Source organism: Ursus americanus, chromosome 24 (assembly GCF_024610735.1).
Source record: "Ursus americanus isolate L20-20 chromosome 24, mUrsAme1.1.p, whole genome shotgun sequence".
NCBI classification, from domain to species: Eukaryota; Metazoa; Chordata; class Mammalia; order Carnivora; family Ursidae; genus Ursus; species Ursus americanus.
Window position 1 is genome coordinate 32327260 of NC_142150.1, and position 72089 is coordinate 32399348.

At 35.8% G+C, this 72089-nt stretch overlaps 6 protein-coding genes across 6 annotated transcripts; all 6 read left to right on the forward strand.

The window, feature by feature from the left end:
• Nucleotides 1-566: 566 nt before the first annotated feature.
• LOC123785166 (olfactory receptor 4A15-like) lies at nt 567-1493 on the forward strand. The gene has a single exon (XM_045786877.2). The coding sequence runs from the start codon at nt 579-581 to the stop codon at nt 1491-1493; it is 915 nt and encodes a 304-aa protein (XP_045642833.2). The 5' UTR covers nt 567-578.
• Nucleotides 1494-12094: 10601 nt separating this feature from the next.
• LOC123785167 (olfactory receptor 4A47-like) lies at nt 12095-13027 on the forward strand. Its single transcript, XM_045786878.2, has one exon. The coding sequence runs from the start codon at nt 12098-12100 to the stop codon at nt 13025-13027; it is 930 nt and encodes a 309-aa protein (XP_045642834.2). The 5' UTR covers nt 12095-12097.
• Nucleotides 13028-25518: 12491 nt separating this feature from the next.
• LOC123785168 (olfactory receptor 4A47-like) lies at nt 25519-26448 on the forward strand. The gene has a single exon (XM_045786881.2). The coding sequence runs from the start codon at nt 25522-25524 to the stop codon at nt 26446-26448; it is 927 nt and encodes a 308-aa protein (XP_045642837.2). The 5' UTR covers nt 25519-25521.
• A 12748-nt stretch (nt 26449-39196) lies between these two features.
• Nucleotides 39197-40133, forward strand: LOC123785169 (olfactory receptor 4A15-like). The gene has a single exon (XM_045786882.2). The coding sequence runs from the start codon at nt 39203-39205 to the stop codon at nt 40118-40120; it is 918 nt and encodes a 305-aa protein (XP_045642838.2). The 5' UTR covers nt 39197-39202; the 3' UTR covers nt 40121-40133.
• A 13411-nt stretch (nt 40134-53544) lies between these two features.
• Nucleotides 53545-54715, forward strand: LOC123785170 (olfactory receptor 4A5-like). Its single transcript, XM_045786883.2, has one exon. It carries the CDS (start codon nt 53734-53736, stop codon nt 54679-54681), a length of 948 nt encoding a protein of 315 aa, XP_045642839.1. The 5' UTR covers nt 53545-53733; the 3' UTR covers nt 54682-54715.
• An 11714-nt stretch (nt 54716-66429) lies between these two features.
• LOC123785171 (olfactory receptor 4A15-like) lies at nt 66430-67425 on the forward strand. The gene has a single exon (XM_045786884.2). The coding sequence runs from the start codon at nt 66454-66456 to the stop codon at nt 67423-67425; it is 972 nt and encodes a 323-aa protein (XP_045642840.2). The 5' UTR covers nt 66430-66453.
• Nucleotides 67426-72089: the final 4664 nt, after the last annotated feature.

The window sequence follows — 72089 nt, forward strand, 5'->3', positions numbered from 1 at the left end:
CTATTTTGATATTAACTCTGTGTATGTCCTCTGAAGTATAAATCTTTCCCCCTATCTACTTTTATCTATTGATGTCATGGCACCTTTTTGAAGTCCTTGAGATGTTTTGACATTGTAAAATATATCAATTTCATTTATTAGTTAAGAGGATTCTAGAAGTTAGAAAGTCATCTTTTTCATTAACTGGGAAGTAAATATAAATCTTGTTTTAGGTTTTCATTAATCTTAATCCATTTAAAAATTTTTATAAGAAGAATTCACTATATGTATAATTTTACTAGCTTTCAGTTGGAAAGCTGGTTGTGGCACCCCATTTATTTATTTATGTGTCCTTTTCCCACAATGTCTTTAATGACTTATCTCTTCCTTACTCTGCAAGACTGATGAGGTTGGAGAGAATGTTTTAATCAGCCTTGTATTCTTGTGATTTCTGAAAGTACTGGAACATAAAAAACTATAATGCCTATTTGTTGAAAGAAAAAAACAAATTGCGTTAAGAGTTCAGGAAGTCAGTAGTAATCATTATATTTATACTAATTTTGTCTTGAACTGTGAAATAAGAACAGGCAAAAGAACATATGGAACTCAGGAACAATGTGACTGAATTTGTCCTCTCGGGGCTCACCCAGAGCCTCCACGGTCAGAAGATATTATTTGCTGTGTTCTCGATCATCTACATCGTGACAATGGTGGGCAACCTACTCATTGTGGTGACTGTGGTGGTCAGCCCAACCCTGGATGCCCCTATGTACTTCTTCCTTGGTTACTTATCATTTATGGATGCTGTGTATTCAACTACAGTTACTCCAAATATGATTATAGACTTACTCTATGAGAAGAAAACCATTTCCTTCCAAGCTTGCATGTCCCAGCTCTTTACAGGGCACTTATTTGGTGGTGCTGAGATTTTACTTCTGGTGGTCATGGCCTATGACCGTTATGTGGCCATCTGCAAACCCTTGCATTATTTGACGATCATGAATCAACGGGTGTGTGTCCTGTTGCTGATGTTAGCTTGTTTTGGAGGTTTTTTGCATGCTGTAGTTCAACTTCTCTTTGTTTACAACCTTCCCTTCTGTGGTCCCAACGTCATCGACCACTTCATCTGTGACATGTACCCATTATTAAAACTTGCCTGCACTGACACCTACGTTATTGGCCTCACTGTGGTTGCCAATGATGGCGCAATCTGTGTGGTCATCTTTACAGTCTTACTCATCTCCTATGGAGTCATTCTGCACACCCTGAAGACCCATAGTCAGGAAGGGAGGCGCAAAGCCTTATCCACCTGTGGCTCCCACATTACAGTGGTGGTCCTCTTCTTTGTCCCCTGCATTTTTATGTATGTGAGACCTCCTTCCACCTTACCCATTGATAAATCCTTGACTGTGTTTTACACAGTTATTACCCCTATGTTAAACCCTCTAATCTATACTCTGAGAAATGGAGAGATGAAAAATGCCATGAAAAAGCTGACCAGAAGAAGAAAATGAGGCCAAAGGGAAATGTGTCACCTCTTTTCAATGAAGAGTTGCTCCATCCAAGAAAGGATTATTTATTTGTAATGAATTTCTCCTCAGGTTTAATGAACTTGTGTATGATGGAAACATTGCATTTAAGATGTAAATACTACAATGGTCAAAATAGATTTCTAAGATTTTCATAAATTGTTAGGAAAATAGATGTGTAGCTTTTGGGTATAAAATGTCTTTGTTGAAACCATGGGTTTATGTTCTATGTGATGAGTTATGCTACAGTTAGTACTGTACCTTTATTTTCATTGGTGGACAATTTTCACATGCTTTTCTCTTACATAATTGTTCTTTTTCAGAATTAATAGTGATCATTGCATATTTCAGAGAGAGAAGTTAAGAAATGGGACATAAACCCTTTGTTCACTCCTCCCTTACAAAGACTACTGATATTAATACTTGAATTATATATCTTATTTTTGTATCCTCAAGATATTTAAGTATATAATTTCGTTCATATTCCTTAGTACATAGGATTGAAAAGGAATGCTGCTTCCAAGTTATAATATTAATCATAAAAAATTAAGTCTAGAAAAAAAACTGAAAAAAGACATAGATATAATAAGTTAGATTTACTTATTTTTCTGAGGGGGGAATACTATTATCTTCTCAAGTGGAGCAGCTTTGTTTGGTGTTATATTTTCATTGATATGATCCATTAATCTTCCCTGGTAGTTTAGAATATCTGATAATATCTCTACCATTTTTTCAGTATCTCCATCTCTCCTTTTGCTTACAGTGTTTAATAGCCTTTTTTAGGGACCTAGGTCCTTCCTTTCATATGTGGAGTTAACATAACTTAGAATTCATGAGCTTCTAGTATGCCATACAGAACATGATACCAGATATTTTGGGTGATATCATTGGTAAGAAAGATGCTGACAATATGGCATGCCATTCTTACCCCTGCTGTTAATGGAATGCAGATTATTAGGCAATAAAGAGGCCATAATATATATTGATTTCTTGAACAGAGGCCTCTCTCATAAGCCTCCCTCTCTCTGAATGAGGCTTGAATGAAAATATTATCTGCTTCTAATAGTGTAGGAAGCATGTGGTCAAAGAAACTCATGGTTCTGTCTCCCTTATTTATTTAGTTTGGATTCATGAGGTGCCCTGGCTATGGGGAATGGAACCTTTTCACTGGTAAGTCACAGTGTATGAGAAATTTCATATCCCAATTTTTATCCCAATTATTATTATATGGAAATTTTTTATGTCATCTCGAAGTCTTCCCAAACATGACACTATTTATTAAATGATAGTAAACATTTGATTTTATCAGAAGTTATACAATTAAGTCATCATCTTTTGGATGTTGCTATAGACTGAATATTTGTTTTACCCCCAAAATTCACTAAATCCCATATAATATATTGTATTTGGAGGTGGGGTGTTTGGGAAGTGATTAGATCATAAAGGTAGAGCTCTCATAAATGGGACTAGTGTCTGTTTAAAAAGAGACATCACAGACCTCACTTGCCTTTTCTGCTATGCGAGGAGGACACAGCAAAAAGACTATGAACTAGGAAGCAAGATCTCACCAGACGTGGAATCTGCAAGTGTCTTGATGTCGGACTTCCTGACCCCAGAACTGTGAGAAATAAGTGACTTTTTTTGAAGCCAATCAGTCTGTGGTATTCTGTTAAAGCAGCCCAAATGGACTTAGACATTTAGTTAATTTCCAGATTTGTGTAGTTATTTCAAGTGATGAGATAAAAATCTGTGTTGTCTATGTTAATTATTCTATAAGTTCCCGTAAGCCAGGAAAAGTTACTTGTCTTTGTACTCTGTATTTGCACAATGTCTGACATAGAATCCACTCCATGAAGTTTGTCAGTAACATGCATTCTTGAGTTCTTGATCTATGGGAGAGGTTTTACTGATGAATTTTGATAAACTCTTTCTACATTAAGTATGTATATTTGCTACAATAGTCTTCTTTGTTATTTGCTCAAAATATTTACCTTCTTTATGTTATTATGTTGTTATAGTTATTTTTCTATAATGATCCAATATTCTCTTACTTTTGATTTCTTCTATCACATCACTCTTGGAAAATTTCATTTACTTTCATTTGGTGAATTTATAAATTTTAACATCTTTTAAAAAAATAAAAATAACTCTCAAAAAAGTTTTCTTTTAAATGATCTAGGATTTATTTTTGTTTGTAATAAGGACATATCTAGCCTGGTTTCCTCAAACAGGAAAAATAATCTGCCAAGGTTATTATTAATTTTAGTAGTAACATAAAATTTTCTATTTAATATGTCAAATTTTATACAATTAGTTTGTTTGATTTGGGGCCCATTTCCCCTCCTCCTCCTCCATTTCCTTTGGTGCATTTCCCTACCACTAACATTCTGTGTCAGTAGTCAAGGATTTTAAGGTGTATTATACCTTGTAGGAATAGTCTCCCTTAATTACTCAGCCTTTTCAAGTTTCTTACAATTTCTAAGTTTTTATTTTTCCTGATTAACTTTAGGATTATTTTGTGAAGTTTGAAACCCTCCCATAAAACTGTATGTAGAATTTCATGACCCTCTGCATTTATTTTGAGGAAAATGTCATGTTTTTATATCTTGTTTTCTATCCAGAACGAGTCATGTATTGTGAAATTTTGATCAATGTCTCAATAAAAATTTGTAATCATCTCCATAGAGTGTACATAAACCTTTCAGTTTTCTTAATTAAAAAGCAGCTTGTCTTATTTACATTTGATTCACATTTTCTTTTTTTTAAATTTAAGTTCAATTAGTCAACGTATAGTACATCATTAGTTTCAGATGTATTTATTCGTTGCATATAACACCCAGTGCTCATCACATCATGTGCCCTCCTTATTGCCGATCACCCAGTTACCGCACTGCCCCCCCCACTGACATCCCCTTCCATAACCCTCAGTTTGTTCACATTTTCAATGAGCTGATTAGAAAGGGCTCAGTGTCTTTTGCTGGCATGAATTACAGCACAATTCAAAGGCATGGGTGTATGTTCACATGCAAATGTTCATAGGCCTACATTTGACAATACACAAGTAGGTATTCAACCACGGATATCTGTATCTGACCTCATGTAGCTCTGTATAACCACATGTAGGTACATTTTTCAATGATCTGTAGGTCTGTATCCCATTTCATATACGTGTCTATATGTGGACACACAGAGGTCTGTACCTGACAACACAAGGGTATTTGACTACCCATCCGAATACATATGTATATGTATTTGATATGATCACACACGAGCCTGTATCTGTCTACACACAGGGCTCTTGTCATACACAGGTCTGTATCTGACTGCATATGAATTTGACGAGGACTTGACTGAACAGTTCTTCTGTCCTATGTGGCATGGACTCAGGTTCCTTTCTGGTATTCAGCTGATTAGGGGCTTTTAGGGAGAGTTTAAGATGACTTTACTCATGGGAATTGTGCCTTGGCAGGGATGGCTAGAAGACTGAGATTTTCTGGTTCCTTCTTCTCCTTCTCCGTGCAGCCTGTCTCTCCAGTGAGTATGTCAGACTTGTAAAAGGGCAGATCAGGGCTTCCAGAGGGAGGACCCAGAAGGGATTAGGCCAGTTAAGATCTCATCCCATCCTGACATGAGCTTGAAGTTCAGGATTTCAAGTTCTAAATCCAGATTGCTTCTTCACCAAATGAAAAGGCAACCCATAGAATGAGAGAAAATATTTGGAAGTCATATACCTCATAAGGAGTTAATATCCAAAATGTATAAGGAATTTACACAACTAAATAGCATATGCAAATCAAAACAAAAATTGATTAAAAAATGAGCAATAGGCCTAAATAGACATTTTCCAAAGAAGACATACAAATGGCCGAGAGGAACACGGAAGGGTGCAAAACATTACCAATCATAACGGAAATGCAAATCAAGACCACAATGAGATACTACCTTACATCAGTCAGAATGGCTAGAATTAACAAGACAGGGAACAACACATGTTGGCAAGGATGTGGAGAAAGGGGAACCCTCCTACACTGTTGGTGGGAATACAAGCTGGTACAGCCGCTCTGGAAAAGAGTATAGAGGGTCCTCAAGAAGAAAAATAGAGCTACTATATGACCCAGCAATTGCACCATTGGTTATTTACCCCAAAGATACAGATGTAGTGAAAAGAATGCACCCCAATGTTCATAGTAGCAATGTCCACAAAGCTAAACTATGGAAGGTACTGAGATGTCCATTGACAGATGAATGGATAAAGAAGATATGGTTCATATACACAAGGGAATATTACTCAGCCATCAAAAAAGATGAATACCTACCATTTACATTGACATGGATAGAACTGGAGGGTATTATGCTAAGTGAATAAGTCAATCAGAGAAAGACAATTATCATATGGTTTCGCTTGTATGTGGAATATAAGGAATAGTGCAGAGGATTATAGGGGAAGGGAGGGAAAATTGAATGGTAAGAAATCAGAGATGGAGCCAAACCATGAAAGACTCTTGACTTCGGGAAACAAACTGAGGCTTGGGGAAAGGGAGGTGGGTTGGGGATGGGGTAGCTGGGTGATGGGCATTAAGGTGTGCATGTGATGTGATGAGCACTGGGTATTATATGCAACTAATAAATCATTGAACACACATCTGAAACTAATGATGTACTGTATGTTGGCTAATTGAATTTAAATTAAGAAAAAAGGTAAAAATCTTCTGCACAGTGAAGGAAACAATGAACAAAACTAAAAGGCAGCCTACGAAATGGGAGACGATATTTGCAAATGGCATATCTGATAAAAGGTTAGTTACCTCATTTTCCCATATACTTGCTGACATTTATTTCTTGTTTTGTTTTGATTTGTTTTGTTTTCTATAATAATCATCCTAATGGGTGTGAAAGAGTACTTCATTGTGGGTTTGATTGGCATTTCCTGAAAGATTAGGCATAACGAACATCTTTTTATGTGCCTACTCACCATATGTATATTTTCTTTAAAGTTGAAAGCTGAGACCACAGAGATATTTGTATACTCATGTTCATAATAATAGCAGTATTCAAAATAGGAGAGGTGGAAGCAATCCAAATGTCCATCGATGGATGAATGGATGAACAAAATGTGGTATATATGTACAATGGATATTATTCAACCTCAAAGAGCAAGGAGACACTGACACATCCTTCAAGTGGGTGAACTTTGAAGATATTATATTAAGTGAAATAAGCCAATCACCAAAGAACAGGATTGTATCACAGAAAACCCCTAAGGAATCTATAGACATTACTAGAAATAATAATTGAATTTAGCAAGATTTCAGAATGGAATTGCCAAAGAAATACTCAATTGCATTTCTATGCATTAGTATTCATAACAGTGGAAAAATTACAAAATGTTAAACAGTTTTTACATTAGTTTCTGAAAACAAAAATACATAGGAAATGATGAGCAACATCTGTCCACTAATGATTACAAATATTTATAAAACTAAATTTTGTTGTTTTTGTTATTTTTTGTGCCAATGAGAAATTTCCAATTTTTTGTTTCAAGTTTTTATGTAAATTCTAGTTAGTTAACATGTACTGTAATATTGGTTTCAGGAGTAGAATTTGGTGATTCATCACTCTCATATAATACCCACTGCTCATGACAACAAGTACCATCCTTAATACTCATCACCCATTTCACTCATCCTCTCCACCTCCCCTCCATCAACCCTCAGTCTGTTCTCTATAGTTAAGAGTCTCTTATGGTTTGCCTCCTTCAATTTTTCCCCCTTCCCCTGTGTTAATCTCTTTTGTTTCTTAAAATCCAAATATAAGTGAAAATATTTGTCTTTCTGTCTGACTTGTTTCACTTAGCATAATACACTCTAGCATTTTCCACATCATTGCAAATAGCAAGATTTCACTCTTTTGATGACTGAGTAATATTCCTGTGGGGTGTGTGTGTGTGTGTGTGTGTGTGTGTGTGTGTGTGTGTATGTGTGTATGTGTGTGTGTGTAAACAATTCTTTATCCATTCATCAGTCAATGAACAATTGGGCTCTTTCCACAATCTGGCCATTATTGATAGTGCTGCTATAAACATTGTGGTGTGTGTGTGTCCCTTCAAGTCAGTATTTTTGTAACCTTTGGGTAAATATCTAGTAGTGTAATTGCTGGGTCATAAGAGACTTCTATTTTTACCTTTTTGAGGAACTTCCACACTATGCTATATGCCTCCAAACATACTGGAAGTTTTCCAGAGTGGCTACACCAGTTTGGATTCCCACCAACAGTGTAAGGGGGCTCCGCCTTTCTCCCAATCCTTGCCAGTATTTGTTGTTTCTTGTGTTGTTAATTTTAGCTATTCTACAGGTGTGAAGTGATCTCTCACTGTAGTTTTGATTTGTATTTCCCTGATGATGAGCAATGGTGAGCATCCTTTCCTGTGTCTGTTAGCCATCTGGATCTCTCTCTCTCTCTCTTTTTTTTTTTTTTACTTTGGCTTTAATTTAGTCCTCTTTGTCTAATTTAAGATAAAAGGTTTGCTGTTTTAGAGCTTTATTTTCAACACAAGCATAAAGCTATGCATACATTTATGTAAGTTGAAAAGTTTTGTGTGGCTTAGCACATAAGAAAGATCTTCAGCTGGTTCATACAGGTATTTAATGACTCTTTATCTATGATCCTTATGACTTAGAAAATACAATATACAACCAAATATGTGGAGATGAAGATCCTCAACGGAATCCATCATAAGCCATGGGAAAATGAATAAGAAGGGAAGCCTTCAGAGACTTGATGTAGAAACAGGTTCTTGGTGGAAAATAATTTGTTTCTTGCAGAAACAGTTACTCAATTGATAATGGCCTGAAATTAAGGAATTGAATTAATGAACTGAAAATCATTATGGTGTTAGTTGACATAGATTCAGGCCTCAGTCAACTGCATCCACTCCCACACAGAACTACAGAACTGTGACTACCTATCTTTTTATGAATTGCAACTTCAACCTCAGTAACGTCTCTCATCCTAAGGCCTTCTGCCTGTGAACCTCAGGGCCTCTTGAGTAGAGATGCTAACAGCTAGAGATAGGACCTCCTTTGCTGAGGACCTGACTGATAAGTGAACCTGAGACTGGTTCTCCTTTCACTTTGGTTTAAATATGACTTGCCTTGGGGCGCCTGGGTGGCTCAGTCATTAAGCATCTGCCTTCAGCTCAGGGCGTTATCCCCGTGATCCCCGAGTCCTGGGATCGAGCCCCATATCGGCTCTTCCACAGGGAGCCTGCTTCTTCCTCTCCCACTCCCCCTGCTTGTGTTCCGTCTCTCACTGGCTGTCTCTCTCTCTGTCAAATAAATAAATAAATAAAATCTTAAAAAAAAAAAAAGAATATGACTTGCCTTACTCAAATGTTTTCTTAAATGAAATTCACAATTTATTATTTAACATTTTTTTCTGTTCAAATTAGAGGCTTTCACATATTTGGCTGTCTGCCACTCTTTCTTGGCAAGAACTAAGTCTTTTTTTCTCTAGTCATTGTTCTAGGGGAGAACACTGTCCAGAGAGGTTACTTCACTTGAATTTGTTCAAAATATTCTAATAAACTAATCTGCAATGGCCTTACATTCTCTTTCATTGAAAAGAGTAACGATGTGAAAAGCCATAGGCTGTGTCTGCACATATAAATGGAAGGATTATTTTCCTGATACAATGGCCCAAGAGATTTCTGAGAATCCAAATATCTGCCCAGGTAGGAGAATTTCTTCACCCCCTGGATGTTTCCTTGGTATATTTTTCTGTGTATAGATATCCCTCATTGCTTGTAAAAATGTGTGAAGGGTCCCATTCTCTGGGACAAAGCTGGGAAAGGTAGAAACATGCTTTCTATTAGAGAAGAAGTGGCCTTAGGGATACATTTTGAATGAGCAGGTAAAGAGTTCTCCTACTACCTGAGAGATTGCTCAGTCATTGGTTTTCCTGGAAGTTAAAATCCAGCATTTCACTTATTAGACAAAGAGACAGATTAATGTCCAGGGACATGAATGCTATCCTAATGATTTAAGTAAAGGACTTTTTAGTTGCCTGGTTGTACTGACCAAGAAGAGACACATTCAAATAACTACTTTGAGATTTTAAAAAAAGTTAGGACAAATAACAGGCTTGGCCAAGTTAATTTCTATTAATTGAGCTAGTTTTTATATAGTCATCTGAAGAAACTATCCTTACTTTATACAGTTGTCCTCATATTTACTGTTTGACTCTATGAGAAATAAGGTCCATACTGGAAGGACCTTTCATGTGATTTTTTCCCCTGCTTTCTTAATTGTGTCCTCACTCATAGCATGGTTCCTGGAATTAAATAGGTGTTCTAATATAAAACAATAATTAATAATTGAATAGTTATCACATCTATACTGTTAAATAAATGTTTAATATATTTATTTACGGTTCAAGGCTGATAATAAAATGGATGTTAAATGAAACAAAAGGAAAACCTGCTATGGCAAGTGGGGAAATACATGATAAATTAATCTTCACTGGAATAAAATGCTTTGGCTGGTATTTTATTCTTGACTGCCAATAGTCTCATAATTGTTCCAAACCTACTTTTTCCCTTCATGTTACATCCTTTAGACTCTAATAATGTAATTTGGTCTAGCAGTAATAGTACCTATAGATATTTAAAAAATTTTTTTGGACAACCCCAGTGAATTTAATTAAGCAAGAATCAGTCTTGGGCACTTCCCAATTCTGACTTAATGACATATGTGGTCAGAAGGGATGAAATGTCTTGTGATCTCTGCCCTATTGGGAAGAAGCTATCCTCTTAAGAACTGATAAATTTTTAGGAGATCTTTGTTAGGCTGAAAGTATACCCCTCCAAAAAGCACAAGAATGTCTCTCCTCAAAATTTGAACTCAACCGGTGTGGTCATACCAACAGGATGGAATGAGAGGACTAAGCAAGTGAATGTTATTTTTCTGTTTGAAGTTACCCGAGAACAATCTCCTTGGAAATGGCTGGTTGCTATCTTCTTATGTAAAATGAGGTTGCTTGTCTTTTAGATAAATTATCCTAAGATAGTAAAGTTTTATTTTTTGTGTGGACCATGGAATTCCATTTACATAATCTACAGTGCAAAAAAAAGCCATCTCCTGAATAATCAGGGAACGCCATGAGAAAAATGGACTGATAGCCCAATGAAATAAAATATACCATCAGGTAATAATGCAGCCTATTGCTTTCTCTTGTCATACCGGATGGAAGAAAAATTCCAGTCGCAGGAATGAGTAAAAAGTCTTCCGTCAGCTTGTGGACATAGCATCACAAGGTAAGAGTAACAGTAAATATTGGGTACCAGGCTTCTAAAGTGTGTGAATCTTTTTATCATGTAAAAGTTACATTACTTTGAAATAAAGCAAACTTAGATTCCCATTCCAGTTTAATCACTTAAAAATAGGGGATGTGGGAAAAAGAATTCAATAGTCTGAGTCTCAGTTTGTTCAACTATGAATGGGTATTACAGTTCTTCTTACTGCCAATATGAAATGTGATTCATTGAGTTGTGAGTGTGTGATTGGAATCCACCATAGGCATTGTGAGCAGTGGAGTGATAGATCAGAACCGTATTTATGAACAGATCACTTGAGCTGCCTCGTGAGAACAATTTGATGGAGGCCAGAATGAAAGGGGAGAGATGTGGTAGGAAGCTAGTGTAGTGGGTTGGAGAAGTGGTGGAGGGAGGAAAATGATCAAGTTTGTGCTCTATTTTAAAAGAGGGTTTGTAGGATTTGTTAAAGGTATCAATATGTGATATGAGAGCAAGAAAGGCAGGGTGGTATTTCTTGTCTGAGTAATGACTTAGAAGGTAGCACCGTTTAGTGAGATGGGAAACACCTACATTTGTTGCTGAAAATTAAAAAATGTAGTCTTATAAGTTCTGAATTAATATCCAATTGGAGAACAGCGGAGTTGGAGATGTTGCATGTATGACGTTTAAAAATTAAGGGAGAGACCCAACATTGGAATGGTTCCACATTTATTGGTCAGGAAAAGGGGGCGTATCCAGCCAGAGATCCTAAGAAAGAGGTCTTGGTGAGGGAAGAGACTATCCAGGGCAGGGACCTTCCATTTCTAAATTGATCCACTCAGTTTGGAAATGTCAGTTACCTTGAATCAGTCTTAAGTATTTCGCTTTTGTGACTTTATAAACTGTGTACTTTTTCATGGAATTCCCTTGCCCTCTTTTCTTGTCTTTCCATTTTTTCTTTAAAGCTCAGTGAAAGCATTGCTTCCTCTGGCGAGCCTTCTCTGATTGCTATTTGTTTGACATATTCCTACCCCTGAACTTTACATTGTCTAACTGTTTTTATAATGGTACTTATTACATTGGTGATTATATGCATGCTACCACTGAGTGTAGGAAACCATGGCTTATTCAACTTGGGAATCACATCTGTGAAATACTGGACACAAATAGGTACTCTTGCCACATTCTTTAGTTGAGTGTATCGATAAAAGATTAATCATATAGTGCATTTAAAAGTTTTCCCCCTTGTTTTGTAATTCACCAGCTTCTAATACGAGAAGTCAGCTCCTATGTAGACTAGATGGAAGCACGAAACAACGTAACTTACTTTGTCCTGTTGGGCCTCACTCAGGGTCCAATGGAACAGAAGGTCCTTTTTGTTATGTTCTTACTCTTTTATATTTTCACCGTGGTGGGCAATTTGCTCATAGTGGTGACAGTAACTGTCAGTAAGACCCTGGGCTCACCTATGTACTTTTTTCTTGCTAACTTATCATGTATGGATGTCATTTATTCCTCTTCTATTTCCCCCAGATTGATTTCACACTTGCTGTTTGGGAAAAATACCATATCCTTCCAATCTTGTGTGACCCAGCTATTTACAGACCACCTTTTTGGTGGAATAGAGGTCTTTCTTCTGCTGGTGATGGCCTATGACCGCTATGTGGCCATCTGCAAGCCCTTGCATTATCTGGTTATCATGAGGCAGTGGGTGTGTGTTGTGCTGCTGGTAGTGTCCTGGGTTGTAGGTTTTCTGCATTCAGTAATTCAAGTTAGTACTGTTTATGGGCTCCCATTCTGTGGTCCCAATGTCATTGATCATTTTTTCTGTGACATGTACCCCTTACTGAAACTGGTCTGTACTGACACATACGTTGTTGGCCTGTTAGTTGTGGCCAATGGAGGGATGTTCTGTAGTATTGTGTTTGTGTTCTTGCTCACCTCTTATGGTGTCATCTTGCACTCTCTAAAGAACCTTAGTCCAGAAGGCAGGCGGAAAGCCCTCCAGACCTGTGGTTCCCACATCACTGTGGTGGTCTTCTTCTTTGTTCCATGCATTTTCATATATGCAAGACCTGCTAAGACCTTCCCCATTGACAAATCATTGACTGTGTTTTATACAGTCATAACCCCCATGTTGAACCCACTGATCTACACTCTGAGAAATTCTGAGATGATAAATGCCATGAAGAAGCTTTGGAAGAGAAATGTCATATCAAGGAGTAAATAAGTGCCTTATGAAGAAATTATTTAGAATTAGAGTGAATCACCTCAAATGGTAAAGTCAATTTAGCTGTAAATGGATTTTCAGTAGGAGTCAATAAATAATTTGTAATGTAGTAGCCAATGAAAGTTTTATGGTTCCCCTAATTGGTATTTATTTTTAATTTTTTCATTCAGATAAATTAATATACAGTGTTAGATTAGTATCAGATGAACAATAGCATGATTTAACAGTTCTGTACATATGCTCATCATGATGAGTATAGTCTTATTCCCCATATGTAATGACGTTGTCAATGGAATTTTTACACTAATTTTTAATTAATTGCTTTTATTACTTTTATTCTCATTCTTATTTTTAGTTGGATTCTGTTTTTTTTTATTGATATGCAGTGTTTTACTAGCTTCATGTGTGAATACTGTGATTCAACAATTCCATTCATCACCCAGTGCTCATAATGACAAGTTCACTCCTTAATCTCCATCTCCTATTTAACCTACCCCCTTTCACTGGTAACCATCGGTTTGTTCTCTATGATTCAGAGTCTGTTTCTTTTTCTTTTTTTTTTTATTATGATATGTTAGTCACCATACAGTACATCATTAGTTTTTGATGTAGTGTCCATGATTCATTGTTTGCATATAACACCCAGTGCTCCATGCAATACGTGCCCTTCTTAATACCCTTCACTGGGCTGTTTCTTGACATCTCTTTCTCTCCCCCACCCCCCATTTGCTTGTTTCTTTTGTTTCACGTGAGTTAAATCATGTGGTATTTGTCTTTCTCTGACTGACTTATTTTGCTTGGCACTATACCCACTAGCTCCATCCATGTTGTTGCAAATGGCAATATTTCCCTATTTTTAATTTGGAGTAATATTCCATTATATACATACACGTATAGATATATACCACTTCTTTATCTGTTCATTAACTGATGTACATTTATTTGGGAGCTTCCATAATATGGCTATTGTAAAGAAAGCTGCTATAAATGTAGGTATACATGTATCCTTTTAAATTAGTGTTTTTATATTCTTTGGGTAAATACCTAGTAGTGCTACTGTTATATTGTTGGCTAGCTCTATTTTTAAGTTTTTGAGGGACCTCCATACTCTTTCCCAGATGGCTGCAGCAGTTTGCCTTCCCAGAAACAGTACATGAGTGTTCCTATTTCTCTATATCCTCGCCATCATCTGTTTCTTGTGTTGTTGATTTTAGGCATTCTGACAGGTGTGATATCTCATTGTAGTTTTGAGTTGCATTTCTGAACAACTTTTCATGCTAGCCATCTGTATATCTTTTTGGAGGAATGTTCACTCGTGTAGACTGCCCATTTTAAAACTGGATTATTTGTTTTTTGGGTGTTGAGGTTTATAAGTTCTTTATATATTTTGGATACTAGCCCTTTAGATTCCTGTGTTTCATCTTTGTTCTTTTTATTGCACTAGTTAATATACTGAATGCTATGTAGATTATCATCTTTATTCTATTTTGTTTGCATTACATATGAAATTCTTAGTGTATTTTACTTTTTAAATTAAAAAATGAAAGTATACTAGATTGTAATAAATATTAAAAATGGAATCCATACAAAGTTAGAAATATTGTAGAATAAACATTTACCCATCCCTCACCATCATCCCTATCCTTCCATATGTATTTATTGTACTAGATTTTTATTGTTTCTAAGATTGTTCAGTTAGTAGTCTTTGCTAATAAAACATATGTGTTGTGTTTATATCTCTGTGTATAACTTTTGCATTTACACTCAGGCTTCTGAAAATCTTTCCACACTAATCTATATAGCTGTAACTCATTCTCAGCTTCCTCAGAGTGCTTAAATCTTCTTTATGAAGGTACAGCAAATTTATGTTTCTAGTTCTTGTCATGTTTCCCCCAATTTTATTTTATTTTTTGTGACCAATAGCTCTACCATAAAGTCCTCTTGAAATTTTGTTATGTATGAATGTTTAGAAGTGGAATTGTTGGATCAAATTGTACAGGTATTTAAATGTTGATGTTCGTAGTTATTGCCCACATACCATCCATGAGCTTGTACTAAACTACACTGCTTCTCTCAGTCTAGAAAATACCTGTTTGTGCACGTTCTCAACACTCAGTGCTTGACAAACATTTGTGGGTTTGAGAATATGAGATTACTTAAAGAAATTTTGTTTCATTTGTTTACTTTAATTGAAGTTCATTAAATATTGTTGAATGTGAGCATCTATTCACACTTAAAATAATTTCTTTTTAAAAATGATTTCTATTCTTTTTTTGTGTGTGAATTTCTTATTAATGACTTTTACCTGTTTTAGTGGATGACTGTTCTTTTCCATAGTGATTATTATGATTTAATAATACTCCGAAGAAATTATCCCTTTTACCATTTATGTGTAATTACTATTTTTCCAGCTTGTGATTTGTTTTTGATGTTTTATAGTATGCAGAATATTTTTAAGTCTTTAAGTTGTCACATTTATAAACATCTCTATTTCCTTATTATTCTTTTAATGTCTGTAGGCTTGTATTATGCCCCTTTTTCATTTCTGATATTTGTAATTTTGTGTGTTCTACTTTCCTAGGTCAGTCTGGCTAAAAGTTTATCAGCTTTCTTTTTTTTTTTTTTCAAAACATCAGCCCTTTATCTCATTTGTTTTCTCTATCCTTTTTGTGTTCTCATTTCAATTGACTTGTGTTCTACTTTCCTTTTAACTCTTTACTTGAATTTAACTTGTTCTCCCCCTCCCCCCACATTTTTTAGATAGGTACTTAGATAATTGGTTTGAAATGTTTCTTCTTTTCTGATATATGCATTTACTGCTAATTTACATGTACTGACTACATAATGGCAATTTATGTGGAAGGATGGTTTTAGCTGCATCCCATCAAACTTGAAATGTTTTTTCCATGTTTTAATTAATTTAAAATATATTTTAAATTTCACTGTGACTTCCTTGGCCTTTGGGTTATTTACAAGTTTCTCTTTAATTTCTAAATATTTTATTATGTTTCATGTTGTTATGTCACCAATTTAATATAAGTTATATTCAGTTGTTGGTTTGTGTTCAAATTTTAGGAACTCCATAATACCCATAGTCCATAGTCTGTCATGGTTCATTCCCCCTTCTGCTTACCCCCCCTTTCTTCTTCCCTTTCTTCTCCTACCGATCTTCCTACTTCTTATGTTCCATAAATGAGTGAAACCATATGATAATTGGCTTTCTCTGCTTGACTTATTTCACTTAGCATAATCTCCTCCAGTGCCGTCCATGTTGCAGCAAATGTTGAGAAATCCTTCTTTCTGATGGCTGAGTAATATTCCATTGTATATATGGACCACATCTTCTCAATACAGTCATCTGTTGAAGGGCATCTTGGCTCCTTCCATGATTTAGCTATTGTGGACAATGCTGCCGTGAATGTTGGGGTGCATATGGCCCTTCTCTTCACTACATCTGTATCTTCGGGGTAAATACCCAGTAGTACCATTGCTGGATCATAGGGTATCTCAATTTTTAACTTTTTAAGGGACCTCCACACTGTATTCCAAAGTGGCTGTAGCATTAAGGAGGGCACGTATTGCATGGTGCACTGGGTGTTATATACAAGTAATGAATCATGGAACTTTACATAAAAAACTAGGGATGTACTGTATGGTGACTAACATAATATACAAATATTATTATTACAATTATAATTTTATATAAATATATAATATTTATAAATTTATAAATATCATATAAAATTTATATAATTTTATATCAACTTATATACATATACATTTATGTACATAAATTTTATATAAATATATTTATTTAATACAATTATATATTATTAAAATATTATTATTAAAAATTTTTAGAAACTCCTTTATTTTTCTCTTTTTGGTTTGTTAGGTATATGGTACATCATATGGGCTTCCACATTTCTTGCTTTCCAAGTCCTAACTCCTCTCATTCCTTTCTCTTGTTGAGTTGCAGCAGCTGTTACACTCAGTATAATATCAAATATGGTGGGGCTGGTGAAATTTCCCTTGGTTTGTAATTTGGTGATATTTCAAAAAGTCAAGAATGGTGGTGTTTTTCCAGCAGTTATTGAGATGTTTACCCTACTTTTTCCTTAATATATTAATGTGATTATCTTCATTGCAGGATTTTATTGTAGGGAATTATATAGCATTTCTGCATTGATTTTCATAAATTAAAATAGTCTACAGGTTCTGTGTTTGTGCAATATTTTCTAAGTTTTGATATCAGTTTATAAATGGAGCCTTATGAGACCACCCTTTTAAAAATCCCTTCCCCCAGCCACTTCTCACCTCTCTGTTAGACTTACTGTTTTCTTTCATACCTATGGTAGCACTTTTAACTAGGTAACATGCTATCCATTTCACTTTTAAGATTTTGTTTCATTGTTCTATGTGTCTGTTTTTGTGCCAGTACAATGCTGTCTTTGTGATCACAGCTTTGTAGTATAGCTTGAAATCCGGCAACGAGATGCCCCCAGCTTTGTTTTTCCTTTTCAACAATTCCTTGGCAATTTGGGGCCTTTTCTGGTTCCACACAAATTTAAGGGCTGTTTGTTCCAGTTCTTTGAAAAATGTCATTGGTATTTTGATCGGGATGGCATTGAAAGTGTAGATTGCTCTGGGTAGCATAGGCATTTTAACTATGTTAATTCTTCCAATCCATGAGCACGGAATATTTTTCCATTTTTTTGTGTCTTCTTCAATGTCTTTTAAGAGTGATTTGTAGTTTCTAGAATATAAATCCTTTACGTCTCTGGTTAAGTTAATTCCGAGATAACGTATGATTTTTGGTGCTATTGTAAATGGAATAGATTCCCTAATTTCTCTTTCTTCATTCTCATTGTTCGTGTATAGAAATGCAACTGATTTCTGAGCATTGATTTTGTATCCTACCACATTACTGAATTGCTCTATAAGTTCTAGTAGTTTGGGGGTGGATTCTTTTGGGTTTTCCATATAGAGTATCATGTCATCTGCAAAGAGAGACAGTTTGACTTCTTCTTTGCCAATTTGGATACCTTTTATCCTTTTTTGTTGTCTAATTGCTGTTGCAAGGACTTCTAGTACTGTGTTGAATAATAGTGGCGAGAGTGGGCATCCTTGTCGTGAAATTGACCCTCGGCTCTTTGGGCAACTAATCTTTGACAAAGCAGAAAAAAACATCCAGTGGAAAAAAGACAGTCTCTTCAAAATGGTGCTGGGAAAATTGGACAGCTGCATGCAAAAGAATGAAACTTGACCACTTCCTCACACCATACACAAAGATAAACTCTAAATGGATGAAAGACCTCGATGTGAGACAGGAATCCATCAAAATCATTGAGGAGAACAGAGGCTGCAACCTCTACGACATCAGCCACAGCAACTTTTTTCATGACACATCTCCAAAGGCAAGAGAAACAAAAGAAAAAATGAACTTGTGGGACTTCATCAAGATAAAATCTTCTGCACAGCCAAGGAAACAGTCAAAAAAACTAAGAGGCAGCCCACGGAATGGGAGAAGATATTTGCAAATGACACTACAGATAAAAGACTAGTATCCAAGTTCTACAAAAATTTCTCAAACTCAATACACGTGAAACAAATAATCAAATCAATAAATGGGCAGAAGATATGAACAGACACTTTTCCAATGAAGACATACAAATGGCTAACAGACACATGAAAAAAATGTTCAAAATCATTAGCCATCAGGGAAATTCAAATCAAAACCATCTTGAGATACCACCTTGAGATGCCAGTTAGAATGGCAAAAAGTGATAAGGCAAGAAACAACAGATGTTGGAGAGGATATGGAGAAAGGGGATCCCTCTTACACTGCTGGGGGGAATGCAAGTTGGTACAGCCACTCTGGAATACTGTGTGGAGGTCCCTTAAATGTTAAAAATTGAGCTACCCTATGATCCAGCCACTGCACTACTGAGTATTTACCCCAAAGATACAGACGTAGTGAAGAGAAGGGCCATATGCACCCAACGTTCATAGCAGCATTGTCCACAATAGCTAAATTGTAGAAGGAGCCAAGATGCCCTTCAACAGATGACTGGATTAAGTAGATGTGGTCCATATATACAATGGAATATTGCTCAACTATCAAAAAGAACGATTTCTCAACATTTGCAGCAACATGGACGGGACTGGAGCAGATTATGCAAAGTGAAATAAGTCAAGTAGAGAAAGCCAATTATCATATAGTTTCACTCATTTATGGAACATAAGAAGTAGGAAGATCAGTAGTAGAAGAAAGGGAAGAAGAAAGGGGGGGTAAACAGAAGGGGGAATGAACCTGAGAGACTATGGACTCTGGGAAACAAACTGAGGGCTTCAGAGGGGAAGGGGTGAATGGAATAGGCCGGTGATGGGTATTAAAGAGGGCACTATTGCATGGTGCACTGGGTGTTATACGCATCTAATGAATTATGGAACATTACATCAAAAACTAAGGCTATACTGTATAGTGACTAACATAACATAATAAAAAATTATTATAAAGAAAAACAAAAGGCATTTACCTTAGACTGATGAATCACAGACCTGTACCCCTGAAACAAATAGTACCTTATATGTTAATTAATTGAATTTAAATAAAAATAAAATAAAATACAAAAGAAAGAGCAGGTGGGATGGAATATACTATATATATTTTTGGGAAATACAACTGTCCACATCTCTGAAAGGACATGCTGGGAGTTTCATGTAGGTCGTGTTGAATCTACACATCATTTTGGAGTGCATAACATCTTAACAATATTGAATTTTCTAGTTCCGGAATGCAAGACATCAATTTATTGGTCTTTTTCAAAAATTTAGTTTTTACATATTTATAACTTTTAGCGGAGGGATGTTTATCTTTTCCTAAGTATTTTTTGTTTTCAGATACTAATGTAAAAGGTGTTTACAATTTTGTAATATTTCTGGGGTGCCTGGGAGGCACAGTAGTTAAGCGTCTGCCTTCGGCTCAGGGCGTGATCCCAGCATTCTGGGTTCGAGCCCCACATCAGGCTCTTCCGCTGGGAGCCTGCTTCTTCCTCTCCCACTCCCCCTGCTTGTGTTCCCTCTCTCGCTGGCTGTCTCTCTCTGTCAAATAAATAAATAAAATCTTTAAAAAAATTTGTAATATCTCAATTGTATCGATACATTATGTAAGTGCAATTGAATATTTTCTTTAGAACTTGTGTCACGAAAACTCACCAAATTCGCTTATTATTTCTAGTAATCTCGTTAGGCTCCTTAGGGAATTCAATCATACACTCAAGTTGTTTTCAAAAAAGGGACAGTCCATTTCTTGGAGAAATATAGGAGTACTTAGTTTTTCAATTTATTTTTCAGTTTTTTTCAGAAGGTTATGTTTTTCCTTTATTTTACCCATTTTATCTAAGGTATCAAATTTATTAGAATAATGTTTTTCATAAGAACCATTTGTTATCCTTTTTAAGTCTGAAGCATCTGTATGATTTTATCTCTATTTTAATTTGTGATAATAGTTATTTTCTCCTGATTACTCTTGCTAGAAATTTATCAGTTGTAAAATAGAGGTACCAACTTTTGGCTGTTTTAGTTTACTCTATTTTCTGTTTTCTATTGTATTGATTTTTGATCTTTTCATTACATCCTTTTTTTTTTTTTACTTTGGTTTTAATTTAATCCTCCTTCTAGCTTCTTAAACGACTAGCTGCTTCTAATGCTTTATTGAACATTAACGTAAGCATACAGTTATATATAAATTTCAGTAAGCTGACACGAGCAAAGTTTTTTTGTGGCTTAACACATAAGGAAGATCTTAAGCTGGTTCCTACATATATTTAATGACTCTTTATCTATGGTCCTTATGACCCAGAAAATACAATATACAACCAAACCTGTGGAGGTGAAGATGCTCAGTGTTGCTAATCGTAAGCCATGGGAAAATGAATAAGAGTGGAAGCCTTCAGAGACTTGATGTAGAAATAGGTTCTTGGTGGAAAATAATTTGTTTCTTGTAGAAACAGTTACTCAGTCGACACTGGACTGAAATTAAGGGATTGAATTAATGAACTGAAAATCATTATGGTGTCAGTTGACATAGATTCAGATCTTGATCAATAGCATCCACTCCCACACAGAACTGCAGAACTGTGACTACCTATCTTTTTATGAATTGCAACTTCAACCTCAGTAACTTCCCTCCTCCTTAGGCTTTCTGCCTCTGAACCTCAGGGTCTCTCAAGTAGAGATCTAATAGCTAGAGATAGGCCTTCCTTGGCTGAGGACATGTTGGGTAAGTGAACCTGAGACTGGTTCTCCTTTCACTTGGGCTTAAATGTGATTTGCTTTACTTAAATGTGTTGCTATATGAAACCCACAATTTATTAACATTTTTTCTTCTGTTCAAATTAGAGGCTTTTCACATATTTGGCTGTCTGCCACTCTTTCTTGACAAGAACCAAGTCTTTTTTTCTCTAGTCATTATTCTAGGGGAGAACACTGTCCAGAGAGGTTACTTTACTTGAATTTGTTCCAAATATTCTAATAAGCTAATGTGTAATGGCCTTACATTCTCTTTCATTGAAAAGAGGAAGGATGTGGAAAGTCATAGGCTGTGTCTGCACATATAAATGGAAGGATTATTTTCCTGATACAATGCCCCAGAGATTTCTGAGAATTCAAATAGCTGCCCAGGCAGGAGAAACTCTTCATCCCCTAGATGTTTCCTTGGTATATTTTTTTGTGAATAGACATTCCTCTTTGATTGTACAAACACGTGGAAGGGTCTAATTCTCTCTTTTTTTAAAAGATTTTATTTATTTATTTGACAGAGATAGAGACAGCCAGAGAGAGAGGGAACACAAGCAGGGGGAGTGGGAGAGGAAGAAGCAGACTCATAGCAGAGGAGCCTGATGTGGGGCTCGATCCCATAACGCCGGGATCATGCCCTGAGCCGAAGGCAGACGCTTAACCGCTGTGCCACCCAGTTGCCCCCCGGTCTAATTCTCTGAGATGATGCTGGGGAAAGGTAGAAATATCCCTTCCTTTGCGTAGGAAGAGGCCTTGGGGATATGATTTCTTTTGAATTTAATTTTAATTTATTGTTATTTTTTTCAATTCAATTAATTAACATATAGTATATTAGTTTCAGAGGTAGAGTTCAGTGATTCATCAGTTGCATGAAACACCCAGTGCTCATTATATCAGGTGCCCTCCTTAGTGCCCAACACCCAGTTACAATATCCCCCCACCCATTTCCCCTCCAGCAACTCTCAGTTTCTTTCCTATAGTTAAAAGTCTCTTATGGTTTGTCTCCCTCTCTGATTTCATCTCATATTATTTTCCCCTCCTTTCCCCTATGATCATCTGTTTTGTATCTTAGATTTCACAAATGAATTAGATCACATGAAAATAATCTTTCTCCGATTGACTTTTTTTGCTCAGCATATTACCCTCTAGTTCCATCTACATGATTGCTAATGCTAAGATTTCATTTTTTATGGCTGAGTAATATTCCATTTATTTATATACCACATCTTTATCCATTCATCTGTCAATGCACATCTGGGCTTTTTCCATAGTTTGGCTTCTATAAACATTGGGGTGCATGTGCCCCTTTGAATCACTATGTTTGTATCCTGTGGGTAAATACCTTGTAGTGCAAGCCAGGAAACAACAAATGTTAGTGAGGTTGTGGAGAAAAGGGAGCCCTCTTACCCTGTTGTTGGGAATGCAAGCTGGTACGGGCACCCTGGAAAACAGTATAGACGTTCTTACAAAGTTAAAAATAGAGCTACCCTATGACCCAGCAATTGCACTGCTAGGGATATGTTTTGAACGACTCAACAAGTGAAGAGTTCTACTACCTGAGAGATTACTCACTCATGGTCTTTCAGTAAGTTCAATTCCAGCATTTGTCTTACTAGGCAAAGAGACAGGTTAATGTCCAAGGACATGAATAGTATCCTGGTACTCCAAGTAAAGGACATTGCGGTTGCCTAACCTTACTGAGTTTTATTTTTAATTTTTTAGGACAAACAGTATACTTGGCCAGGTTAATATCTACTAATTAGGTTAGTTCTTACATAGTCATCTGAAGAAGACTACACTTATTTTATTAAATTCTAGTCTTATTTTTTGTGTGACTATATGAGAAATAAAGTCCATGCAGGAAGGACCTTACATGTGTTCTTTCCCATGTTTAATTAATTGTTGTGTCCTCACTCATAGCATGGTTCCTGGTTTGAATATGTGCCCTAATATAAAAACAATAATTAATAATTGGATACTTATTACATCTATATTGGTAAATAAATAGTTACTGTATCTATTCATACTTTAAGGAAGATCATAAAATGGATGGTAAGTAAGAGGAAAGGAGACCTTGCCATGACAAATGCGGAAATACATGATAAATTAATCTTCACTGGAATAAAATGTTTGGCTGGTATTTTATTCTTGACTGCCAATAGTCTCATGATTGTTCCAAAGCTGTTTTTTCCCTTTATGCTACATCCATTAAACCTTAATTATGTGCTTTGGTCCAGTAGTATTATTATGTATAGATATTTTTTTAAAAAATTGTGGAAATTCCCAGTGAATTTAATTAAGCAAGAATCAGTCTTGGACACTTTCCAATTCTGACTTAATGACATATGTGGTCATAAGGGATGAATTTCTTGTGATCCCTTCCCCTATTGGGAAGAAGAAGCTATGCTCTTAAGAACTGATAAATTTTTAGGAGATCTTTGCTAGGCTGAAAGTATACCCCTCCAAAAAGCACAAGAATGTCTCTCCTCAAAATTTGAACTCAACCGGTGTGGTCATACCAACAGGATGGAATGAGAGGACTAAGCAAGTGAATGTTATTTTTCTGTTTGAAGTTAGTAGGAAAGAAGTTACCCGAGAACAATCTCCTTGGAAATGGCTGGTTGCTATCTTCTTATGTAAAATGAGGTTGCTTGTCTTTTAGATAAATTATCCTAAGGTAGTAAAGTTTTATTTTTTGTGTGGACCATGGAATTCCTTTTACATAATCTACAGTGCAAAAAAAAGCAATCTCCTGAATAATCAGGGAACGCCATGAGAAAAATGGACTGATAGCCCAATGAAATAAAATATACCATCAGGTAATAATGCAGCCTATTGCTTTCTCTTGTCATACCGGATGGAAGAAAAATTCCAGTCGCAGGAATGAGTAAAAAGTCTTCCGTCAGCTTGTGGACATACCATCACAAGGTAAGAGTAACAGTAAATATTGGGTACCAGGCTTCTAAAGTGTGTGAATCTTTTTATCATGTAAAGTTACATTACTTTGAAATAAAGCAAACTTAGATTCCCATTCCAGTTTAATCACTTAAAAATAGGGGACGTGGGAAAAAGAATTCGATAGTCTGAGTCTCAGTTTGTTCAACTATGAATGGGTATTACAGTTCTTCTTACTGCCAATATGAAATGTGATTCATTGAGTTGTGAGTGTGTGATTGGAATCCTCCATAGTCATTGTGAGCAGTGGAGTGATAGATCAGAACCGTATTTATGAACAGATCACTTGAGCTGCCTCGTGAGAACAAATTGATGGAGGCCTGAATGAAAGGAGAGAGATGTGGTAGGAAGCTAGTGTAGTGGGCTGGAAGAGTGGTGGAGGGAGGAAAATGATCAAGTTTGTGCTCTATTTTAAAAGAGGGTTTGTAGGATTTGTTAAAGGTATCAATATGTGATATGAGAGCAAGAAAGGCAGGGTGGTATTTCTTGTCTGAGTAATGACTTAGAAGGTAGCACCATTTAGTGAGATGGGAAACACTTGCATTTGTTGCTGAAAATTAAAAAATGTAGTCTTATAAGTTCTGAATTAATATCCAATTGGAGAACAGCAGAGTTGGAGATGTTGCATATATGACATAAAAATTAAGGGAGAGACCCAACATTGGAATGGTTCCACATTTATTGGTCAGGAAAAGGGGGCGTATCCAGCCAGAGATCCTAAGAAAGAGGTCTTGGTGAGGGAAGAGACTATCCAGGGCAGGGAACTTCCATTCCTAACTTGATCCACTCAGTTTGGAAATGTCAATTACCTTGAAGTATTTCGCTTTTGTGACTTTATAAACTGTACTTTTTCATGGAATTCCCTTGCCCTCTTTTCTTGTCTTTCCATTTTTTCTTTAAAACTCAGTGAAAGCATTGCTTCCTCTGGCAAGCCTTCTCTGATTGCTATTTGTTTGACATATTCCTACCCCTGAACTTTACATTGTCTAACTGTTTTTATAATGGTACTTATTACATTGGTGATTATTATGCATGCTACCACTGAGTGTAGGAAACCATGGCTTATTCAACTTGGGAATCACATCTATGAAATACTGGACACAAATAAGTACTCTTGCCACATTCTTTAGTTGAATGTATCAATAAAAGATTAATCATATAGTGCATTTAAAAGTTTTCCCCCTTGTTTTGTAGATCACCAGCTTCTAATATGAGAAGTCAGCTCCTATGTAGACTAGATGGAAGCACGAAACAACGTAACTTACTTTGTCCTGTTGGGCCTCACCCAGGATCCAATGGAACAGAAGGTCCTTTTTGTTACGTTCTTACTCTTTTATATTTTCACTGTGGTGGGCAATTTGCTCATAGTGGTGACAGTAACTGTCAGTAAGACCCTGGGTTCACCTATGTACTTTTTTCTTGCTAACTTATCATGTATGGATGTCATTTATTCCTCTTCTATTTCCCCCAGATTGATTTCAGAGGTTTTCTTTGGGAAAAGTACCATATCCTTTCAATCGTGTATGACCCAGCTCTTTATAGACCACCTTTTTGGTGGATCAGAGGTCTTTCTTCTGCTGGTGATGGCCTTTGATCGCTATGTGGCCATCTGCAAGCCCTTGCATTATCTGGTTATCATGAGGCAGTGGGTGTGTGTTGTGCTGCTGGTAGTGTCCTGGGTCGGAGGTTTTCTGCATTCAGTAATTCAAGTTAGCACTATTTATGGGCTCCCATTCTGTGGTCCCAATGTCATTGATCATTTTTTCTGTGACATGTACCCTTTACTGAAACTGGTCTGTACTGATACGTATGTTGCTGGCCTGTTCGTGGTAGCCAATGGAGGAGTGATCTGTAGTATTGTGTTTGTGCTCTTGCTCACCTCTTATGGTGTCATCTTGCACTCTCTAAAGAACTTTAGTCCAGAAGGGAGGCGGAAAGCCCTGCAGACCTGTGGTTCGCACATCACTGTGGTGGTCTTCTTCTTTGTTCCATGCATTTTCATGTATGCAAGACCTGCTAAGACCTTCCCCATTGACAAATCATTGACTGTGTTTTATACAGTCATAACCCCCATGTTGAACCCACTGATCTACACTCTGAGAAATTCCGAGATGATAAATGCCATGAAGAAGGTCTGGAAGAGAAATGTCATATCAAGTAGCTAATAAATGCATCATCAAGATTGTAATTTATCATTAGAGCCAATCTTCTCAAATGTTAAAGTCCATTTTAGTGTAAATGCATTTACAGTCTGAGTCAATAATTTGTAAAGAGGTAGTCAATGAAAGTTTTATAGTTATATGAACTTTCATTAATTTTTAATTTTTTCTTTCAGGTAATATAATATACAGATTTATGTTAGTGTAATATGCAGAATAGCACGGTTTAACAGTTCTATGCATAGTGGTCCTTATAAGTATACTCTTAATCTCCATATGTACTGGTTATTGATGAATTTTTATAGTTACCCTAATTTTAATTAATTGTTATATTTACTTTTATAACTTACATTCTCATTCTTATTTTTATATTTAGTTGGATTCCTGTGTTTTTTTTTTAACACAGTGTTTTATTAGCTTCATGTGTGCAATATTGTGATTCAACAGTTCCATTCATCACCCAGTGCTCATGACAACAAGTGCATTCCTTAATCTCCATCACCTATTTAACCCTTATTTCTCTGGTAACCAACAGTTTGTTCTCTATGATTAAGAATCAGTTTCTTGATGTGTCTCTCTCTTTTTTCCCTTTGCTCATTTATTTTGTTTTCTTAAATTCCACATGAGTGAAATCATTTGGTATTTGTTTTTCTCTGACTGACTTACTTTCCTTGGCACTATACTCACTAGCTCCATCCATGTTATTGCAGATGGCGATATTTCCCTATTTTTTATGTTGGAGTAATATTCCATTATATACATACATGTATAGATATATACCACTTCTTTATCTGTTCATTAACTGAGGTACATTTGGGAGCTTCCATAATATGGCTATTGTAAAGAAAGCTGCTATAAGTGTAGGTATGCATGTATCCTTTTAAATTAGTGTTTTTATATTCTTTGGGTAAATACTTAGTAGCGCTATTGTTATATTGTTGGCTAGCTCTATTTTTAAGTTTTTGAGGGACCTCCATACTCTTTCCCAGATGGCTGCAGCAGTTTGCATTCCCAGCAACAGTACATGAGTGTTCCTATTTCTCTATATCCTCACCATCATCTGTTTCTTGTGTTGTTGATTTTAGGCATTCTGACAGGTGTGATATCTCATTGTAGTTTTGACTTGCATTTCTGAACAACTTTTCATGTTGGCCATCTGTATATCTTTTTGGAGGAATGTTCACTCGTATAGACCGCCCATTTGAAAACTTGATTATTTGTTTTTGGGGTGTTGAGGTTTATAAGTTCTTTATATATTTTGGATACTAGCCCTTTAGATTCCTGTGTTTCATCTTTGTTCTTTTTATTGCACTAGTTAATATAGTGAATGTTATGTAGATTATCATCTTTATTCTATTTTGTTTGCATTACATATGAAATTCTTAGTGTATTTTACTTTTTAAATTAAAAAATGAAAGTATACCAGGTTGTAATAAATATTAAAAATGGAATCCGTACAAAGTTAGAAATATTGTAGAATAAACCATTACCCATCCCTCACCATCATCCCTATCCTTTCATATGTAGTTATTGTACTAGATTGTTATTGTTTCTTCCAAAAAAAGACTGTTATTGTTTCTAAGATTGTTCAAGTTAATAAAATATATGTATATTTTTGTCTCCGTGTATAACTTTTGCATTTACTACTCAGGCTTCTGAAGATCTTTCCATATGTTCTATACAGATGTAACTCATTCTCAGCTTCCTCAAAGTGCTTAAATCTTTATGAAGATACAGCAAAATTCATGTTTCCAGTCCTTGTCATGTTTCCCCCAGTTTTATTTTTTTGTAACCAATAACTACAATTAAGTCCTTTTGAAATTTTGTAAGTATGAGTGTTTAGAAGTAGAATTGTTGGATCAAATTGTACAGGTATTTAAATGTTGATGTTCATAGTTATTGCCCACATACCATCCATGAGCTTGTACTAAACTACACTGCTTCTCTCAGTCTAGAAAATACCTGTTTGTGCACCTTCTCAACACTCAGTGCTTGACAAACATTTATGGGTTTGAGAACAAATAGTTAAAGGAAATCGTGTTTCATTTGTTTAATTGAAATTCAATAAGTATTGTTGAATATGAGCATCTATTCACACTTAAAATGATTTCTTTTTTTAAAATGATTTCTATCCTTTTTTTGTGTGTGAACATCCCATTAATGACTTTTACCTGTTTTAGCGGATGACTGTTCTTTTCCATAGTGATTATTATGATTTAATAATACTCCGAAGAAATGATCCCTTTTACCATTTATGTGTAATTACTATTTTTCCAGCTTGTGATTTGTTTTTGATGTTTTATAGTATGCAGAATATTTTCAAGTCTTTAAATTGTCACGTTTATAAACATCTCTATTTTTTTATTATTCTTTTAAAGTCCGTAGACTATATTATGTCCCTTTTTCATTTCTGATATTTGTAATTTTGTGCTTTACTTTCATGTTTTAGTTAATTTAAAATATGTTTTGAATTTTACCAGTGACTTCTTTTTTGGCCCTTGAGTTATTTATCTGCTCAATTTCTAAATATTTGATATTTTTCCTGATAGTTTTCTGTTTTTGCTTTTTGTTCAATTCTATTAATATCTAAACATATCCTCTGTAAGACTTGAATACTTTTGTTTTATTTAAGTTTTATTTTTTATTATTTATTTATTTATTTTAAAGTATTTTTAATGGTCCAGAACATAGTTTATCTTAGGGAAGGTTCTGTGTTCACCTGATAATAGCTATGTATTTTTTTGGTCATTTAATTTCCAAATATTCAGGAGATATTATAGAATTTTTTGGTACTGATTTGAGTTTAATTTCTTTTTTGCTAAGGAATATGGGATGCATGATGAAAATTCTTTTTTTTAATTTATTTTTTATTTAATTTTTTAAAGATTTTCATTTTCTTTTTAATTTTTAAATTTTATTTTATTATGTTATGTCAGTCACCATACAGTATATCATTAGTTTTTGATGTAGCGTTCCATGATTCATTGTTTGCATATGACACCCAGTGCTACATGCAATACATACCCTCCTTAATACCCATCACTGGGCTAACCCAACTCCCACGCCCCTCCCAAAATGACACTACAGATGAAGGGCTGGTATCCAAGATCTATAAAGAACTTCTCAAACTCAACAACCAAAAAACAATCAAGTTAAAAAATGGGCAGAAGACATGAACAGACACTTCTCCAAAGAAGACATATGAATGGCTAGCAGACACATGAAAAAATGTTCAACATCATTAGCCATCAGGGAAATTCAAATCAAAACCACATTAAGATACCACCTTACACCAGTTAGAATGGCAAAAATCGAGAGGACAAGAAACAACAAATATTGGAGAGGATGTGGAGAAAGGGGATCCCTCTTACACTGTTGGTGGGAATGCAAGCTGGTGCAGCTACTCTGGAAAACAGTGTGGTGGTTCCTCAAAAAGTTAAAAATAGAGCTACCCTATGACGCAGCAATTGCACTACTGGGTATTTACCTCAAAGATACAGATGTAGTGAAAAGAAGGGCCACATGCACCCCAATGTTCATAGCAGCAATATCCACAATAGCCAAACTGTGGAAGGAGCTGAGATGCCCTTCAACAGACGAATGGATAAAGAAGTTGTGGTTCTTATATACAATGTAATATGACTCAGCCATCAGAAAGGATGAATACTCACCATTTGCATCAACATGGATGTAACTGGAGGGGATTATGTTAAGTGACATAAGTCAAGCAGAGGAAGACAATTATATGGTTTCACTTATATGTGGAACATAAGGAATAGCATGGAGGACATTTGGAGAAGGAAGGGAAAAATGAAGGGGGGAATCAGAAGGGGAGATGAAGCATGATGATAATTTTTAAGAATTCTTGTTTTTTTTTTTTTTTAATTTTTTGGGCCTGATATGGTTTATCCTCTGAATGGTGCATATTACATATGTATTTGGAGAGAAAGTGTATTATGTTGTTTTGTCATGAAAGACAAGTTGGTTAATAGTGCTTTTCATTGCCATCTATCTCCTTCCCGATTCTCTGTTGACACCTTTATCATTATGTTACGGTGCCCTTTATTTCTGCTAATATTTAGCTTTCTTTAGTCTGCTTTATCAATATATTTACTCCAGTTTAGTTTTGATCAGGGTTTGCATGGCATATTGTTGTCCATCCTTTCACTTTGGCATAGATATATCTTTACATTTAAAATCATTTTTTCTTTTTGTAGACAGCAAGCATACTGTGGTGTCTTGCTTTCTTACCCAATATGAACAATCTTTGTCTTTTATTTGATGTGTAAACCATGTATATTTAACGGAATTATTGATCTCATTTTCTCACAGTGGTCTCTTTACAGTTTGTAGTTTGCATCACCATATTAAAAAAATCTAGACATTGCATTTGTTTGGTATTTTCTTAGGTCATTTTACTTTGTAATATTCATCTCTCTCATTTTAATCTATTTGAATGACTTAAATCTCTTTTTTTTATCCCAAAATGGTTCATTTAATGGCCATTTTTAAACTATTGCTTTGTTCGAGATACCAGGCGACTTGTCTTCTAGGATATTCAAATGTTTGAAATTGGTTCAGTCTAAATTTTAGTGTCGTTTGAATTGTTCCTCACTTCTGGGTACTTCTGATGTGTGTAGTTAGAACTAAAGGCTTGAATGGATTCAAGTTTAGTTTTTTTGTAGCAAGAATTTTTCATAGGTGATGAGTACTTCCTATTTCATCACAGCAGAAGGTACATATTGATGCTAAGTTTGAATTGTAGGTTCAGACTGTGTCAGCCTTGTTTCTCTATGATAAAATTCTCTATTAACCTTAACCCGATATGAGTAACCACTGGTTATATTGCTTACATCTATTATGTCCTGAGGAGTTTTCAAATGGTGATATTGTCATTCTAATATTTCTCCGTTTATTAGCCAGCATTCTTCTTTACAAAGGGAGTTTGCTTATATTTTATCTCTTTCCCTGAAAGAAAGTGCATACAGGAAAGACAAGATGCATTCTTAATTCTTTCACTTTATTTAGCAGATTTCGGAGTAATTATTCGGTGCCCACGTAGTTTCTAGCAGTAACCAGTGGGCTTAGTATCTCATCTATTGGATATATTTTAATTTACTGTACTCATTCATCTTTCTTGCTGCACAACGACTCAGCTTAGTCTAGTGAGAACCCCTTCAAATGTCTCCTCTGTCCTTTTGACAAGGCTATTTTAGTGTTCAAGAATTTCCTTGCTTTCTGACACTACAAGATGTCCAAGCCTCATTTTTTACAACCTCTGCACTGGGCCTGGAATTAAGCATTTTTCTCAAGAGCCCCGATTCCCTTTAATTATGAATGGTTTCATAACCTGAACATGTCATATTGGCACTAGATTTTCTTGGTTCTAGACCTTTTCAGTGGGCAGGGCTAGAAATAAATATAAAATATGACTTTTCATATTGATTCCTTTTCATATTGATATTTTTAACTCACAGTTTTTATTTAACTTATTTGATTTCCAGTATGCCAAATGTTCGTTCATGAATCTATTTCGGTATTACTTAGTTGTTTCATCCTACAGTATGCCTATATAATTTTAAAGTGACAGTAATAATATTACTACTAAAATACGACTCCTACTCAATACAGCTTAAGATTTCCTTGTGGTTCTTCATGCCTTTAGGATATATTCCAGTAGAGATTTACAATGAGATAATCGTGTTTTAAATTCACTTAAGTTATCCATTTGTCATGTCGCTATGTCACCAGTTTTATGGAAGTTATACTCAGTTATTGGTTTGTCTTCAAATTTTAGGAACTGCTTTCTTTTTCTCTGTTTGGTTTGTTAAGTATATAGTACATCATGTTCATGGGCTTCCACATTTCTTGCTTTCGAAATTCTAACTCCTCTCATTCCTTTCTCTTGTTGAGTTGCAGCAGCTGTTACACCCAGTATAATATCAAATATGGTGGGTTTGGTGAAATTTCCCTCAGTCTGTAATTTGGTGATATTTCAAAAAGTCAAGAATGGTGTTGTTTTTCCAGCAGTTATTGAGATGTTAACCCTACTTTTTCCTTAAATATATTAATGTGATTATCTACATTGCAGGATTTTATTTTAGGGAATTATTATAGCATTTCTGCATTGATTTTCATAAATTAAAGTAGTCTATAGGTTCTGTGTTCGTGCAATATTTTCTAGGTTTTGATATTAGTTTATAAATGGAGCCTTATGAGACCACCCTTTAACAATCCCTACCCCCAGCCACTTCTCACCTCTCTGTTAGACTTACTGTTTTCTTTCATACCTATGGTAACACTTTTGACTAGGTAACATGCTATCCATTTTGCTTTTAAGATTTTGTTTCATTACCTGTTCTCCCACTAGGATGTAAGTTCATTCATTGCTGGATCCATAGCATTTATGTTAGTGCTGGGCATGGTAAATAATGAATGAATGCCTTATGGAGAAAATTAGGAATCTGACCTTTTAGAATAACGCATTTTCATAAACAGTTTAAGTAGTATTGGGGTGATATTTTATTTGAAAGTTTGTGAGGAAAATTACACCTAGCATTGATTGTTTATCATTTATTTTGAATTTTTGTAACATGTTATGTGTGTGTATTCATTTGTTCCTCATAGACACTATGAGGTTGATACTATAATTGGACCCATTTTATGGTTGTACAGATGGAGGTTCATGGGGGGTTAAGTAAATTCCCCATGGCCACCACCCCGAGAGAGTGCCAATGCCAAAATCAACTCCCAGACTCTAGCCTGTGTTATTAATCACACCTCTAAGCTGCTTCTTTGGTGGAATTCTCCCAGAAAGGCATTTCAGGTTGGTGTTTCCTTGATGGTTAGTTTTTCAGCCACTTTATTGATTTCTCACAAAGACATCGATCCATTAAAACTTCTTTCTCTGCCATTGTTAGTTTAGGTGAATTATATTCCCTTAGATAATTGTCCATTTCATTCAGGTTCTTAACATTATTTGCATAAATTGAGTAATTAGTATCTGTTGATTCTTTTTTTTTTTTTTTTTGCTGTGCTTGGCGTTGTATCTTATTTACAATTTTTTAAATTTAAAAACATGCTAGGTTTAGCATAATTTCAGACTTATGCAGCCCTGTTTATTTCAAAATCTGAATGAGAAGTTTGTCAAGGGTCAGGGGTTTTTCAAATTTGGACAGCCCAGGTTTTATCTTCCTCTAGTTTCAACTGTCGTTTGCCCCCAAAGAGTCAAATGTCCTCCTGAACACAGTAAAATAACAGGACAAGCAGGTTGTGTGTATCATGCATGTTGTCAATGCTAGCACTTCTGGCAGAGATGTTGGCCAGAGAAGAGAGAGGAACTCTGCAGGCATTCAGAATGACCCCCTATCCTCACCTCCCACAGTGGAAGCAGACACATTATGCTGACAGTTGTGAGAATTCATCCTATAATTTTGCCTTTTTTGTCTTAAAGATTATTTATTTATTTATTTATTTATTTATTTATTTATTTATTTATTTATTTATTTATGGCAAGTGTGGAGAGGGGCAGAGGGAGAAGGAGAGAGAGAATCCCAAGCAGACTCCACATTGAGCACAGAGCCGAAGGCATTGCTTGATCCCATGACCTTGAGATCATGATCTGAGGTGAAATCAGGAGTTGGACACCTTACCAACTGAGCCACCAAGATGCTTCTGATTCTGCTTTTTGGCTAGGATTCATGCCTTTTCTTCATTACCAGTCCTGGGGTTGGGGGGGGCAGGGGTCAGAGGTAGCATTGAACATTACTATTCTCCATGTATGTTGCATTTGTTATGACATAAAGCATCACATTAAGAGGAGGAAAATTCTGCTTTTTATACCACCCTGGAATAAGTAAGGTAGTTTTAACATTTCTTTTCAGCATGATACTGATTTTGGATTTAAGGCTTACACTTTTATTATGTATTAGGAAAAATCCATCTATGATCATAATATAACAGTACAGTTTTTTGGGTTTGGCCAGCAAACCCTGAGGCAATGAATGAAAAGATTACTCCAGACACCTTAGTAGGAGAATGGAGAAGACCTGGGGGCCAGACGCTTTAGTGGCGAAAGGTCCTGAGCCAGACTCTGCCTCCATTTTTATTGTGAATGTTATCAACATGACAAGAGAATAAGAAAGACAAGAAGGAATGTGAAGCTGTAATAATCAAGACAGTGGCATTGGGAGTATCCTGTGATTAGAACAAGCTGTGCTCCTTATGGACGTGCAGTCAGGGAGTGCCTGGAGTGTGTGACTTCCAAAGGTAAAAGTTTCTCCTACGTCAATCGTTTACTCCCTGGATGAGTGCATTGAGCCACAATGAGGATTTGGCTGTTTTCAGTACAGAAACCCTAAAAGGGGGCCAGTTTTCTGGACACTCCTTTTTTTCTTTTCAGCTAGTGTCATCCAGGGAAGCATGAGTTAATTAAATATTATCTAGCCTGGCACTATGAATTCTTACAACATTTTTAGAAAGTGAGATAGAATTAACTATGTTTAAGAACCTAAAAATACAATCATGTTTTTTTTTTCTTTGACCTATTTTCATGCCATATAGATAAATTTAAAAATATCTAAATATCATTGTACTGGGAAGGTTCATTCCGAAAAGAAGGGGCAACAAGGTCTAGATTTACCCTTCTGCCTAAAACATCAAACAAACCAGAAAAATATATGAAATACTGGTTTTCAAGACTAGACATCAGAAAGAGTTGACAGTAATTAATGAGAGATGAGTAACAAACAAGGTAAGTCCTAGGATTGTCCCAGCTTTGCATTTAAAAGTTTTCATGCTGTGACACAGACAGGGAGGTCTAGGAAATCCTGGCAGACCCCCCGAGTTGAGGACATGGAACTGAGAGTCTTACAGCAAGGCACCAAGGGAGCTAGAATTCAGAGGGTGATATTCTGCAGAGGCTAGAGATGCCAAGTCAGAAAGAGACAGACAGACAAGAAGACAGACAGAGAGGAAGAAGGGAGGAAGAGTGGGAGGGAGGAAGTGAGGAGGAAGGGAAAGGGTAGAGGAGAAAGGGAGGGAATGGGGAGAGAGAGGGAGGGGGGAAGAGTAGAGAGAATAAGAGAGACAGAATAGGAGAGAGAACTTGAGAGAGAGCATGAGAGAGAATGAGTGGGACTATGTGAGAGACAATGAGAGAGAGAGAGAAGGAGAGAATCAATGCTGGAGAGCTGCAAGGATCCTCCTAGATTGCTCATCAGAGGAGGGATCAGTGTGTATATGTGCATTTGAGGAAACTACTTGAGGCTGGATGGAGATTTACCTGGATGCATTAGAGAGGAGTGCCTAGTGCTCCATGGGCCAGGCACAGTGCCCCTTCTCCCAGGTGGACAACCTGGGCAGGTTCTGGTTCACAGGGCAGGACACTGGCTGAGGATTTAGGAAGATCTTGCCTCAGTAGTGGGACATAATTAGCCCTACACTGAGCGCTCTTCCAAACCTGCCTAATAAACCATAACAGTAAGAATAAAGAAAAAATCCCCAAGGAAAACATCTAAGAGAAACTAATGTTGTGTTTAGAATTTTATGTCTCTGCTAACATGAGAGATTGTCTTGATTATTGTTCTTGTGATGTTCTTGTTTCATTCTGGTTTATTTGTAATGCTGGGCGCATAAAATGAGTCAGGGAGTATTTTAAGTTCCCCTCATCCTTGAGCTGCTTATGTATGATTGGTATTACATTTTGATTAATTGTTAGAAAGTATCATTGATTAAGTTATATGCATGTAGAATTTCGTTTCGAGAGAAGAATGATATTAACTGTTTTATTTACTTAAAACTATTAGGTTTCAATGATTTTTTGTGTCTGTTGAGAAAGCTGTGTCTTTCCTAGCAGAGCTCCACTTTCTAAATGGGCAAGTATACTGTCATAAATTCATTGGTGATATTCTTTTATTATCTTTTTTAGGTGTGTAGAATACATTGATGGCACCCTCTTCATTCTTGATTCTGATCATTTGTTCTCTTAGTTTTTCTTCACCCATTTTGCTAGGAACATTAATTTTATGAATCCTTCAAAGAACCAATTCCTAGATTTAGGTATTGTCTCTATTTTTCAATAAAATTCAATTTCAGTGATTTCTGTCTGTTACTTACTTTCTTTCTACAGTGTCCTGTGGGTTTATTTTGTTTTTCTGTTTTCAACTTCTTGAGATGGAATGTTAGTTTACTTCTTATAATATCTCTTTTTTCCTAATATTTTAGTTAAAGCTACAAATTTCATTCTACACACTCCTTTAAATGATTGGGAAACACTGTTATGTTTGGGTTGAATTCCATTATATATGTTCTGTATGATTGAAGTCCTTTGAAATGCATTGCAACTTGTTTTCTGGCCAAATGTAATGTCTATTTTGATGAATGTTCTCTAAGAACTCTGAGATAAGTGGAATCCTCCCACAGTGTTTTCACCCTCCCCACTCCCATACTAACACAGGTTCTATCAACTTGCCTGTGTGCTCCTATGTGACAAACTCAAGACTCTTTCCCTTAGGGAAGAAGCTTGCTTTATCTACATTTGTTACAACATTTAAATGGGTTGTATGAAATTTGCTTTCATGATGTTCTGGAAGTCAGTTCAGGTGTCCATGTGAAAAGACATAGCTAACTAAAATAGCTTTGCCTAATTTGAAAGTCATGCTTGAAAGAAGAGAGTTTTTACATATTTTATTTCTGTCCATACTGGACATTTCTCTTTTGGTGATTCAATCTCAAGTTGTTCTTTGGGGATTCTTTGTCCTTCCCCTCCAACCCCCAGAGGACATGTTTCCTCAAGTCCTGTTGTACATGGTGATTATCCTAGTGGGATCTCTGGAGAGGCAGGTCTACCCTCAAAATTATGATGAAGGTCCCAATGAATTTAATTAGAGAAGAATCATTCTTGGAGAAGCACCAATGGATTGTCTCAATAGGGCTTGTTGTGGTTCAAATGCAGATAAAGTGTTTACAGACCTTTGTCTTGACCTCAGAGAGTATTTGGATCCGTGCTTGTATAACTGGCTTTTTCAGGTATCAAATGATGGATTCAGACCATAGTGAAGTATCTGTGTGAAATTATTCTCCATCATTCAGGGAATCCAATGTTTAACTATGCTTTGTGAAGTTAGACAGGTATAAGTGATTGAGAATTGACTGTCATAAAGGCTATTTCACCATTTTACTTATATTTGCATAAAAAACAAACCACACAATCTTTGTTTAAACAATTCACAATTTTCTCTCCTGTAAAGTTTTTTTTTTTCTTTTTTTAATCTGAAGATGTTGGTTTAACATTTTTTCATTACCAGGGCAAATTATGCCAACAATGAAGATTTTGAGTCTCTTTGTTCACATTCAGACTTGTTGAGATTATGGGGCCTTTGTATTCATTTTGAAAATCCCAGCAATTTAAGAGGTGACCTTTTTCTGAAAGACGGAAATGAATAAGACTTTCTTCCAGCATGGAAAGCTTTGTTCACATGGAGACAGTTCAAGGTCTGGTGATGGTGCATGTGTTTTCTTGATCTGTGTGCACAGAGATGGCATCAGTGCTCAAAGGAGAAGGGAGAAGGGACAGCAACCCTGGACTGAATTGTGTTTCAGTATGCGGGCAACCCAGAAAGTCTAATTAGATGTAAGATTCCAAAGTAGACTTCATATTTTACATGTTGGTGATGTTGGAATTCACAGTCTTTTAAAAGTTCTCCTGTGTGAATTTGATAATCAGCCATAAGAGGGGTTCTTTATGGTTACTAGAATATATGGGAATTAGCTCAGGTCTGTAATACTCTTTTTGGCTATTTCATATAAAGATATAGAATAAACATACTTTCTCTAACATCAGTGTTTTAGAAACTAATTTCAGGTTTAGGGATATTTTATTGGGCAGATACTTCTAACTCTATGGATGGTTTCAACTGATAAAGTTCTCTGAGCATTGTTTGCTGATCTGTGGAAGTTTAGAGGATGGTGTAGCACCCACAAACTTGAATGAGTGATTTTGAAGAATCCAAGGTCACACTGTCATAATCAAGCTCTTACTTCAGTTCCATTGATTCTGTTCAAAGGTGAGTTTCAGCATCACAGCATATGTGTGTTGGCTATTCCTATAAATGCTTCTCTATATGATTTACCCACTTGCCATTGGTTTCTCTGTCTTCTGTATTTTGTTTTCTTAGAGCTCTGTGTCTATTTTGATATTAACTCTGTGTATGTCCTCTGAAGTGTAAATCTTTCCCCCCACCTACTTTTATCTATTGATGTCATGGTATCTTTTTAAAGTCTTTGAGATGTTTTGATATTATAAAATATATCAATTTCTTTATTAGTTAAGAGGATTCTAGAAGTTAGAAAGTCATCTCTTTCATTAACTGGGAAGTAAATATAAATCTTGTTTTAGGTTTTCATTAACCTTAATCCATTTAAAAATTTTTATATGAAGAATTCACTATATGTATAATTTTACTAGCTTTCAGTTGGAAAGCTGGTTGTGGCACCTCATTTATTTATTAATGTGTCCTTTTCCCAGGATATCTTTAATGACTTATCTCTTCCTTACTCTGCAAGACTGCTGAGGTTGGAGAGAATGTTTTAATCAGCCTTGTATTCTTGTAATTTCTGAAAGCACTGGAAAATAAACTATAATGCCTATTTGTTGAAAGAAAAAAACAAATTGTGTTAAGAGTTCAGGAAGTCAACAGTAATCATTATATTTATACTAATTTTGTCTTGAACTATGAAATAAGAACAGGCAAAAGAACATATGGAACTCAGGAACAATGTGACTGAGTTTGTCCTCTCGGGACTCACCCAGAGCCTCCACGGTCAGAAGATATTATTTGCTGTGTTCTTGATCATCTACATCGTGACAATGGTGGGCAACCTACTCATTGTGGTGACTGTGGTGGTCAGCCCTACCCTGGATGCCCCTATGTACTTCTTCCTTGGTTACTTATCATTTATGGATGCTGTGTATTCAACTACAGTTACTCCAAATATGATTATAGACTTACTCTATGAGAAGAAAACCATTTCCTTCCAAGCTTGCATGTCCCAGCTCTTTATAGGGCACTTATTTGGTGGTGCTGAGATTTTACTTCTGGTGGTCATGGCCTATGACCGCTATGTGGCCATCTGCAAACCCTTGCATTATTTGACGATCATGAATCAACGGGTGTGTGTCCTGTTGCTGATGTTAGCTTGTTTTGGAGGTTTTTTGCATGCTGTAGTTAAGCTTCTCTTTGTTTACAACCTTCCCTTCTGTGGTCCCAACGTCATTGACCACTTCATCTGTGACATGTACCCATTATTAAAACTTGCCTGCACTGACACCTACATTATTGGCCTCACTGTGGTTGCCAATGATGGCACAATCTGTGTGGTCATCTTTACAGTCTTACTCATTTCCTATGGAGTCATTCTGCACTCCCTGAAGACCCATAGTCAGGAAGGGAGGCGCAAAGCCTTATCCACCTGTGGCTCCCACATTACAGTGGTGGTCCTCTTCTTTGTCCCCTGCATTTTTATGTATGTGAGACCTCCTTCCACCTTACCCATTGATAAATTCTTGACTGTGTTTTACACAGTTATCACCCCTATGTTAAACCCTCTAATCTATACTCTGAGAAATGGAGAGATGAAAAATGCCATGAAAAAGCTGTGGACCAGAAGAAGAAAATGAGGCCAACGAGAAATGTGTCACCTCTTTTCAATGAAGAGTTGCTCCACCCAAGGAAGGATTATTTATTTGTAATGAATTTCTCCTCAGGTTTAATGAACTTGCATATGATGAAACATTGCATTTAAGATGTAAATACTACAATGGTCAAAATAGATTTCTAAGATTTTCATAAGTTGTTAGGAAAATAGATGTGTAGCTTTTGGGTATAAAATGTCTTTGTTGAAACCATGGGTTTATGTTCTATGTACCTTTATTTTCATTGGTGGACAATTTTCACATTCTTTTCTCTTACATTGTGTTTTTTTTTTTCAGAATTAATAGTGCTCATTGCATATCTCAGAGAGAGAAATTAAGAAATGGGCCATAAACACTTGGTTCACTCTTCCCATACAAAGACAACTGATATTAATATTTGAATTATATATCTTATTTTTGTATCCTCAAGATATTTAAGTATATAATTCTGTTCATATTTCTTAGTACATAGGATTGAAAAGGAATGTTGCTTCCAAGTTATAATATTAATCATGAAGAAGTTAAATTTAGAAAATAAGCTGAACAAAAGATGTAGATATAATAAGTTAGATTTACACATTTTTCTGAGGGAAGTCCTATTATCTTCTCAAGTGGAGTAGCTTTGTATGGTGTTATATTTTCATTGAAATGATCCATTAATCTTCCCTGACAGTTTAGAATACCTGATAATATCTCTACCATTTTTCAGTATCCCCATCTCTACTTTTGCGTACAGTATTTCATAGCCTTCTTTAGGGACCTAGGCCCTTCCTTTCATAGTTGGAGTTAACATAATCCATAATTCATGAACTTCAAGTATGTAATACAGAACCTGACACCAGATATTTTGGGTGATATCATCAGTAAGAAAGATGCTGGCAATATGGCATGCCATTCTTACCCCTGCTCTTAATGGAATGCAGATTATTAGGCAATAAAGAGGCCATAATATATATTGATTTATTTAACAGAGACCTCTTTCACAAGCTTCCCTCTCTGAATGAGGCTTGAAAGAAAATATTATTCACCTTTAATAGTGTTGGAAGAATGTGATCAAAGAAACTCATGGTTCTGTCTCCCTTATTTATTTAGTCTGGATTCATGAGGTGCCCTGGCTATGGGGAATGGAACCTTTTCACTGGTAAGTCACAGTGTATGATAAACTATATATCCCAATTTTTATCCCAGTTATTATTACATGGAGATACCTTATTTCATCTCAAAGTCTTCCCAAACATGAGACTATTCTTTAAATGATAGTAAACATTTGATTTTATCAGAAGTGATATAATTGGAGGTGGGGTGTTTGGGAGGTGATTAGGTCATGAAGGTAGAACTCTCATGAATGGGACTAGTGTCTCTTTAAAAAGAGATACCACAGGGACACCTGGGTGGCTCAGTCTGTTAAGTGTCTGCCTTTGGCTCAGGTCCTGATCCCAGGGCCCTGGAATCGAGTCCCTCATGGGGCTCCCTGCTCTGCCAGGAGCCTGCTTCTCTGCCTCTCTCTCTCTCTCTGCCTCTCATGAATAAATAAAGTCTTAAAAAAAAAAAAGAGATACCACAGGGACACCTGGGTGGCTCAGTGGGTTAGGAATCCGCCTTTGGCTCAGGTCACAATCCCTGCTCAGCCAGGGACCTGCTTCTCCTTCTGCCGGCTGCTCTCGCTGTTTGTTCTCTCTTTCTCTCTGTCAAATAAATAAATAAAATCTTTTAAAAAATAAATAAAAAGAGACATCACAGACCTCACTTGCCTTTTCTGCCATGGGAAGAAATAGAAAAAAGACAGTAATCCATGAACTAGGAAGTAGGCTCTCACCAGACGTGAAATCTGCAAGTGTCTTGATCTTGGCCTTCCCCAGACTCCAGAACTATGAGAAATAAATGATGTTGAAGCCAGTCTGTGGTATTCTGTTAAAGCAGCCCAAATGGACTTAGACAGACATTTAGTTAATTTCCAGATTTGTATAATTCAAGTGGTGAGATAAAAATCCTGGTTAATTGTCTATGTTCATTGGCCTATAAGTCTATAAGTCTGGGAACATTGCTTAATTGTCTTTGTACTCTGTATTTGCCCAATGTCTGGGACATAGAATCCATTCTATGAAGTTTGTCAGTTACTTGCATTCTCAAATTCTTGAACCATTGGAATGAGAATTTTGTCTTTTCTTCATTAAATATATATATTTGCAACAAATATTTAGTCTTCTTTGGTATTTTCTACACTATGTTGTTTTGTTATGAGTGGTTTTTTTTTTAAGATTTTATTTATTTATTTGACAGAGAGAGACAGCGAGAGAGGGAACACAAGCAAGAGGAGTGTGAGAGGGAGAAGCGGGCTTCCCGTGGAGCAGGGAGCCTGGATGTGGGGCTTGATCCCAGGACCCTGGGATCATGACCTGAGCCGAAGGCAGATGCATACCAGCTGAGACACCCAGGTGCCCCTAATTATGAGTGTTTTTATGTAAAGACGTTATCTTTTGATATTCTTTTACTTTTTTATTTCTTCTAGCACATCACTTGGAAAATGTTATTTACTGTCCTTCAGTGAATTTATAAATTTTAATATCTTTTTAAAAAATAACTCCCCCAAAAGTTTTCTTTTTAAATGATCTAGGATTTATTTTTGTTTGTGATGAGGACATATCTAAGCCTGTTTTCCTCTAACAAGAAAAATAATCTCCTAAAGTTATTAATTTCAGTAATAATTTTAAATGTTTCTATTTAATATGTCAAATTTTGTACAATTAGTATGTCTGATTTAGGGCCCCTTTCCCCGCCTCCTCTGATGCTGCCTCCTCCTCCTGCTCCTCCTCCATTTCCTTTGGTGCATTTCCCTACCACTAACATTCTGTGTCAGTAGTCAAGGATTTTATGGTGTATTATACCTTGTAAGAAAAATCTCCCTTAATTACTCAGCCTTTTCAAGTCTCTTGCAATTTCTAAATATTTATTTTTCCTGATAAACTTTAGGATTATTTTGTGAAGTTTGAAACCTTCCCATAAAACTCTATGTAGAATTTCATGACCCTCTGCATTGATTTTGAGGAAGATGTCATGTTTTCATATCTTGTTTTCCCATCCAGAATGAGACACCTATTGTGAAGGTTTGATCAATGTCTCAATAAAAATTTGTAATCATCTCCATAGAGTGTACATAAACTTTTCGGTTTTCTTAATTAAAAAGCAGCTTGTCTTATTTACATTTGATTCACATTTTATTTTTTAAAAATTTAAGTTCAATTAGTCAACATGTAGTACATCATTAGTTTCAGATGTATCTATTAGTTGCATATAACACCCAATGCTCATCACATCATGTGCCCTCCTTAATGCTCGTCACCCAGTTACTGTACCCCCCAACTGATGTCCCCTTCCATAACCCTCAGTTTGTTCACATTTTCAATGAGCTGATTAGAAAGGGCTCAGTGTCTTTTGCTGGCATGAATTACATCAGAATCCTCAAAGGCATGGTGTTTGTTTGTATGCAAATGTTCATAGGCCTACATTTGACAATACACAAGTAGGTATCAAACCACAGAGATCTGTATCTGACCTCATGTAGCTCTGTATAACCACATGCAGGTACATTTTCAATGATCTGTAGGTCTGTATCCCATTTCATATACGTGTCTATATGTGGACACACAGAGGTCTGTCTCTGACAACACAAGGGTGAGTATCTGACTACCCATACATACGTATGTGTGTGTATATGTATTTGATATGATCACACACAGGCCTGTATCTCTCTACACACAGGGCTCTTGTCATACATAGGTCTGTATCTGACTGCATATGAATTTGTTGAGGACTTGACTGAACAATTTTTCTGTCCTATGTGGCATGGACTCAGGTTCCTTTCTGGTATTCAACTGATTAGGGGTTTTAGGGAGAGTTTAAGATGACTTTACTCATGGGAATTGTGCCTTGGCAGGGATGTCTAGAAGACTGGAATTTTCTGCCTCCTCCTTCTCCATGTAGCCTGTCTCTCCAGTGAGTATGTCAGACTTGTAAAATGGCAGTTCAGGGCTCCCAGAGGGAGGACACAGAAAGGATTAGGCCAGTTAAGATCTCATCCCATCCTGACATGAGTTTGAAGTTCAGGATCTCATGTTCTAAATCCAGACTGCTTCTGCATGAAATGGAAAGGCAATCTATGGAATGGGAGAAAATATTTGCAAGTCATATATTTTATAAGGAGTTAATATCCCAAATGTAGGAGGGACTTATACAACTAAATAGGAAAAAGTAAATCAAAACAAGAAACTGGTTAAAAAATTGTCGATGGGTCTGAATAGATATTTTTCAAAGAAGACATATAAATGGCCAAGAGGAACATGGAAGGGTGCTCAACATTACTAATCATCAGGGAAATGTAAATCAAAACCATATTGAGATATCTCCTCATACATGTTAGGATGGATGTTACAAACAACTAAGAGATAATATGCTGGAGAGGATGATAGATAGAAGGGAGCCCTAGTTCATCATTGTTGGGTATGTAAATTTTTTCAGCCACTATTGAAAATGGCAGGAGATTCCTCAATAAAGTGAAATAAAACTACCATATGATCCAGAAATGCCTCTTCTGTGACTATATCCAAGAATATGAAATCAGAATTTTAAGGAGATAACTGCACTCCCATGTTCATGGCAGTATTATTCACAATAGCCAATATTGGAACAAGCTAAGCATTCACTGATGGATGAATGGAAAAGGAAAATGTATACATAAAAGAATACAAGAGAATATTATTCAGCTATAAAAAAAGAAGACAATCCTACCAACTGCAACACCAGCGACTTTGAAGTATCTCTCTCTCTTTGTTATCTCTTGAAGTGAAATATGTCAGACAGAGAAAGACAAATACTCTATGATCTCATTTATGCACGGAATTTAAAAATTCAACTTACAGAAGCCAAGAGAATTGTGGTTTCTGGGACTTGGAGGGTGGGGGAAATGGGGAGATGTTAGTCAAAGGGTACTAGTTATAAGCTGAGTAAGTTCTGGGGAGCTAACATACAGCAGGGTACAGTAGTTAACAATAATGTATTATAGAAATAGTTGCTAAGAGAGTGAATTTTAAATGTTCTCATTCCAGATAAAAATTCTAATTGTAAGGTGATGTATGTGTTAACAAAGCTTATTGTGGTAATTATTTTGCAATATATGCATATATCAGACCATCATGTTGTACACCTTAAACTTATACAATGTTATATATCAATTGCATCTTATTAAAGCTGGGAAAACATAAATAAATAAATAAATAAATAAATAAATAAATAAATAAATTTTATGAATTGAAAAAGGAAGTCTATGAACTAGAGACATACTATTTCTTCCATATGCTTACATATAATTTGGGGGTGGACAACATAACCAAGGGAATTGGTTTACAAGGGGAGGCCATGTGCTTCTTTTTGTGCAATTCTCTTAAAAATTTCTATATGTTTTCATTAAAGTTTATACAAGGGCCATACCCACAAATATTTTGAGATTAGCCCCTCTCGGGTTTGGAGAGGAAGAAGTCTGTGTGCAGTGAGATAACACCCTTAAGTCTTAGACATATTTTTTTCCTAGTTAAGAGACTTTATGAGACATACCTTAAATCTTTCTGAAGTGTTCACTTAGGGTCTTATATCTACAACTTTGAGATATTTGTTTTGGTGCCATTTCTTTCTTTGAGAGCTTTTTGTTTTTTTGGAGAGGCTGGGGATGAGGCCAGTTTTGTACTTGAACCCAGTAGTTCTTGGCTCCCTTCATGTTTATCCTGAATTCTGCTTGAGAACTTAACAGTTACTCTTTTAACTCACCTCTCTTTATCCGTTCTTCAACATATCCTATGCTGCTGCGGAAACAGCTGGCACTTCAGTATTCTACGTGGAAGTCTCAGCAAATCCACCTGCTCGTTCAGGGACATTTCCCACTTTCCACACTCCTATAGGTGAGGGATAGCCAAACTTTTGCAGCACTTGGTAGCACGAATCACTTTTTCTTCAATCTCCAAGCACAGTTCCTCCTGTCTTTTCAGATTTTACTCACAGAAGTCTTGACGCCCTTCCAGCTTCCATCTACTTCTGGTGCCAAGGCCAATGGCACATGCTTTACGTTTTGTTATGGAAGCACCATACTTCCAGGCTCGACTTTTTGTTCTGATTATCTTTTGCTACATGGCATAGGACTCCAAAATTTTCTGACATAAAACAACAGCCATTTTAATTTACCGCAAAATTTTATGGCTCCACAATTCCGGCAGAGGTTGGCTGGCTATTTTTTCTGGCTTTATGTGGCATGGGCTGAAGTCACTCTGTGGTATTCAACTGATAACTGAGGGGTCTGCAGGATCCAGCACAGCTTTCTTCATGTTCAGAGTGTCTTGGAAATGGTAACTCACAATGTCCCTCTCCCTCTCCAGTTTGACGCAATACCACAAGCAGGATAGTCAGACTTTTTATATGGTGCTCGGGGATCTCAGTGGTAGAAAGTGGAAGGAGTCAGGCCACTGACAGGCTAACTCCAAAATCAGCATCGTGTCACTTTCACCATTTTCTACTGGTCAAAGCAGGTGCATAACCTGCCCTGATTTGAGGTGGTGGAAATTAGGTGATGGCGCTTGGTGGGGAAGTCCACACTTGATGGCAAAGTCACCTTGCAGGAGAGCATGTGGAATGGAAGCTATTGTATCTATTTCTGGGAAATACAACTGTTCACATCTCTGAAAGGGCATGCTGGGAGTTTCACGTAGACTGCATTGAATCTATAGATCATTTTGGAGTGCATAACATCTTAACAATATTGGATTTTCTAGTTCCTGAACACAAGGTATTACTTTATTGGAGTGTTTAGAAAATTTTGTTTTGCTAATATTTGTAAATTTTAGTGGAGGGATGTTGTTTATCTTTTCCTAAGTATTTTTGTTTTCAGATACTAATGTGAAAGGTGTTTAACTTTTTGCAATTTTTCAATTGTAATGGATATGTAAAAATGTAATTTAATATTTTATTTATCCCAAATATTTATCCTAAAAACTCACTAAACACACTTATTATTTCTGGTAATCTGTGTAGATTCCTTAGGGTTTTCCAGAACATAATCATGCTGTTTACATAAATAGGACAGTCCATTTCTTGGAAAGATATAAGACTATTTAACTTTTCAATTTATTTTTGAGTCTTTTTCAGATGGTTGTGTTTTTCCTTTTTTTTGCCCATTTTATCTAAGATATCAAATTTATTACAATGATGTTTTACGTAAGAACCATTTATTACCCTTTTAAAATCTGAAGCATATGTATGATTTTATCTGCTTTTTATTTTCTGATATTGGTAATTTTCTCTTGATCACATGCTAGAAATTTATCATTGTAGTATAAAAGTATCAACTTTTGGAGCGCCTGGGTGGCACAGCGGTTAAGCGTCTGCCTTCCGCTCAGGGCATGATCCCGGCGTTATGGGATCGAGCCCCACGTCAGGCTCCTCCGCTATGAGCCTGCTTCGTCCTCTCCCACTCCCCCTGCTTGTGTTCACTCTCTCGCTGGCTGTCTCTATCTCTGTTAAATAAATAAAATCTTAAAAAAAAAAAAGTATCAACTTTTGGCTGTTTTGTTTATTTTATGTTTTCTATTGTACTGATTTTTGATCTTTCCTTCATTACATTCTTTTTTTTTTACTTTGACTTTAATTTTGTCCTCTTTGTAACTTCTTAAGTTAAAAGCTTAGCTGTTTTTAAAGCTTTATTTTTAACATAAGTATAAAGTTATACATAAATTTAGGTAAGCTGAAAACCAGCAACTTTTGCTGTGGCTTAGCATGTAAGGAAGATCTTCACCTGATTCATACAGGTATTTAATGACTCTTTATCTATGATCCTTATGACCTAGAAAATACAATTCACAACTAAATATATGTGGAGATGAAGATGCCCTTGGATCTCATCGTAAGCCATGGGAAAACAAATAAGAGTGGAAACCCTCAGAGACTTGATGCAGAGGCAGGCTCTTGTTGGTAAATAATATGTTTCTTGTAGAAACAGTTACTCAGTTGGCACTGGACTGAAATTAAGGGATTGAATTAATGAACTGAAAATGATTATGGTGTCAGTTGACATAGATTCAGATCTTGATCAACAGCATCCACTCCCACACGGAACTACAGAACTGTGACTACCTATTTTTTTATGAATTGCAGCTTCAACCTCAGTAACTTCCCTCATCCTTAGGCCTTCTGCCTCTGAACCTCAGGGCCTCTCGAGTAGAGATGCTAACAGCTAGAGATAGGCCTTCCTTGGCTGAGGACATGTTGGATAAGTGAACCTAAGACTGGTTCTCCTTTCACTTGGGTTTAAATGTGATTTGCTTATTTAAATGTTTTGCTATATGAAACTCACAATTTATTATTTGTTTAACCTTTTTTTTTTCTGTTCAAATTAGAGGCTTTTCACATATTTGGCTGTCTGCTACTCTTTCTTAGCAAAAACATACTCTTTTTTTCTCTAGGGATTGTTCTGGGAAGAAAACTGTCCAGAAGAATTTACTTTATTTGGATTTGTTCCAAATATCCTAATAAGCGAATGTGTAATGGCCTGATATTCTCTTTCATTGAAACGGTAGTCATGTAGAAATCCATAGGCTGTGTCTGCACATATAAATGGAAGGATTATTTTCCTGATACAATGGCCCAAGAGATTTCTGACAACTCAAATATCTGCCTAGACTGGAGTTTCTCTTCATCCCCTAGATGTTTCCTTGATGTATTTTCCTGTGCATAGATATCCCTCTTTGCTTGTGCAAACATATGAAAGGGTCCAGTTCTCTGGGATGAAGCTGGGACAAGGTAAAAACATGATTTTCATTACAGAAGCAGCCTTAGGGATATGTTTTGAATGACTGAACAGGTAAAGAGTTCTCTTACTACCTGAGAGATTGCTCAGTCATTGATCTTCTAGAAAGCAAATTCCAAATTTGTTTTGTTAGGCACAGAGACATATTAATGTCCAGATGTATGAATAAAATACTTTTCAGTTGCCTCACCATAATTGCCTAATAAGAGATTCATTCAAGTAACTAATTCAAAGTTATTTAAAAAAAAATCGAGTGTTTTTGCATTGGCAAATAAGGGCTTGGCTAAGTTAAATTCTACTAATTAGGCCAATTTTTGCATAGTTTTCAAACATAGCAGCTTTTTCTCTCTCTGAAGAATTTTTCCCTGCAAGTGAGAATGTTCGACTGTCTTTGCATAGTAAATATTTGTTGTATTTAAGTGTGTTTATATTCTAGGCATCCACGTAGATAGTTCTACACTCATCTGAAAGACTGAGATGATGGGAAGCCTGCATGGAAATGTGGAAAGTGTAACCACTTGGAACTATTTCTGGGTGTACTGATCAACCATGCATTATTATATGTTCTATCATCGCACATAGATATGTGAAGTATCTACAGTTATCCACAGTGAAGGAAGCACGGATTTTAAAGACCAAAGAAAAGACCCAAGAAGTAAGTCATTACAACAACCAAGGGATACTCAATGAAATGTCATGTGATTTACTTTAAAATCGCTAATCTCTTAAATACCATATATTTTTGTTTGAGGAATTCTGAATTAAGCTAGCAAAACTGAAATTAGCCACTGTATATAAAATGTATTTGGTTTTAGTATTATACCCTGACGGATGTTTATTGTCCATTTTGCCAAATAACAAAGAGGAACAGGTAATACATTTTTAAAAAAGATATTATTTATTTGTTTTGAGAGAGGATGAGAAAAAAAGAGAGAGAGAAAGAGCACACAAGTCGGGGGAGGGTCAGAGGCAGAGGGAGAGAACCTCAAGCAGACTTTATTTTGGTTTAAAATGAACTAATGGATTTATAAACAACCTTAGTTCATGGGCTATTATATTTTACATAATATGTCAATATTTATAATTACTGTTAGAGAATTTAAAAATCGCATATCATATCAAGTATGTTAGAATATAAAGGAATAAATGTCTCTTCTGCTGGAAGCTTGATGTGGGCTGTTATGTATGGATCTTAAAATTATCACCTAAACCAGGTTTGTATATATTTGTGAAGAAACTCATGCTCAGGGAAGTAAATTTTGGCCACTTAGACATAAAGCTGTAATTATAAAGTACTATAGTATTTTTATTACTATGAGATTTTAATTTATCCTTTTAAAAACATATCTGTAAAAAACCATGTAAATTATATTTTCAAAATAGAGCCATGTTAACCTAGTGGTTTCAGTTATTGAAGCCTTGTAACACTATCAGTTTTTATAGTATCAAATCTTTGATGACATAAACTGTGGAGAATAGCTTATACACCTAGTTTCTACATGTGAATAATTTAACTGGTTAATAGGAGATTTATCCTGGTGAAATTCAACATTGAAGATTAATTAGAGAACACCATTTCTTGAAGAAAGTAAGGATGAACAACAATAACTGGATATAGACTGCCTTATATCCCTAGGTTCTTCAACTGGTGTGGCTCTGTCAATGGAGAGCTTCAATAGTGATAGAACTCCTAAACCAAATGCAGTAGTCGTGTGAATGAGACATGAGAACTATTCATCATACCTGGCTACTAAGGAAAGCTCAATTTTCTTCTCACATATCCTGCCCCCGTCCCCTGCCAAAACCATGGGAATGGAATCAACTTGTCTATATTTGAGGTTTAGTAATTCTGTAATTTTCCTGAGCACTGAGTAACCCAAAAGTTTGGGTGTATCTGTAGCTGTACAATTCTTTTCTCTTTTAATTTTGTCCTTATGATCAGATGTAGGGTCTCTGAGGAATCAGTGATTTTATTCTTTTTGAATTTTTCTTCTTTCTCTTTTTCTCTCTTTCTTTCTTTTTTTCTCTCTTTCTTTCTTTTTCTTTCTTTCTTCTTTCTTTCTTTCTTTCTTTCTTTCTTTCTTTCTTTCTTTCTCTTTCTTCTTTCTTTCTTTCTCTCTGTCTCTCTTTTTTCTTTCTTTTCTTTCTTTCTTTCTTTCTTTCTTTCTTCTTTTTCTTTCTTTCTTTCTTTCTTTCTTTCTTTCTTTCTTTCTTTCTTTCTTTTGTTCTTTCTTTCTTCTTTCTTTCTCTCTCTGTCTCTCTTTTTTCTCTTTCTTCTCTTTCTTTTCTTTCTTTCTTTCTTTCTTTCTTTCTTTCTTTCTTTCTTTCTTTCTTTCTTTCTTTTCTTTTTCTTTCTTTTCTTTTCTTTCCTGGGAAGTACTCTGTGTTTAATTGTTAGGATTTCCCCAAATGCCTCCTGAGTGACCCCTGGAAGACTCAGGGAATTTGGCTTATAACAGTCTCTCACTAAAGGAGATCTTTCTGAATAAGATTTTTCAAAGAATACTAAGATCACTTAATTATCACACAATATTCTTTTTACCTGTGGATATTCATTTCTTAAATAGAATTTTTTCTTCCTAATTTGATACTTCTTTTCTTTAATCTTCTACCTTTCTTCTCTAGATTTATGCTTGCATCTAGACAAGATACATTTCATCATAGATAAATATTACTACTCATATGTAATAAAATAGGCAATTCCTAAGGCATACAACCTTATCCTATGCACAAAAAGGTGTTCATGCGTTATAGGTGCAATATTCTTTTTTATCTGGGACTATGTCTATAATTCCTGTTAAACTGACAAAGATCCAGATGATTTGTTTTGGTGCAATTTAATAGTGAAACATTGAAGAACATTAATAATATTATAGTTAACTGAGATTTTACCAGGTTCCAGGCATGTTCTAGGTGATTTATTTGTTATAAAACAGCAACCTTAGGAGGTAGAAATTATTGTTATCCCCATTCTAAAAATCATGAAACTGAGACCCAGAGAGGTTAAGTTGCCCAAGGTCACTTAGATGGTAAGTGGTGGAGGTGGGATTCCAACACAGGCAGTGCAGCTCCAGAGTCCACATTATTCACCACTGTGCTATGCTCTCTCTACAAGGATGTTTTGGGTCCTAAACAGGTACATTGAATAAGAAACTCGTAGTCATTATTTGGTCTTTGCAATGATCAAATCCCATTTTCCAGAGCAGCGTTTTTCAAGTAACAGTGATAAACTTGGAAATTTTTATTTAATTATAAAAATATGAAAAAGGAAAAAAAATGTCAGCAGGTTGATGGGTATTAAGGAGGGCACATGTTGTGCTGAGCACTGGGTGTTATATGCAGCAAATGAATCATTGAACACTACATCAGAAACTAATGATATACTATATGTTGGCTAATTGAACATAATAAAAAATAAATGTCATAGAACAGAAGAGGTGGGGCTGCATGAACAGTATTACAGATAGTTGGACTGGAAAGGATTCTGAGATCACCTAATTCACTTTATTTTCCAATGAGCAGACTGAGACAGTCTTGTAATTATATTTAGAAGATGACTCAAACTCATGCCTTCTTACCCTGGGCTTGGACTTTTCCCCTGAGTGTGCTGCTTTTTGCAAACTGGGCTCTGAAGTTCTATTTTTTTCCTTAAGAATTTATCTATTTACTTATGAGAGAGAGAGAGAGAGAGTGAGAATACATGGGCGGAGGGAGGGGCAGAGGGAGAGGGAGAAGCAGACTCCCCACTGAGCACAGAACCCAAGGTGGGGCTCCAGGGGGGGCTCCAGGCTGGGCTCTATCCCAGAACCCTGAGATCATGACCAGAGCCAAAGTCAGATGCTTAACTGACCAAGCCACCCAGGCACCCCTGAATTTCTAGTTTTGAGTGCTCTTAGTACCTAAGAAACATTATAAATAAAACCATGTCCCATTGTCCCCTACCTCTCTTTTCAGGATCTATTTTTCCTCTCTCACTTCCTTGCTTACCCCAAGAGTTTTGAAAAAAAAATACCAGGTGCTAATGTAACAATTTGTGAAAATTGCAAGTCAGTTCAGTTCAAATATATTTGCTGAAAATCTAGATAGTGTATGTATGTTGAGAGTTGTGGGGTAGGCAAAAATTAAAGGGAGAGAACTCCCAACTCCTTAAAAAGCTGATAGAGAATCAGATGAAGTCATTATGAAAGGGAATGATGTGCTAAATAATTTTGTAGTTGTTTGATACAGTTCAGTCTAGTCGTTATGTCAAAGTCTAGTCTGAACACCTAATAGTAGAGTATCATAGTATTAAGTGAATTGTCCCAGAAGAGATGCTATTTTTGGTGCTAGATAAATCACATTGTAAAGGTACTTACTCACTGCAAATACTACCACCTCAAAGGACTGACTTTATGCTGATTTGTGGAGAGTTTATCGCCACCACATAGTTTAAATAAGGCTATAATAAATCTGTGACTGGATTTGGGCTTTTGATTGTTCTTTTCTATAGATGATCCACTAAGACTTAGAGAAAGAACTTACTTGTAGGCCAAGAAAATCATCTGAAGAGAAATAGGGAAAGTGTAATTGGCTTTTTGGAAAAAGAACTCAAAAGATATCACTAAATGTTTATTGCATGTAAACCGCTGTAGAAAAAGACATAATGATGATGATGTGCTCTTAACAATGGATATATTTATGGTTGTGTTCATGATTTCATTACAGGTCCTGTTCTCCTGAGCTCTTGTCCCTGAAACAGGCCTTACAGAAAGAGTACATGGGAAATAATAATAATGTGACAGAATTTGTCCTCCTCGGCCTTACCCAGGATCCTGAGGGGCAAAAAGCATTATCTGTCATGATTTTACTCATCTACATTATGACAATGGTGGGCAACCTACTCATTGTGATGACTGTTTTTGGCAGCCGCTCTCTGGACTCCCCCATGTACTTCTTCCTTGCCTATCTGTCACTTATGGATGCTGTTTATTCCACTGTCATTTCACCCAAATTGATTATAGACTTACTCTGTGACAGAAAGACAATTTCCTTCCCAGCTTGCATGGGCCAGCTCTTTCTAGAACACTTCTTTGGGGGTTCTGAGGTCTTCCTTCTAGTGGTGATGGCCTATGATCGTTATGTGGCCATCTGTAGGCCACTGCACTACTTGACTGTCATGAATCAACAGGTTTGCATCCTGCTCTTGGTAGCAGCCTGGATTGGAGGTCTTGTGCACTCTATGGTTCAGCTTCTCTTTGTGTACAGCCTCCCATTTTGTGGCCCCAATGTCATTGATCACTTCATCTGTGACATGTACCCATTATTAGAACTTGCCTGCACTGACACCTACTTAATAGGCCTCACTGTGGTTGCCAATGGTGGGGCAATCTGTATGGTCATCTTTATCCTTCTACTCATCTCCTATGGAGTCATTCTAAATTCCCTTAAAAGTCACAGTCCGGAAGGGAGGCGCAAAGCCCTGTCTACTTGCAGTTCCCACACCACCGTGGTTGTCCTCTTTTTTGTTCCCTGCATTTTCATGTATGTTAGACCTGTTTCTAACTTACCCATTGATAAATCCATAACTCTGGTTTATACGGTTATCACTCCTATGTTAAATCCTTTAATATACACCTTGAGAAATTCAGAGATGAAAAATGCTATGGAAAAATGCTGGTGTAAAAATTTAACCAAAGGTAGAGTAAGAATGTGTCACCTACACTGAACACACTTAATTATAAAGCAAGAAAAAGGTAGTAAATTCTAACAATAGATTTAGTCAATTCAATGGATTCTCTAGAGATATTTCTTTTTATTTTATACAAAGTCATAACATAACATAATAAAAAGTTTTATAAAAAAAAAAAACCAAAGTCATCAAAAAGTAGAATAAATTGCCTTTTGAGGTAAGAATCAATCTAATCAGTAAATTCTGGAGGATGAATGAAAGGCACAGATATGTGTCCTATTATAAGTAAAAATAAAATTAGTATCACGTTGTAGCCTTATTTTTCTTGGCTTATATCACATGGGAATTTAGAATCAGGAGTTTTTAAATTTAAAATGTGAAAAACAAGCTACCTTTGAAAATTTACTTTCACCCAAATTAATGAGAAAGCAATTTGGCTAATACTAAGAGCAAATTACTAAGGCCAAAAGAGTGGTTTCTAAATTTTAATGTTCATTATTCTATCAGTATGGCAACTTTCTGTAGCTGCAGTATGCATCCTGTCTTTTTATTTTTTAAGATTTTATTTATTTATTTGACAGCGAGAGACAGTGAGAGACAGTGAGAGAAGGAACACGAGCAGGGGGGAGTTGGAGAGGGAGAAGCAGGCTCCTTGCTGAGCAGGGAGCCTGATGTGGGCCTTGATCCCAGGACGCTGGGAATCTATAGTGACCTGAGCCGAAGGCAGATGCTTAAGGACTGAGCCACCCAGGCACCCCTATGCATTCTGTCTTTAAGATTATTTCTGTTCCTCGGGTCAATGCTTATGCTTTTGCACTTCAGGACATTTGTGGGGAGATGGGAAATGGGAGATGATATTGTGTTTGGTTAGACATGATCAGGGAGCTTTGTTAAATGGGATGTTGGATGTTTTCACAGGTTGGGATGAAACTGTATGGGATGGTTAAAGATGAAAACAGATTCTAGTTCTTGATTTGAGCACAGAAAACCATACTAATCCAAGTTATAAACATATTTTTATGCTTTTCCCCATTAGTTATTATGAACTTTTTTGGTCATTCTTCAAAGAGTAGATAGAACTGCTTATTTTGTCTTCGTGAGACTGAAGATACAGGTAAAGAAATGTGTTATTTTGCCTAACAGTGTGTTCCCCAAAAGTTGTATTCAACTTAAATACTTTGTACTTATAGACTTAGTAATGATTTGTTTTGGTATAAACACGATTTTGTTTTTCACTGTTATGTAAAAATACCAATAACAGTTTTTTTTTCTGTCTGCAGTCCATCCTGGAACATTGTAAACTAGGAAGAAAATGGAATTGCTTTCATTGTAATATGGAACATCATCTATGCTTTGTAAGAGTTTTCTAACTAAAAAAAAAAAAGACTTTAGAACTTTTCATATTTTAAATTTTTATTAAATATTTTTTCATGTGTATTAAATAATACATACAATTCACTTTTAAATTTTGTAGTCTCCTAGAAGAGCTAGAAAAAGAAGAAAAAACAAAACCCAAAACCAGTAGAAGGAAGAAAATAATAAAGATTAGAACAGAAATATGGTATGATTCAGTCTTCTTAAATTTGTAATATTCGTTATGTCTCTCTTTATGTGATTTAACCAGGGAGTTCTTCTGTATGTACTTGAAGAAAATGTGTATTCTATTTTTATTGAATGGAATTATAATATATATATTTTAGAACCATCTATTCTGAAGTATGCTTCAAGTAAAATGTTCTTATTGAAAGAAATAAAATTACCTGAGGGTACTCATTTAAAATAAAGCTTGTCAGAGGGAAGGTGGTTGGGGGGATAGGTGAAGTAGGTGAAGGGGTTTAAGAATACACTTATCATGAGCACTGAGTAATGACATATAGAATTGTTGAATCACTATATAATATACCTGAAATGAATACAACAGTGTATGTTAACTATACTGAATCAAAATAAAAACCTATATATACATATATATACACATATATATACACATATATATATACATATATATACACATATATACACACATATATATACATATATATACATATATATACATACATGTGTACATATATATACATATATATGTACATATATATATACATATATATACATATATATATATACATATATATATATACTGAGTAATGACATATAGAATTGTTGAATCACTATATAATATACCTGAAATGAATACAACAGTGTATGTTAACTATACTGAATCAAAATAAAAACCTATATATACATATATGTATACATATGTATACATATATGTATATATATATATATATATATACCAATAAAACAGATTAATAAAACCAGGAGCTCATTCTTTAAAAAGATCAACAAAATTGATAAGCCTTTAGCCAGACTCATCAAAAACAAAACAAAACAAATAAAAACAAAAAAAGAGTGGTGGGGGGAGAGGATTCAAATAAGCACCATCAGAAATGGAAGAAGATAAATAACAACCAACACCACAGAAATACAGAGGGTTATAAGAAAATATTATGAAAACTTATACATCAACAAATTGGACAATCTAGAAAAAATGGATAAATTCTTAGGAACAAATAACCTCCCAAAACTGAATCAGGAAGAAATAGAAAATTTGAACAGACAAATTACCAGCAATGAAATTGAATCTGTAATCAAAACATTCCCAGCAAAGTCCAGAACCAGATGACTTCACGGTGAATTTTACCAAACACTTTTTTTCCCTCTACCAAACATTTAAAGAAGAGTTAATATCTATTCTTCTCAAACTATTTCAAAAAATAGAACATGAAGGAAAACTTCCAAATTCATTCTCTGAGGCTAGCATTACCCTCATACCAAAACCAGATAAAGATATCATAAAAAAGGGTACTACAGGCCAATATGGTTGAGATCATAGACAGCAAAAATCCTTAACAAAATATTCGCAAACTGAATCCAACAATACATTAAAAAAATCATTCACCTAGATCAAGTGGGTTTTATTCCTGGGTTGCAAGAGTGGTTTGATATTTACAAATCAATTACTGTGATACATCACATCACCAGGAGAAAAGATAAAAACCATATAATCATCTCAATAGATGCAGAAAAAACATTTGACAAAGTACAACATCCATCCATGATAAAAACCCTCAACAAAGTAGGTTTGGAGAGAACATAATTCAACATAATAAAGGCCTTATATAGAAAACCTATAGTTAACATCATACTCAAACTGAGAGCCTTTCTCCCAAGATCAGTAACAAACTAAGGATGTACACCCTCACCATTTTATTCAACATATGCTGGAAATACTAGCCATGGCAATTGGACAAGAAAAAGAAATAAAAGTCATCTAATTTGGAAAGGAAGAAGTAAAACCTTCAGTATTTGTAGATGACATGACACTATATATAGAAAACCCTCAAGGCTCCACCAAAAAGCTACTAGAACTGATAAATGAATTCAGTAAGATCCCAGGACACAAAATCATTGCAGAAATATGTTGTATTTTATGTACTAATAAGGAAGCAGCAGAGAGAGAAATTAAGAAAACAATTCCATTTACAATTACACCAAAAATAATAAAGTACCTAGGAAAATACTTAACCACAGAGGTGAAAGACCTGTATTCTGAAAACAGTAATGTTGATGAAGAAATTCAAGATGACACAAAGAAATGGAAAGACATTCTATGCTCATGGACTGGAAGAACAGCTATTGTTAAAATGTCTATACTACCCAATGCAATCTATAGAATTAATGCAATCCCTATCAAAATATCAACATTATTCATAGTCCTGGAACAAAGAACCCTAAAATTTGTATGGAACCACAGAACAGCTCAAATAGCCAAAACAGTGTTGAAAAAGAAAAACAAAACTGCAGGTATTATAATCCTTGACTTCAAGATATACTACAAAGCTGTAATAATGAAAACAGTATGGTATTCGCACAAAAATAGACACATCAATAGAACAGAAAGAGAGCCTAGAAATAAACCTGTGATTATATGGTCAACTAATCTTTGACAAAGGAGGAAATAATATGCAACGGGAAAAAGTCTCTTCAACAAATGGCTTTGGGAAAACTAGACAGCTACACACAAAAGAATGAAATCAGACCACTTTTTTACCCCATACATAACAATAAACTCAAAGTGGATGAAAGACCTAAATGTGAGCATGAAACTGTAAAAACCTGAGAAGGGCTAAAAGGCAGTGATTTCTCTGACATCGTCTATAGCAACATTTTTCTAGATATGTCTCCTGAGGCAAGGGAAAGAAAAGCAAAAATGGGACTACATCAAAATAAAAATCTGCACAGTGAAGGAAATAACAAAACTAAAAGGCAACCCCTACTGAATGGGAGAAGATATTTGCAAATGACATATCCAAAAAAGGGTTAGTGTTCAAAACATATAAACAGATACAACTCAACACCCCAAAAACAAATAATCCAAATAAAAATGGGCAGGAGACATGAACAGACATTTATTCAAAGAAGACATAGAGATGGCCAACAGACACACGAAAAGATGCTCAACATCACTCATCATTACCGAAATGGAAATCAAAACCACAATGAGATATCACTTCACATCCATCAGAATGGCTAAAACCAACAATACGAGAAACAACAAGTGTTGGATGTAGAGAAAAATGAACTCTTGTGCACTTTTGTTGTGAAAGTAAATTGGTGCAGCTGCTGTGGAAAACAGTATGGAGTCCCTCAAAAAGTTAAAAATCGAACTACCCGGTGATCCAGTAATCACACTATTGGGTATTTACACCCCCCATTACAAAAACACTAATTCAAAGGGATACATGAACCCCTATGTTTATTGCAGTGTAATTTGCAATAGCCAAATTATGAAAGCAATAAAAAAGATGTGTGAACACACACACACACACACACACACACACACACACAGGAATATTATTCAGCCTTAAAAAAGAATGAGATCTTGGGGCGCCTGGGTGGCACAGTGGTTAAGCGTCTGCCTTCGGCTCAGGGCATGATCCCGGTGTTATGGGATCAAGCCCCACATCAGGCTCCTCCGCTATGAGCCTGCTTCTTCCTCTCCCACTCCCCCTGCTTGTGTTCCCTCTCTCGCTGGCTGTCTCTATCTCTGTCGAATAAATAAATAAAATCTTAAAAAAAAAAAAAAAGAATGAGATCTTGCCATTTGCAACAACATGGATGGATCCAGAGGGTATAATGCTAAATGAAATAAGTCAGTCCGAGAAAGACAAATACCATAAGATTTCACTGATAGTGGAATTTAAGAAAGAAAAAAGAAGAAAGAAAAAAGAGAGACAAACAAAAAGACAGGCTTTTGATGTAGAGACCAAACTGGTGGTTACCAGAAGGGAGGGAAGTGGGAGGATGAGTGAAATAGGTGAAGGGGGTTAAGAATACATTTACCGTGATGAGCTGAGTAATGTATAGAATTGTCAAATCACTATATTGTACACCTGAAACCAATAGAATACTGTGTGTTAATTTTACTGGAATTTTTAAAAAGCTGTTAGTATTTTTATATTGGAATTGCATTGATGCTATTGACAACTGAATCTTTCTGTTCTGAATATAACATAACCCTGCACTCACTTAGGTCTTTAATGCTCTTAAAATTTGGAAAAATTTTATAAAATTTTTAAATATCTTTTAATGAATTTCCGTATATTTTTGTTGCTCTTTGCCACATACTTACTGAAAATAGATTTTTACAAATATTTGTAATTTTTATTAAATAAGCCAAATTGTATCTCACTGTACTGTAATGTACTTTACCCATTTTTTCATGCATAATTTTACGTATACTTTCCCAACAAAAGTATAACATTTAACAGTATGGGAACTGAGCATATTTCTTTGAGTTGAAAGATTCTGGAGAAATGTTTCTTCAATTCCTGAAGGCAAAAAAGAGTGCTTTGTTTAGATGCACTGAAATGAGGTTTTTTCCCCTTAATTCTCCTGAAGTGATTGTCCAGGAGAAGCGATGAAAATATGGGTCATGTGGAAAGCCTCAGTTCTCAAAAGCGTGAATCCTCAGTGAGTTTAATTTTGAACAAACGCCTTGGAGACAAACTGTTTTAACAATTCAGTGACGTAATTTGTTGTTCATTGTTGATTTAGTGCCCCATCATATCTTTCCTTACCTGGAAGAAGGTTTCTCCTTGGGGAATAATGTTGCTGTCAAGAGGGGGAAAAAAAAAAAACCATTACTCTATTGGGCATGGGCCATATTAAAACAGTCATGTGAATACCTTCAGAAATATCCTGAACAATCCAAAATATCTATTTCTTTGATTACTCAGATCTCTGCATTATGGACAAAAAATGCTATTAAAGGTTTATTCAATTAATTTGGTCAGTTACACATAATAATGAAGTTTTACATTTGATTTTTGGTACATAATGTCAATGATGGCTTTCAAATTCAATGATTCGTCAATGATATCACCTGTACATTTTTGAAGTCAACTCCAGATAATTCCATAATCCAAACTGTTAAATGTTTATGAAAGTTGAAGATGGTCATGCTTTGCACAGGCAGAGAGAGAGAAATCCTTATGTGACAAAGGATTTCCAGCTGCAGTGACGCAGCGTGTCCTGACATTTTTTCTGCATCGCACTATGCTTGATGTGGTGACAATCCTGATTCATCTTCGTCCAAATAAGCCGTTATCTCCCAGGACCAAAGATAGAATTGCAGAAGTGTGGATTTGGAGCAAGTGACCAAAGAGGAAACAGAAAACCCAGGTAACATACTCAGAAAAACTCTTCCTTGCTCTGAGAATAGGGGAAAATAGACTTGCAATAAATTATGTGTCTTTCTTAAGGAACAGATTTACCACGTAAGCTAAAATATTTATTCCAGATGCTCCAGAAATAAGACAGTAAGTACATGCATTTTCTCTATTTTATGAAATATTACTGAAGTAAGTACGGGGCAATAATTTCTCCAATATTTTGTATTACAATTACTTAAATATATACTGAGAAAAAGAAATCACATCATAACGGTACAACTTGACATATATAATAGGTCTTCAAAATAACTTTTTAAGATTGCTTTTATAATTTAAAGAAACCAACAATTATTTATTTTGTATCTCGACATATTGGATAATAAGGATTACTGTAGTCCTTTATAAATTGTTACTTTGTATATAGTATCTTTAAGTGTCTGGCCCCATGTAGACATTTTATTTTGTTGGTATTTTTTTATTAAGGTAAAATATACATAATAAATTATTGTGTATTCATCACCACCATCCATCTTCAGAACTTTTGTCATCATCTCACACTGAAACTCTGCACCCATGAAACAGTAACACCCCATTTCCTCCTTCCCCTGACCCCTGGTAAACATTGCTGTACTGTGAATATGACTGTGTTTTTATGACTATATTTACCTTATAAAGGGGAAACTATAAAATATTTTCCCTTTTATTTCTGGCTTATTACACCTAGCATAGTGTCTACAAGCTTTATCCATGTTACAGCATGTATCAGACTTTCTTTCCTTTTTAAGGCTGAATAATATTCTGTGGTCTATACATACCACACCGTATGCATTCATTTGTTTTTGGACATTTGGATTGTTTCTACCTTTTAGCTATTGTGAATAATGCTGCTATGAACATTGATGAACAAATGACAGTTTGAATCTCTGGTTTTTATTCTTGTGTGTATATACCTCAAATAATAACAGTTTGTTATTTAAATTGATAGCCTTTATTACAAAGGGAAACTTAAAACTTACAGTGTGGAAAGCTGAGATCAGAGAAATTTAGTTACTGGTTGGATTCATTGACCTATAGTACATATACCTTATTAAAAAGTGATTTTTAGTGTCTGTGGAAATGGAATTCATGAATTTTGATAGATATGAGATCTATAGACTCTTAAGAAAATGCCAGCATCTATTTCTACCTATGGGTAAATTACATGGATATTTATTTTTAGGGTCTTAAAATATTATGAATAAAATGGGCACGTTGTATTATGTAACCGGTTGACCTCTTATTTATAAAATGAAGACACCTTTGATTAAATTTAAATTTAATGATACATTGCAAAGCAGAGAATGAGATGTGGAGAAAGAGACAGGGCAGTTGCACACAGTGATGTGAATTGTAAAGAAAGGACATCTTCTGTAATTGTATGTGATAATGACCCGGTCAATCCATCCATCCCTCAGGGAATGCTCCTTTGTGTTATGAGAGAGGATAGTGGACTTTGGGGAAACTCATGTAAAACTAATTATAGAGATGTAGTGCTAAAGTTACATGGGGAAACAAACAATGGTAAATAATATCTTGAATTTACTTAGTGCTTATTACCTGTTGGGTTTTGGAGAGCTTATTTGCATTATCATATTTAACCTTTAAATCCATCCTATGTGTTAGATGCCATTATGTTTCATTATGCAGATGATGTGAGTAATTTACCCAAGGTCACACAGTTGGTGAGTATAGATTCTGAGGCTTAGATTCCAAACCAGAGTTCTCATAAAGTACACTGTGGGCAGGGCCACCCCTGCAAAATTATAAAACAAAACAAAACGAAACTCACAAAGACTATATTTAGGATAGGCAATCCACCCTCTCTGATTGTTTTTACTCTGTGTTTGTCCCCAAAATCTGTTCAACCACATTCAGGTTTTAGAGGCAGCATTTTTCCTTTACTATAAAGTAACTGACTTGGGAAATGTGATAGTTTTTTAAGATGTACCTTTTTAAAATTTTTAAATTTTTATTAAAGATTATATTTATTTGAGAAAGAGAGAGAGTACATGAGCCCGCAAGCACCAGTGGGTAAACACAAGAGGGCAAGCATGAGGGTGGGGGAGAGCAGGGGGAATGGGGAGTCTGTGCGAGGGCACAAGAGAGAGGGAGAAGCAGGCTCCCCAATGAGCAGGGAGTCCCCTCTGGGATGATGACCTGAGCTGAAGGCAGATTCTTAACCGTCTGATTCACCCAGGCACTCCATAAAATGTATCTTTGTTTTTTATCTGATGATCTGATTAGGTGTTTATTAGGACCTCAAAATTTTTGCTGCATCATTTTTATGGTCACTGCTCATCATTAAAAAAAAGCAATTGCTTATGTGGGGAACAGTTTTACTATACAGACTATTAAATAGAAACATTCAGATATGTATTGTGATCGTATGTTTCAAAAACATCTGGACTGAAATTCAAAATTTCAAAGTCTATAATTTCCCATGTCCTGCTGATCTGAAAGTCTTTCCCAGTGTTTTACACCTTGCATACTATATACCTGGGTTGTTTTTCTGCCTTATGTTGTTGAATTTGTCATAATGTAGATCTTAATTTATCTTAATTCTTATTGTGGGGTAGCTATCATAGATTTAAGTTTTTGGAGCATTCGTTAGTGATTTATTTGTTCTCATTGAATGTGTTAAGAAATTTGAAGTATCTCATAAAGTTGGAAGCAGATGTATTTATTTTTAATAAAATACTGTATTGGTAAAGTATAGAATTTTGTATCATTCTGAGTCAAATCACTAGTTTTCAATAGTCTAGAGTAATAATTATGTTCATAAGCACATTTTTAATAGTCAAATATTTATTCATCCCTTAAAATGCATATGGCACACATATAGATTCTGGTGATACCATTATTAAAAAGATGTATTTACTCTCCTGGCAGATCTAAGAGATGACTGGGGAAAACACAGCTATAAACAAATGAGTGCTCCTGGCAAAGGGTTGGACCCTCGTACTGGAAGTCGTCTCTTGAATGCTCAGACAACCCCTGTGCATTGTGAGTATTTGCCATTATAAATGCAGACATAGCTTCGTAACTGTGAGTGAAGATATTTAATTATGTATGTATGCAATGAATTGCTGGAAGCCCCAAAGATGGAACTCCTTTAAGCAGCTTGTCTCTTCTGATATATCTTAAGGTTCAGAATTTGGTTTTCTGGAAATATAAAAATTCCGAGGGGCAGGTCCTGGTACTGATGCTAGGTTACCGTCCAGTCTAATTCTGGATTGAAAACTCAGGAAATCTGAAATTTCTCTACTTCCAATTCAGTTCCCCCAAACCAAACTCAATCGATTTCAAAACCTATTTCATGCAGTTTATGGTCTTTGCTGGTTCCTATCTGCCTTTTCTGTTTTCTTTTATTTTCTCTTCTACCTTTTTATTCTCCCTCTGATTTTGAGTACAAATTGGCTTGTCTAGAAGCGGAAAGGATAAAATAATCTCCTTTCCTTCACAAATGATGGCTTACAAATGTAGATGTTATAATGGGGCACATTTAAAATAATTCTGCCAAAACAAAGTTGCACACAGTACATGTACAATTGGCCCTGGATTGTAACTGATAGGCCTCATGGATAATTTATTTTTCTCAAGTGAGAAGGAATGTCTTGTATTCCACACAGACTCAGATAATCAAGAACTAACAAAATGAACAAAATATCTGATGCAGTCTATTTATCCCTTTAATAATCACACATGCTAATTCACCCTGATTATTATAAAGATGGTCTACCAGCAAGTGCTACCATGTCATTTAAGATAAAGTTTTCAGTGACTAGAACTTAGAAACTCATACATCTGGGAAGATTATAACCTTTCCAATAAGAACATGAGTTTGGGACATGATTTTCCCAAGATGACTGAACAAAATCAATGAACATTTTGAGATTTTTAGTAGAGAATTCTTGCTACTATACCATGATTCTGCCTAATATCTTCATGTTGGCATTCTGAATTGAGCTCAGTTAGCAATAATCAATTCTAAACAGTTTTGGAAAGTAGGGAATGTCTATGTAGTACCCATTTACTTAGATTTGTACTGTCCATTTTTCTCCTCTATAACCTAGGTTGTAATAAATGCCAATTTCATTTGTGTGCATATGTCTGTCTGTCTGTGTATGTGTTTTCAAACAAAATGTTGCTTTCATTGTACTTTCATGAGTGGGAAGAATTTATTTTTATTTTTTAAAAGATTTTATTTATTTATTAGAGAGAGAGAGTGAGAGAGAGAGAGAGGGAGCATAAGCAGGGGGAGTGGGAGAGGGAGAAGCAGACTCCCTGCTGAGCAGGGAGCTGGATGTGGGACTGAATCCCTGGACTTTGGGATCATGACCTGGGTCGATGGCAGATGCTTAACCGACTGAGCCACCCAGGCGCCCCAGGGAAGAATTTAATATATTGATCTCTTCACAGTTGGTTTCTTACATGTTTAAAATTCAGCAGAATTAAATACAGTTTAATAAGCATTTAAGGGGCACTCATGGTGTGTCTGGTTCTTTCACTGCTGCAGGTGACATATTTTTCGATATTTGGAGCTCATAGTGAAGTAACTCAGAAAGGCAGTTATCTAAATGTCAGATTATCATTTTATGCTCCATGCACTAGGTATTATTATGTAAATAAGGCTATTAGAGATGAGATTGTTTTCATGGTCCATCTCAGAAGGCCAAAAAGCATTCAAGAAGAGAAGAAATGACATATAAAGTAAAAAATGAAGTCTTTGTGATCAAGATTCTGGAGAAAGCTGCTTCCTGGTTGTTTGGTAGGTCATGTCACAGATATGCCCACTTGCATGTACCTCCCAGGTAGAAAAATGGTCTCCTCATTGTAGTTGATGCAAGAAATTTATGGAAATGAAAGCAGAAATAGTGGGTGGCTATTCTAAACTCTCATTTTCTAGAAAGTCGCCCTGTGTGAGGCCCTGTGGGGCAAACGTGGTTGAGTCAGGCAGCTGTTTTTGACATAAAGCTTACAATCCTCTCAAATTCATTATGGCCTTTTTGTTTGCAGCCTCTGACACTTGAGTTCAATGCCTTCCGAAGAATATATGGGAAATAGAAACAATGTGACAGAGTTTGTCCTCCTGGGGCTCACACAGGACCCAGAGGGGCAAAAAGTTCTATTTGTCCCATTCTTACTCATCTACATTGTGACAATAGTGGGCAATCTTCTTATCATGGTAACCATTATGGCCAGCCGGTCACTGGGTTCTCCCATGTACTTTTTTCTGGCTTATTTATCATTTATAGATGCTATCTATTCTACTGTCATTGCTCCCAAGATGATTGTAGACTTGCTCTATGAGAAGAAGACTATTTCCTTCCAGGCTTGTATGACTCAAGTCTTTTTAGATCACTTATTTGCTGGTGCTGAAGTCATTCTTCTGGTGGTGATGGCCTATGACCGATATGTAGCCATTTGTAAACCACTTCATTATCTAATCATCATGAATCAGAGGACATGTGTTCTCATGCTGCTGGTGGCATGGACTGGAGGCTTTCTGCACTCATTGGTTCAATTTCTCTTTATTTATCAGCTCCCTTTCTGTGGCCCCAATGTCATTGACAACTTTGTGTGTGATATGTATCCCTTATTGAAACTTGCTTGCACCAATACCTACCTCATTGGAATTTCTATGATAGCTAATGGAGGAGCCATTTGCACTGGCATCTTCTTCATTCTCTTGGTTTCATATGGGGTCATATTACATTCCCTTAAGAGTCATGGTTTGAATGGGAAACACAAAGCCTTCCACACCTGTGCATCCCATATAACTGTAGTCATTTTGTTCTTTGTTCCCTGTATCTTCCTGTATGCAAGGCCTAATTCTACCTTTCCTATTGATAAGTTCATGACTGTGGTTTTAACATTCATAACTCCCATGCTGAACCCCTTAATCTACACCCTGAGAAATGCAGAAATAAAAAATGCCATGCGGAAACTTTGGAGTAAAAATGTGTCCTTAGTTGGCAGAGGGTTGTATTGCTCATGCAGAACATGATATTCATTCTTTCACAGAATCAAAGACCACTCTCACTAGCAGTGATTACATCTTAAAAATCATCTCCTTTGGGTTAGTTAGCTTATTTACTCTGAAACAGCTATATAAATTGATCTTTATCTAAATGGCATATGTTATAATCCTTAAAGAGCAAGATAATTGTGTAAATTTAATCCCTGATATATGGAATCATACGAATCATATGAATCAAGATTCTTCAGTGGGCAACAATTTTTTTGTTTTATTCCAAGTTCTTTTTTATTCCAAGTTCTTCTTGTGGGGTATGGTACCTCCATGGTACATAAAAATATGACCTAATAGAACTTGTTCCCTTTTAGTCCAAGAGAGTGACATTTTAAAATTAAAAATTCACATTGTTAAAAAAAAAAGCTTAATCTAACAGTAAAAATAAATGTCCTGGTCAAATTAATTATTTTGAAATTTCACAGCACGTATTCATTGTTGAAGATAGATCTATAAGAAGTGAACTTTATTAGCTTTATACTGTGATGGTAGCATATCGCTGATTTTGCATATCTTAATTAAGTTTTAGATAGAAAAATTAAATTGTTCAACCCATTGTGTACATCTAGATCAAATGACCTCTTCTGGTAGTTGAAATACATATTTAAGTCTCTCATATCACAGGGGAGCCTCAGTCTACGTACATTAAATTAAACTCTCTGCGTATACTTTTTAAATATTGTAATAAATGTTAAACATTCTGAGAATATGTTTTACGTAGGAATGCCTTTCTCATTCTCTGTAAACTTTGTGTTCTTGACTTAAGCAATAAGTCAGAGGTGACTTTTCTCTTTACAATTTCTCTATAGAAATTTTGAAGGTTGATGACTGTATTACAAAGATCATTTTTGAAGGCGCTGGCATTACACATTCCCTTGTTGAGAGGTCAACTCACAATACAGATTGGATATGCAGTTGGTATTTTTTTTGCCCTCATCGTTCTTCCAATTTATAATTGGATCCTGTTAGTGTATTTAGCAATATTAATGCTTCCATTTATTTAATGTGTATTGAATAAATGCCAGCCATGAAGTTTTGTTTATTCTTCAGTGAAGGAAATAAAAAGTAACCAAGATATTTTAATCAGAAAGAAATCCAACATAGTGGATTAAATACTTCAAAATGACCAGAATTGGAGGAGCCGACTGGTGTGAATGCAGTTGGGATCAAGGATTCACCACCTAAGCTGATATGTAGAGATGAGGAAGTTGGACTCAGAATGAAAGATCTGTGCATATAGTTCTCAAAGTCCTTCCCTGTCCTGATTTTTAAAATAAAATAAAAAAAGGTTTTAAAGTTTTGCTTCTTACATTTACATCTTTAACCCCTATATGTTATAAATCTTCAGGGATGGTATGAGATAGAAATATACTTTCCTTTTTATTGTAAGAATAAACTTTCCCAGCACATTTATTGAATAATCATTGAATTTCTCACTACCCTGCAACATCTCTACTTTCATATATAAAATATCTATATATCTATTCTTCTATTTCTTGGCTTTCTATATTGTTCAATAAGTTGATCCATGAAATACTACAGTATCTGAAGTGCTGCAGTGTTTCAGATACTATTGAAATATAAAAAAACACCCCAATATTTAGTAGCTGAAAATACCAGCAATCACTTTATCATTTCAGATGGTTTCAGTGGGTCAGGAATTTGGGAGCATTTCTGTGGGGTACTTCTGGTTCAGGACCTCTTGTGAGGTTGCAGAAAGAAATTGGCTGAGCCTGAGTCCATGTGAAGAGTTTTCTTTACTCACGTGCCTTGTACCTGGACTTTCAAGTCTTGAATAGTGGGGACTAGAACAACTGGTACTCCTTGAGATCATAAGGGTAGGGCCCTAATCTGATAGAACTGGTGCCCTTATTAGGAGAGGAAGGGACATAGAGTTCTCTCTCAAATGTGTGCACAGAGGAGAGGCCATGTGAGGATAGTGTGAGAAGGGGGACCATCTACAAACCCGGAAAAGAGGCCTCACTGGAAACCAGCCCTCTTGCCACCTTGATCTTGGACTTCCAGCCTCCAGGACGGTGGGAAAAATCAATGTTTGTTTAATCTTCCCAGTCTGTAGTATTTCGTTATGACAGCCGAAGCAGACTTACGGTGATGACGTTGATAAATAATCCAGATTTGTTGACTAAAGGCCTGAGTTGAATCACCATAAGTCAATTCAGGAAGGTCATAGCTCCTCATCAAATCATCATATGTAAATAATTTCTAAAGCTAGAAATTTTTGAATGAAGGAATCATCAGTTATCCTTGAATAGTCTGTGATATCACCACAAACAGGGGGTGTATATCTTCATCCTAACCTTTCTCTAAGACATCTGAGACCATTTGCTAGGGTAACTGTGCCCTGGAAAGAGAAATATTCAAACATTTCCGGAGATTCTAGAAATACGTTGCAAACTAGTGCTCATTCCTGTGGTCCAGTGGTCAGAAAGCAGACCAAAGGTGAAAGAAGGAGCAAAGCTATTACAATGGGCCAGTTCTGCATATATTGTTAGACTTCCATGTGCTCTACAGGAATACATTTCTGTTTTGGGTCCCTGATCACTGGAGTATAGTTTCATGGAATGAAAGAAGGACCGAATAGAAGTATTTATTTATTTATTTATTTATTTATTTATTTATTTATTTATTTATTTAAAGATTTTATTTATTTATTTGACAGAGATAGAGACAGCCAGTGAGAGAGGGAACACAAGCAGGGGGAGTGGGAGAGGAAGAAGCAGGCTCCCAGCAGAGGAGCCTGATGTGGGGCTCAATCCCATAACGCCGGGACCACGCCCTGAGCCGAAGGCAGATGCTTAACCACTGAGCCACCCAGGTGCCCCTGAATAGAAGTATTTAAAACTAATCTTTCTTTCCCAGATATATTTTTAAGATTTTATTTATTTATTTGTCAGAGAGAGAGAGAGCACAAGCAGGGGGAACAGCAGGCAGAGGGAGAAGCAGGTTCCCGCTGAGCAGGGAGCCCAATGCGGGATTAGATCCCAGGATGCTGGGATCAGGACCTGAGCCAAAGGCAGATGCTTAACCAACAGGGCCACCTAGGTGTCCCTCTCTCCAAAATATTAAGCAAAAAGTAGTGCCATATTTTTGGGCTACCAAAGATATTTGATATAGGGAGTGAGTCTTATCACCTTCCCACTTAATTTACTTGCTTGGTTTGGGAACAAAATGGAAAGACAGGCTAAATCTGTATGGAAAATGGAAGCTTAAAATAAAATCTGGTATCATTAATATTTGCTTTTTGTGATTTGTCTTTATATGAGAAAATCCTGTAGAGTCAAAAGGATGCATTTGGTTATGATCTCTCAACATCCTCATTTCCCTAGACAGGTCTCACTTGGAAAACAATAAGGCTCACTGAAGTAATTATGAAGACCAATTAGGCAAGCAAAACAATGTCTTTTGTTTGGATTACTCTGCCATAAGTGAGAATATCAGCTATTCCATGCAGGAAAAAGATAAATAGGTTGGGATTTAAGAAACCTAAATTTGTATCCTTAATTTGTCACCATCAGACCTAAATTTGTATCCTTAATTTGTCATCATCTGAATGTATAATGTTGAAAATGTTTCTGTCCTTCCTGGGTCTCATTTTCTTCACTTGAAAAATTAAAAAAAGTGAATTACTCTTCAATAACTCATTCAATTCCCATTGCCCAAGATTATTGATTTATTGATCAAATTCTGGCTTCCATATACTTGAATTTTCAGAAAACTCTCATAATATAATATGAAATCCAAGATTAGTCTTCTTCTTATAGTCAAACATGGTACGACATTTTTCAGGGATTTTTGATTTTGGAGAGTTCTTAAATTAGGCAGATAGCATTGTGGAACTGAAACAGTAGAAACTGGCTTTTGGTTACACTATCCCGGAAAAGTGAAATAAATCATTCTAAGCCTCAGCTTTTCTATCTATGAGTTGGGGATAATGTATTCCTCTTCTACAGTAATTTTGAGATTAACTATGATAGGATTGAAAATAGTAAGTGCTTGATATATGATACTACCTTTTGATAGTGAATTTATGGCAAATTAGAAATGGGCAGGGACAGTAATATATTAACTGACTTGGCAAAGTAAATAAGTAATAGTAATTCTAAATTCTCCAGACGGGGGAAAATAATTCTCCAGAGCGAGGATATGGGAAATTCTCAGAGGAAGAAGTTGACGTATTTCAAATTCCTAAGTGTTTTTTGAATCTATTAATGTCTCCGCAACTTAGAATGCGAATCAGTCTTCTTAAAGCCTTTGTTGAAAGATGGATGTTAACTAAGGAGCATGCTAACTGCCTTGGTAAGTTTTCACATGGGAGGTGATGTGGAGCCAAGGTCAAGATCAAGACTTGAAGCCAGATGGACTTGAATTATATCTTTAGGTCTGTTTCTCACTAACTGTATGTCCTGGAGTACAAGGCTTTCCTTCTCCATGTCTCAATTTTCCTATCTGTACAATAGAAGGAGAGACCTTTAAACCACATATAACTCTTTCTAAAAAATATTAAATCAGATAATTTACATTTTTGCATGATGTTTAGCATGTATGAAACATTCAATACTAATTTTTGATTATTACTTGTAATAATAATAGCTAACCTTCACACAGAACTTGATAATTAC

Coding starts and splice junctions, on each gene's coding strand:
- LOC123785167 (XM_045786878.2), top strand. CDS start 12,098: ATGGAAGCACGAAACAACGTAACTTACTTTGTCCTGTTGGGCCTCACT.
- LOC123785169 (XM_045786882.2), top strand. CDS start 39,203: ATGGAACTCAGGAACAATGTGACTGAGTTTGTCCTCTCGGGACTCACC.
- LOC123785170 (XM_045786883.2), top strand. CDS start 53,734: ATGGGAAATAATAATAATGTGACAGAATTTGTCCTCCTCGGCCTTACC.
- LOC123785166 (XM_045786877.2), top strand. CDS start 579: ATGGAACTCAGGAACAATGTGACTGAATTTGTCCTCTCGGGGCTCACC.
- LOC123785168 (XM_045786881.2), top strand. CDS start 25,522: ATGGAAGCACGAAACAACGTAACTTACTTTGTCCTGTTGGGCCTCACC.
- LOC123785171 (XM_045786884.2), top strand. CDS start 66,454: ATGCCTTCCGAAGAATATATGGGAAATAGAAACAATGTGACAGAGTTT.